The sequence below is a fragment of the Grampus griseus genome (assembly GCF_964374135.1).
Source record: "Grampus griseus genome assembly, chromosome: 1".
NCBI lineage: Eukaryota > Metazoa > Chordata > Mammalia > Artiodactyla > Delphinidae > Grampus > Grampus griseus.
Window position 1 is genome coordinate 66,939,128 of NC_139017.1, and position 65,799 is coordinate 67,004,926.

Genomic DNA, 65,799 nt, shown 5'->3' on the forward strand with positions numbered 1-65,799 from the left:
ACTCATGACTGAGAAAGTGCAAGTGTCAATAACTGTCTCTTCTTTGACAGAGCAATTTTATAAGTATTGATTCTGTGCAGGAATACAGAGATGTCAATTACATCATTGCCCAAGTAACAAATTATGAAATAAGATAACCAAATAGAATTATGCATTTCAGATCTTCTGATAATCTTATCAAAGTCTTCAGTTTAACAATATATCAGATTGGATTCTTTGAGCCAGCTTTATTAGGCAGAAGGATAATGCTCCCTCTGTTGATCCAGGAGAGAGGGGACATCTCTTTCTGAGACTTCTTTGATTAGTTACGAAGATGCATTTTTCAGATTAGAACCTGCAGTTTTAATTGTTTAGCACTATAAGCAAAAAGAAGGCCTATAAAATTCTATTTTGTGGTAGAAGTGATGTAGAAATGGATAGGGTTTTACTTCACAATAATAACATAGGGCACATAGAACATCAAGCTTCCAAATATAATTTATAATGATACATGCCAATTGTCGAAAGTGTAGAAAACACAGAAAAAGGAAATAAAGGGAAAATCACACATAATTCCTCCACCTAGAGACTTTTCCTGTGGAGAGTTTGGTTGGGAGTTTTTCCCCACAACAAGTTCAGGAGGAAAATATAGCCTATGATTAACTTTATATATTGATAGAAAATATAAGTTTAAGTATGCATATAAAAAATATAACGCTTCAGACATCTTCTGGGAATGTGGGTAAAAGGCACTTTTCCCTATTCTTCCTACTAAGCACAAATAAAAATCCTGGACATTACATATAATGTAATAAGATTCTTAAAAATTGGGGAGAAAAAAGTAGAACAGCTAGAGACTTTAGGATCTGAAGAATGACACAGTGCTATGTTACCTGGGTTTTCTCCTTGCTTTATATCTCAAATTTGGAGTTGAAAACCAGAGACCCAGAAATACCAATGGCACAGCCAAAAAAAGAAGCCCCAGCAGAAGTATGTTCTCTCTAGCCAAATGACTAGAAAGGACCAGCTTAGCATTATCAAAAACATTCAGACAATGAATGCTCCACTCCAGCAATATCGCAGGGGAAAATGTGGCCCCACCTTACCCACAAAAACATCAGATAAAGTAAACTTCAGAGCAGAAGATATTACCAGAGACAGAGAGGGACATTATATAATGATAAAAGGATCAATCCACCAAAAAGACCCTACATTAATATGTAACAAATAGTACAGCTGTAAAATATGTGAAGAAAAAGTGATAGAATGGAAGGAGGACTTGACAAATCTACAATTACAGTTGGAGGTTTCAACGTCTCTCTTTCAACAATCGATAAACCAACTAGACAGAAAATTAACAAGGATATGGAAGAACTCAACAACACCATCAACCCACAGGATCTAATATTTGTAGAACACTTCACCCGGTAACAGTGGAACACTCATTTCTTTTCACGTGTCCATGGAATATACACCAAGCTGGATCACATCCTGGGCAAAAACAAACAAAAAAACAACTCAACAAATTTGAAAGAATTGAAATCATAAAGAGCATGGTTTCCAGACACAATGAAGTCAAACAGAAAAAGAACAGAAAAATCTCTAAACACTTGGAAAGTAAACAACATACTTCCAAATAATACATGGGTCAAAGAGGAGTCTCAAAGGAAATTAAAAAATACACTGAACTGAATGAAAATGAAAATACAACATATCAAAATTTGTAAGACACAGTTAAAGTACTGCTGAGAGGGAAATTTAGAGCATGAACCACTACATTAAAAAAATAGAAAAATCTAAAAAAAAAAAAGAAAAATCTCAAATCAATCATCTAAACTCCCACCTCAAAACCTAGAGAAAGAAGAGCAAAATAAGTCCAAAGTAAACAGAAGAAATGAAATAATGAGAAGAGCAGAAAACAATGAACATAGAGAAAAGATAGAGAAAATCAGTGAAACAAATAAATACAGAAAGTTGATGTTTATTGAAAAGATTAAAAAGAAATGGACAAACGTCTAGCAAGACTGATCAAAAAAAAAAAAAAGGAAAGAAGACACAAATTACCAATACCTGGGTGAAACAGGGGCTATCACTACAGAACTTGCATATATCAGAAGGAAAATTTTTAAATACTACAAATAATTTTATAAACATAAATTTGACAACTTAGATAAAATGGAACAATTCCTTGCAATGTACAAGCTACCACAATTCACCCAAAATGAAATAGATAATTGAATAGCTCTATAATTATAAAGGAAATTGAATTTGTAACTTTAAAATTCCCCCAAAAGAAATCTCCAGGCCCAGATGGTTTCACTGGAGAATTCTGCCAAACATTTAAAGAAGAATTAACACCAATTTTTTACAGTCCCTTCCAGAATATAGAAGATGAGGGAACACATCCCAATTCAGTTTAAGAAGTTACCTGATACCAAAGCCAGACAAAGAATACACACTATTTCTAAGTGCCCATGGAACATGTACCAAGATAGACCATATCCTTGGCCCGAAACAAATACAGGTTTGACACACATATAAAAAGAAAATTACAGACTAATAACTCTCATGAATATAAATACAAAAATTCTTAACAAAATATTAGCAAATAGATTTAGCAACATATAAAAAAGAATTACACACCATGACAAAGTGGGATTTATTCCTGGGGTGTAAGGATGCTTAAATATTTAAAAAATTTTTCAGTGTAATTCACTATATTAACAGGCCAAAGAAGAAAAATCAGATGATTATTAATTTTTTAAATTCTATTTATTTATTTTCTTTATTCTTTTGGCTGCATCGGGTCTTAGTTGCTGCACGTGGGGTCTTCGTTGAGGCATGCCGGATCTTTTGTTGTGGCGCAGGCTTCTCTCTAGTTGTGGCATGTAGGCTCCAGGGCACATGGGCTCCATAGTTTGCAGCACACAGGCTCTCTCACTGAAGCGTGCAAGCTCAGTAGTTGTGGTGCACGGGCTTAGTTGACCCTTGGCATGTGGGATCTTAGTTCCCCGACCAGGATTGAACCCATGTCCCCTTCATTGGAAGGTGATTCTTTACCACTGGACCACCAGGAAGTCCCAGATGATCATCAATTAATGCAAAAAAAAGCACTTGACGAAATCAACACCCATTGAGATAAAAGGTCTCAGGAAAAAAAAAAAGAGGAATAGAAAAGAACTTCCTCATCTTGACAAAGAGCATCTATAAAAGGCTTACAGCTAACATCATACTTAACAGTGAAACACTGCTTGATTTCCCGCTAAGATAGGAAACAAGTCAAAGATGTCTGCTCTCACCACTCTTACTCAGCATAATGCTAAAAGTTCTAGCCAGTTTAATAAAGTAAGAAAATAAAATAAAAAGGCTTTCAGATTGGGAAGAGAGAAATAAAAATATCCCTACTTGTACATGATGATTGTCTATGTAGAAAATCTGAAGAATTCATAAAAAACTCCTAGAACTAATAAGTGAATATATATCAAGTTTGCAAAACACAGGTAAAGAGTAAAAATTTAATTGTATTTCTATATATTTAGCAATGAACATGTGGACTCTGGAATTTTACATGCAATACCATTTATAATCACTGAAAAGAAATAACAGGTGTAAATCTAACAAAACATGTACAGGATTTGTATGATGAAAACTACATACTACTGATGAAAAAATTTTAATATAAATAAATGGAGAGACATACCATGTTTTATGGATAAGAAAATTTAACATAGTAAAGAGACCATTCCTCCCCAAACTAATATATTAGTTTAACACAATTCCTGTCAAAATCCTAACAAGATAATTTTGTAGTTATAGACAATATTATTCTAAAATGTACATGGAAAGACAAAGGGACAAGAATAGTTCAAAATAATGTTGAAAAAGAATAAAGTGAGAGAAATAAATCTACAGTAATCAAGAATTGATTGGCAGAGGAACAGACATATAAACTAATGGAACAGAACATAGACCCACACAAATATGCCCAACAGACTTTTGACAAAGGTGCAAAAGTAATTCAATGGGGAAAGGCTTTTTAAATAGACGGTTGCTTGAGTAGTTGGTAATTCATAGCAAAAAAAAAAAGAGCCTCAATTTAAGTCTCACACCTCATAAAAAAATGAACTCAAAATGGATGATGGACTTAAATATAAAATGTAAAACAATAAAATTTTACAAAAATACAGGAGAAATGTCTTTGGGATCTAATACTAAGCAAAGAGTTCTTAGACTTGATACCAAAAGCATGCATAATTAAAAGACAGAGATTTTCATTGGATATGTGGAAATAATAAATTGAAGAGTTTATTTGACTAATAGTTAAGTCTTAAGTAATCTCATTGATATAAATACGTGTATAATTTAAATACTCTGATGAAATTGTGTTTTTCAACAAAAATAAAAAAGAAATTAAGGAATATTTAATTCCAGTGGACACAGGAATACAATAAACAAGAGACTAGTGGAGCAAATATCATAGATGGCTTTATACATATTCTTTGGTATTAAAAAAATGTAAAATTAGAAATAAGAAAGGAGATATTATTCAAGAGTAAAAATCATTACAAATATGGAAGAGATTTCAATGTACAAAATAAAAAGCAAACAAAACACTTGATCAAAGAATCAAAAGTTAATTCTGTGAAAAGACCAATGAAATAGACCTTTGACAAGTCTGATTAAGATAAACAGGGCTATAAAGCTGTCTCTTTAGTATTCAACCATTTAACAATAATATTTTATTTAATATCTATGAAGCAATGTTGGGGCGACCACAAATCTTGGTCATGCTGTTATAGAAAATTGAGTCATAGGGAATTGACTTTATTTCCCTAATGAGGGGAATGGTATTGAAAAGCAAAACAATTTTCTTGGAATTTCCCAGAAAAGTTCAGGAATTGGAGGAATTAGGTACAACACAAGATGTGGATCAGGAATGATTTTGAAAATAGGGGATAGCTGGAAAATCTATAAAAGGAGAAGCTAGACACTTAGGGCCTCTCTCATATCCAGGGGGAGTAGGTGTTTCCAGGTGACTAATTTTCTTTTACCTTAGTTTAATTCTCAGGAGAAATTGAACCAGCCAGCAAGTGCAGGTGAACTCAGGTGAGTTGAGTGAATACGATGTTGGGCATCAACGGCATCTGTTATATCACCCACACACCCTTTCTCAGGACACATGGCAAACTTGCTCCAACCAAGTAAATCAAGAAATGGGAATACATAAAATTCAGGAAAAAGGGGTTTAATACAAAAAACAGAGGAAGGGAAGTCCCAGGACAACAGCTGTGCAGGGGTTCTAGAGATCAAACAATCCAAATTAGTGTCAAAGAAAGAGATTTCCAGGAGAAACTTCTTGCTGATGGAAAAAGAAGAAAAAGAAGAAGAAAGAAAAAGAAGATGAAAAACTATTTGCTGCATTTGCCCACATGAGAAATAGCATTAATCTGCTTCAAAAACTTTTTGAAAAATTTGGAAAAAGCTAATAATAGGCACATAGAAAACTAAGCACGTGACAAAAATGAAGCAGTAATTATCTCTAGATGGAAAAAAAAGATTATTCAGGAGAAGAAACGTAATCAGAAAATGCTATTTGTCTCAGGAATGAACAGTAGCCATAAAATGGTGATAAAACTATATTGGAGCACTGGGTAAGGAAAGTGGGAACTGAGTAACCATGGTATAATAAGAACAGTCTTCATATTCTATAGTAGGAAATCAAATGAATAATATCTAACATTTAAAATCAAGAAATCGTAGCATATTGTATCATTTGGAAATACGGAGATAAATTAACAGACTACATATCTGAACTTGTTGAAAATGATTGCCTCTGCGGAACAGGACTGAGGAGATGTCAGGGAAGGGACAAGAATCAGTTATTTCTTGTTATATGCCTTGTATTCTGTTATATAATTCAAATTATATGTGTATTACTTTAACAGAAAAATTTTAATTTATTTAAAAATGAAAGAAAGCATTGTCTCCACATACACATTTAAAACATTCACATGCAGAAAAATCATACAGACCACATCACTGTGCAATAAAAGTGGAAAATAAAAACAAAAAAGATAGTACTCATTCCCCTTGGAAAGAAAACAAACAAACAGAATGAAACACTCATTTAATAAACCTTGAGTTAAGAAGGAAATAAAACAAAAGTTATAGATTATTTAGAGACAAATAGCAATGACAGAAATACATATCAAAATTTAACAGATGTGGCCCAGCAATCAGAGAACAAAAGAAATAAAAGGAATCCAAATTGGAAAAGAAGAAGTAAAGCTGTCACTTTTTGAGGATAACATGATACTCTACATAGAGAATCCTAAAGATGCTACCAGAAAACTACTAGAGCTAATCAATGAATTTGGTAAAGTAACAGGATACAAAATTAATGCACAGAAATCTCTGGCATTCTTATACACTAATGATGAAAAATCTGAAAGTGAAATTAAGAAAACACTCCCATTTACCATTGCAACAAAAAAGAATAAAATATCTAGGAATAAACCTACCTAAGGAGACAAAAGACCTGTATGCAGAAAATTATAAGACACTGATGAAAGAAATTAAAGATGATACAAATAGATGGAGAGATATACCATGTTCCTGAATTGGGAGAATTAACATTGTGAAAATGGCTCTACTACCCAAAGCAATCTACAGATTCAATGTAATCCCTATCAAACTACCACTGGCATTTTTCACAGAACTAGAACAAAAAATTTCACAATTTGTATGGAAACAGAAAAGACCCCGAATAGCCAAAGCAATCGTGAGAACGAAAAATAGAGCTGGAGGAATCAGGCTCCTTGACTTCAGACTCTACTACAAAGCTACAGTAATCAAGACACTATGGTACTGGCACAAAAACAGAAAGATAGATCAATGGAACAGGATAGAAAGCCCAGAGATAAACCCACGCACATATGGTCACCTTATCTTTGATAAAGGAGGCAAGAATATACAGTGGAGAAAAGACAGCCTCTTAAATAAGTGGTGCTGGGAAAACTGGACAGGTACATGCAAAAGTATGAAATTAGACCACTCCCTAACACCATACACAAAAATAAGCTCAAAATGGATTAAAAACCTAAATGTAAGGCCAGACACTATCAAACTCTTAGAGGAAAACATAGGCAGAACACTCTATGACATAAATCACAGCAAGATTCTTTTTGACCCACCTCCTAGAAAAATGGAAATAAAAACAAAAATAAACCAATGGGACCTAATGAAACTTCAAAGCTTTTGTACAGCAAAGGAAACCATAAACAAGATAAAAAGACAACCCTCAGAATGGGAGAAAATATTTGCAAATGAAGCAACTGACAAAGGATTAATCTCCAAAATTTACAAGCAGCTCATGCAGCTCGATAACAAACAAACAACCCAATCCAAAAATGGGCAGAAACCTAAATAGACATTTCTCCAAAGAAGATATACAGACTGCCAACAAACACATGAAAGAATGCTCAACATCATTAATCATTAGAGAAATGCAAATCAAAACTACAATAAGATATCATCTCACACCGGTCAGAATAGCCATCATCAAAAAATCTAGAAACAATAAATGCTGGAGAAGGTGTGGAGAAAAGGGAATACTCTTGCACTGCTGGTGGGAATGTGAATTGATACAGCCACTATGGAGAACAGTATGGAGGTTCCTTAACAAACTAAAATAGAACTACCATATGACACAGCAATCCCACTACTGGGCATATACCTTGAGAAAACCATAATTCAAAAAGAGTCGTGTACCACAGTGTTCATTGCAGATCTATTTACAATAGCCAGACATGGAAGCAACCTAAGTGTCCATTGACAGATGAATGGATAAAGAAGATGTGGCACATATACACAATGGAATATTACTCAGCCATAAAAAGAAACAAAATTGAGCTATTTGTAGTGAGGTGGATGGACCTAGAGTCTGTCATACAGAGTAAGGTAAGTCAGAAGGAGAAAAACAAATACCGTATGCTAACACATATATGTGGAATCTAAGGGGAAAAAAAAGTCATGAAGAACCTACGGGTAAGATGGGAATAAAGACACAGATCTACTAGAGAATGGACTTGAGGATATGGGGAGGGGGAAGGTTAAGCTGTAACAAAGTGAGAGTGGCATGGGCATATATACACTACCAAACATAAAATAGATAGCTAGTGGGAAGCAGCCACATAGCACAGGGAGATCAGCTCAGTGCTTTGTGACCACCTAGAGGGGTGGGATAGGGAGGGTGGGAGGGAGGGAGATGCAAGAGGGAAGAGATATGGGAAGATATGTATATGTATAACTGATTCACTTTGTTATAAAGCAGAAACTAACACACCATTGTAAAGCAATTATACTGCAATAAAGATGTTAAAAAAAAAAAAAAATCTAACAGATGTGGCCAAAATAGCAATAAGGGGAAAAGTTATAGCCTTTTGTGAATTTGTTTAAAAATAGAAGTTTAGAAATAAATGAATTATACAGTAAATCCAAATAAAGTAGAAGAGGGACTTCCCTGGTGGCCCAGTGGTAAAGAATCCTCCTTCCAATTCAGGGGATGCCGGTTCTATCCCTGGTCGAGGAACTAAGATCCCACATACTGTGGGGCAACTAAGCCCATGTGCCACAACCACTGAGCTCGCACACCTCAGCAAGAGAGCCTGCATGACACAAAGTACAGAGCCCACACGCCGTGGAGCCTGCACACCACAACTAGAGAGAGAAAACCTGCACACCACAACTAGAGAGAAGCCCGCACACTGCAACGAAGAGCCCACGCGCCACAAGGAAAGATCTTGCATACCATGTATATCTAAGACTGGACGCAGCCAAAAGGATTAAAATAAAATAGATAAAGAAAATAAATAAATATTTTAAAAATAAAGAAAGAAAGTAGAAGAAAGAAATACTACATTAGAAAACAAACAAAAAGGGGACTTCCCTGGTGGTCCAGTGGTTAAGACTCCACCTTCCACTGCAGGGGGCGCCTTCCACTGCAGGGGACTCCACCTTCCCCTGGTTGGGAAAGTGAGATCCTGCATGCCACACAGTGTGGCCAAAAAAAAGAAAAGAAATAAAGAAAAAGAAAAGAAAACAAACAAAAGGCAAAGACTTGATCATTAAGTCCAAAGCTGTGACAAGACCAAAAAAGACAGACAAACATTTGGCAAGCCTGATTAAGGTAAACAGATATAATGGTCAAGGTGGTTGACTCTTCAAAAAATTATTCCACCTCAAAATGATTAAGCTAAAGTAGGTTATTCCCCCTCTAGTGATGGATTTAGAAATGGACACGTGACCCATTCCTGACCAATATGATGTGATGGGAAGATTGCTGGAGAAAGGTTTTCTCACTCTTAAGAAAGAGACACATAGAAGAGAGAGTTAGTCCCTTCTTCCTATAGATCTTTGGGAGTGAGGCCTGGAACTGCTATAATCATCGTGCTGCTAGGCCAAGGGAAATGCCCAAAGGACTGTAGAAAAGCGGATCCAGAGTCCTGATGCACTGGAGACACCCTGTCTCTGAACTTTTTGTTGTGTGAGATAATACATTTCCTATTGTTTAAGCCAAGTTGAATCAGATTTCCTGTTATTTCCAGCGGAAGTCATCTGACAAAAAAGCAAGCAAGCCCAAAAGCTAGGTATGAGAGGGGGGATGTAAGTACAGACACAAATTATTACCAAAAAATAGAAGAAAATACAATGTACAGCTGCATACCACTAAAATGGATGATTTTCTAGGAAAGTAACATTTTTCAAAATTGACTCCAAAAGAGATAGAAAAGCCTGATCAGACAAATAATGACAGGAAAAAAAGTTTGTCAAAGGTCTATCCTAAAAAAGGTATCAAGCCCATAGGATATTATAGGAGAATTCTATCAAATTTAAATTAACTGATATAAAAGGAAGTTGAAGGATCTTAGAAACTATAAGAAACAGGGCCAATTCAGGGCTGTAGGAAGTTAGTCCCATCTGGGCAGTGCTATTGGGATGAGTGAACTTCACTTGTTTTCAGTCATAGTGTCACTCTGCTCAAGATTTAAATTCCAGGGAAACAGCTCCTGATTGACCCAGTTTGGGGCGCACGTTCTCCTCTAAAATCAGGCATGAAGTCAGCCCACCTACCCACTTGGACTGAGGGGAGGTAGAGCTATTTAGTCAAAGGGAAATCAGGTTCTGTTACTGGAATCAGGGGAAATTCATGCTGGATAGGAACACTGTCCATTATAATTGGATTGGCGAAAATTAAAAACACTCAACATTGACAAGGGGGTCAGGAAATGGGTACCCTAATATGTCCTCCTTTGGGAGGACATGTAAACTGCTTTCTTAAAGATAATATGAGAGTATCCTTTGAGCCAATGATTCTACTGCTCGGAATTTATCCTGCAGAAATACACGTGTAGTCAAAATAATCACCCAAGAATGTTGGTCATTGAAGTATTGTGTATAACAATGAAAAAGTGCTAATATTTAAAATGTTGGTTAAATTAAATATGGCCTAGAAATTGTTCTATAGAATACTATATAAACCTTAAAAAAATACTTCCATGGAAGAGCTCCATAATAAACTATTAATCAAAATAAACCAAATGCATAAGCATATGTAAAGTGTGATCCCATTTATGGCCTTAAAAAAACTATAAATATGTATTAGATGCATATCAAAAAAAAAAAACAAATATACTCCACATGTTCGACAGTGGTTACCCACCAAAGGGAGAACAGAATGGGGATGGGGGGCAAGGACAAAATGGAACTCTCAATTTTCCTCTTTATATTTCTGTATTATTTGAGTTTTCATGCTCACAATGAGTATGAGTTTTTGCCTATGTGTAAAAATCTAATGTGATCCATATGTTTATACATATTGCTATAGACAGGAATGTGGATTGACATCTTTTAAACCTTAGCATTAGATGCAAGCTTTTATATACAGAATGGATAAAAAACAAGGTCCTACTGTATAGCACAGAGACCGATATTCAATATCCTATGATAAACCATAATGGAAAAAAATATTTAAAAAAGAATGTATATATATGTATAACAGAATCACTTTGCTGTACAGCAGAAATTAACACAATATTGTAAATCAACTATACTTCAATAAAAAAGTATTAAAACCGAAAAAAACACTTAGCATTGATTCTTTCTGATTTGTGAATTTATAGGTAACATTAGTTATCTTTTTTGCTTATCTGTATTTTAATTTTATTTTAAAAATTAGCAGAGTAAAATAATTTACTTATAAATAAGTTGCTACTATGTAATATATAAATAAAGGGACATACATGGTTACTATAAAAATGGGCATGAGCATATGAACAAGAAAATCGCAAAAGAAGAACTATGAATGGCTAATACTCTTAAATGCTCTAATTCTAAAGCATGTAGTTTGGCATAAAGTAAGCTCCTCAATAACCCAGTAATTGCAATTACTATTCCTTATTATTATAATGATATGTGAGTATGAAATACAATATGTGAGTATTATAGAAAGCTATGGAAACCACCCAACAAAGGAAACTGCTAAATCCTGATTGCAAGAATGTTGCACAGTGAAGCTCTTAGAGTCCCAGGAAAAGGAGCCCTCTCCAAGGGCACCAACCAAACTCCCAACGAAGCTGTCAGTCACGTTTCTAACCTACCGGGAACTTCTCTGAGAAGTTCACATCCTTCTGTTAACTATAATAGGAGAACAGCAGGGCAGAGTCAGCAGTCTCCACTGAGGATTCATCTGAAGTTTGGCTTCCTGAGAACTGGTGTTTATTTGCCGTGGGAGGAAGGGGAAGGAGACATGAAAACAAGAACACAAATTCATTGGAAGACGGATATTCAGTTTTTAGAAGAGGGGTACTCGTCCTACACTCCAAATCTTTTCTCTCCCTCACTTCCTACCCATTACTACCTTCCCAAGATTCTTACCATTGAAAAGAAACAGAACCCGAATCAGTCTACACTCCAACCGGTACAGAGTTTAAAAGGTAATGTTGTTAGTGTAGTATTTTATTATCAAAGTAATATATGATCTGTACAGAAAAATTAACAGAGAAAATGAAAAGCACCAATAATTCCACCACCCTGAAACAATCACTTTTAATATATTGGCATATGTTAGTCTATCTCAACATTTTTGAAATCATACATACTTATCTAATTTTTCTCATGTAACCTGTAACATAAGCATTTCCCATGTTTCTACAATCTCTTAATAAAGGTAATTTTCACTGGCTTTGTGGATATATAACAGAAGAGTCCTGATGGCGAGAAGTGCTGAAGCACAGAAGAAATCAGCATTCAGTTATCTGAGACCATATCGTCTGTGGCTTTCAAAACAGGGAGATTTAGGGTTCACATAGATAACTCTGGAAGAGTCATTCTCCTTTAGAACTGCAGCATCCTCTTCTCCTCCTTCAGAGGAATTCAGGACAGAAGACACCAGATCTTGGCCTCTCTGATTCTCTTCCCCAAGTTCCAGGCAAGAAAATGGAAACTAAATGTTGTTCTGGTAAACCGACGACTCTGTTTCTTCCTCTGCAACTTCCGGATACGAGAGAAGTGAATAGGTGACTGTATTCTCAGCCTAGAGAAAGCAGAAAGGAGCAATGGGGATCCACAGAGAGGTCACAAGAATGAAGGCAACAGAAGAAGCGGCAGGGGAGAAGGAGAAGCATGTGGCCGGGATGGCTCACCTCCATTTTGGCAGCCTCTTCAGCATCAGCGAGATTGGCTGTGGGCAAAAAGAACAGAGATCAGCGGGGGCACTGCCTACCCGCGCTGCTGCTTGAGGCCCAGACCAGGCTTGAGGCGAGGACCACTGATCCCCAACTCAGGCCTGCAGGCCAAAAGCTTCATCCCCCACCCACCCTTGGTATCCCAGACATGGCCTCCCGCACGGTCCACACTAGCAGAGGGAGGCGCTCATTTGTGCTGCACTCATTTCAGAGGATCACTGAGTTTTCCTCAAAGCAACCAGGCAGCTTCGGGTATCTGAGATATACTGGGGAGGAGATGGGGGTGTTGGTATTAGAGTGAAGTAATCCAGATGTTTGCCAGCCACAGATGGTGGCCTTTCCACATTGGCCAGATGTAGTATATCTCTGTTGGAACTTTGAAGAATCTGACACTCCCTGATCTCACAAAGAAAGAAAGCATGAGAGTGAGAGTGAGCAAGGGAGGCTGGAGGAAAAGAAAGAAGGAAGCAAGCAACCCAGCCAGTACTCTCCCTGGTAAAGATCTAAGACACATCCAAATGTCCTCATGTTTTTGCCAATAAACTCACTTTGCCAGTGCGAAAAGCAGCCTCAGTAACTGCAAAGCAGCATTCCTCAGGAAGTGGGGAGGGAGTCTGAGACAATGCATCTAGTGTCTTCATTCATCTCCAGGACACAATGAGTCCCTGTGTGCCATGCTCCAGCTTCTGGAACAAACCACGTCCTGAATTCTCCTTCTAATGCATCCCTCAACCATCCCGGCAACTTAGCTGTGCCTTTTGGGAAACCATCAGCCCCAGTGCCTTCCTGCGAAATAAATGCCTTGTGAAATATATTTATGCCGGTGTAGGTAGAAGCAAACATCAAAATGGCTAATCCACTTGTGTTTGCACTTTTTTCTACAGCACTTTGGCCCTGGTGAAGACTCTGGTCCATATCCCCATTTGGCCTGGCCACAGGACATAGGGGCCTTGCTCAAAGCGCAGCCGGACAGCTGTGCCATTTTGCTCAAGCTCTCAAACCTGTTGGCTCTGCTCTGAGTCATACTCCAGCCACCTGAGGTGGAGTCCTCGAAGACTTCTTTTTCCTGTCCGTTTCTGCTGTCTGGGAGTCCCCAGAGAAAGCTCCAGTTTCCTTCGTGCTCTGGCTTTAACTGCAGTCAGGAAGTCGCCTGGAATATTACTGCTCCTTTAACACATTCCCACTTGGGCCAGGGCTTGGATGGTCACTGACTCTCAGAATGTCAGGCCTGGAAGGGCTTAGAGATCACCCAGGCCAACCCACTCATCTCCTCAATGAGGTGACTAAACCCCAAGAGTGGGAATGACACTCAAGATTCCATTTTATGATAGTGACAGAGCTAGGGCCAGGCCTGCGTTTTAATAAGCCTACACGAGTGGGCATTAGAACCAAGATTTGCCCACAGAGTAAAGCCCACTAATGCAAGTGGTACCCCAGAACTTTCTCAGGCCGAAATCTCCTCTTAATGTTCCACTAAGAGCTGAGCCCTGGTACCCTTACCCAATCATTCCACAGAGACAGACTCTGCAGCAAATCTAGGTTTTATTCCTTAGGGCTCTTTCTCCTTTCCTCTAGAATTTTATCCCCTTAATTCTATTTGCCTTAGTCTTACAGCGTCTAACCCCAGTCCTCTGCCAGCTCTTCCAAAGCTTCACAGAAAGACCTAAGTATCTCTGATGTCCTGCTCTGGAAAAATCCCCAGCAGTTCTGACCCCAGAAACTCGGACAAGGCCCTCGCCTCTCTATCTAGGACAGGTGTTCATCTTCTCCTTGTCTCCAGTGAGGTCCTCTTTAGGCCCAGGAGTTAGTCTCAGAACTGACCAAGAGATTTGAGCCCCTGCCCTCTGCCCACTGCCCCCTCCCTCTCCTGTGCTCCCAGCAGAACTCACACAAGCAGCTTCTTGATGCACAAGACAGGGTGTCATTGAGCCCCCAGAGCAGGAGCTGCACTCACCTGGTTCCTCAGGGAGGGTCTCTCCCATTTCCCTGTGTTCAAGGGTTCCTGGGAGGGCTAGGAGGGGCACATAGGAGGTTAGTAGGATTATGGGGTAGGACCTGAGTCTTCAGGACCAAGGACGACCAGAGGTAAGATTGGGTTAGAACCAACACACACCCTTCTTCCACACAGACACCTCCTCTCCTCCCCACTCCCCAGCGACTGTTCTAGCCTGTACAAGGGCTGGTCTAGAGAGATGTAAGTTGGCTAGGTTAACAGTAGGGACTCCTGGGACTGTCAGAAAGGCCATTCTATTGCATCTTTCTTAAGCTTGCTCTGCCTTTTAAAAAACACCTCTTTCTTCCTCTCGGTGTCTCTCCCTGAATCTCTACATTTACTTATCATCAGTAACTGAGGTCTTAGCTATGAACCAACTGCAAAGTGCTTTGTGAGGTATTAGCAGTATTATTTTCTCTTTGTCAACGGCTCTGAGTCTTTTCTCCCTTTTACTTTCTCTGCATCTGGATATCTTTAGCACTTTCTCTCACCAGCAAGCTAGCTTTTCAGTGTTATGAATCGTGACCATTTGCTTATTAGATTTGTAGGACACCTTCCCTTCTCTCTCCGCTCTTTAATGTTAGTACTAAGGGGGAAGGAGGCTGCTTTCCGAGAGTTGAAGTTCTTCAGCTGATTAGTCAGTGAACAAATGTTTATTGACCATCTTGCTGCGTGGCAAGCATGTGCTAGGTGCTGGCGGGGGACGGACGGGGGAGAGCGCAGAACAAGGAGACGTGGTTACTGCCTTCCTGTGCTCTTGCCAATGCCTTTGGAATACAGCTTAGTTCTTCAAAGGTAGCCTGCGTGGATTCCATGACCTGGAATACATCCTTCTGCCCTGCTTCATCTCTCCTTTTTTTCTGCCTCGTAATTTATGGCTTCAATGGCATCAAACTGCCTACAGCAACCTCCTTACTCTTCCATGATCCCCATCCTAGCCACAGTGCTTCTCACTTCCATGTCTTGGCCCCCACGCCTGGAATGCTCTTCTAATCCTCTTTGCCTGGTCAACTGCTACCCTCAAACATCACCTCCTCCATAACGATAACAACTTATACTATGTGATGTTTGCTGTCCGCTAGCTGCCGGCTCATTCACCCTCATAACCCTGTGAGGTAGGTTCTATTCGTGGCCTCATTTTTCAGATGAAGAAACTGAGGCACAGAGAAGTTGAATGTGATGAGAAAAACAACTTTTATTTTCCTGAAAAAACAACTTTGTTTTCCTGAGTTGCTGCCTAGGCATTTTACAGCGTGATAACCTGCTTACACCCAGAATCGGAACATTTGAGATAAGGACTTGAGTTTAGGACTCCCGCCATCAGTTCTCGCTTTGCTTTTCCTGGGGCACCTTTTAAAATAACCCCTTAGCGTTAAGCCCGCAAAATAGTGTCCTCCGCCCCAATCACTTTATAAGTACTAGCGGCTTGCTACACTGCTCTCTCTCTCCTGCTCACCCATGACCGGGGACAGAGGACTGCCACCCCCTTTCCCATTTCTGGGATCTGTAAGTAGCAAGTCTTGTGACTCCACTTCCTTTGCGTGAGCGTACCGAAACTGTACTTTCAATCAAAATGACCCCGGGGTTTTCACTTCCCCAATCTGGGAAGTGAAATCAGATGCTGAGGGAGCTGCCAAGCCTATGTGGGTGGCTTGTGCCTCCTCTTTCAGCAGGTCATGACCTGCACATTCTTAAATGAATACACCAACTCCATCTTCTCCACATATTGCCTAACTCACCCAACGTTATCCAGCTGGTGAGCCGAGGAGCTGGGATTTAAACTCAGGCAGTCTGGCCCCACCCGGGGTGCTTCAGTCGCGACACAACACTGCATTCCTGTGAAGCCTTCTCTAACTGCCCCGGCCCATGCTGGCTTGCGCCAGCTCTTCTGTCCCCCGTCACAGCCTTTGCGTTCTCTAGTACTGGTCTTATCCCCTCTAATTATACTGATCTATTTGCATTTCAGTCTTCCCCACAATATTATGAACTCCCTGAGGGCAGAGACTGAACATCTTTATCCTGGCATCATCCACAGAGTCTATCACAGTGCTTGACACATAAGCAAGTTTGTTCAGGCCTGTTAAATGAATGAATGAATAAAATATGGGACTGTATTTGAATGCTAAGGATGCTCTAGCCCAAAGATAAGGGTTCTAGCAATGTTTGGGGTTAGGGCCTTGACTAAGTAGGAAGTGATAACAAGAGGGACCGAGGGGAGGCACAAACCTGAAATCTTTCGCCTGAGGCAGAACCAGGCTACTATGGTGCCAGCAATAGCCATTGCAGCAATCCAAGCGACTACAGCCACCGCGATCGTCACCGACAAGGAGTTGCTCCAGCTGGACCCTGGGAAACACAGGCGTCCCGTCCCTCCTCCAACACAACACTCACATCCCCCCTCCACCTCACCTGCACAGGATTTCTGGAACTGGGCTTGTGCCTCTCCCATACCCACGTTTCTCTGCTAATCTAATGAAGGCACGCTGTTGAGTGTGTAAGGCAGAGGGAAGGGTTCCTCTTAGCCCCTCGGGGATGGCAGGGAGGGTGAACCTGACGCCTCCACCACTGTACCCAGCAGAGCCTTGAACTGTCAAGGACATGCCATGCCTTTGAGAGTGAATGGACATATCATGAGACATGAGAAGAAATTAGGAAAACCTCAGCTCTTAGGAATGTCCAGGCGCTTAGAGAACTTCTGCACCAATGAGAGAGCTCTGTTCCACTGCTGGGCTTGGTGTGATGGGGCCTATATTTCAAAGAGGAACAACAGCCTTGTCACCTATCACCTGGAACCTGAGGGCTCCGAGCTCTGGCCAGCACTTAGCAAGGTGCCATGCCCCTGCCCTTTGCCCCAGAGCCCAGGTTTGCTCAGATCTCCCTGTAGGTCCATGTGACCTTACCCCTAAATGTCTAACCCCTCTTCTCCCCTCCTTTCATCTGCACAGAGTTCCCACCTTGGACAGTGATGGTCACAGGCTGTGATGAGTACACCGTCTGCCCGATAAATCCCGTGCAGTGGTACTCGCCACTGTGACTGAGGTTTGCTTGCGGGATACAGAAGTTGGAACGCAGATGGGAAAACGTCTTGGATTTTCCATTCTGGAAGAATATGACCTTATTCAGAGAACTGTTTCTCCAGCTGTGGCACCTCAGCACGATGGGCTCCCCTTCCTGGAACACGAGGCTAGGGGTCTGGAGCAGCAGCCAGTCTGAAAGACACAAAGGGACCCCAGGACCCAGGAGGTCTTCACTCAAATCCGAGACCCAGACCATCCTTACTGGTGGGCCACTGTGTGTGGAGGGAAGAGCTTAAGTTTGGAATCAGACACCCCTGCTCTGTAATTCTAGCTCCATCATGTATGAGCTCTGTGATCTTGGGCAAATAGTTTAACTCTTCTGGGCCTCCGTTTCCTCGTACGTGAAAAGAGTCACAATAACACCATTAGCTATCTACAGTAGTTCCTGGCACACAGTAGGTGCTCAGCATATGCTTGTCTTCCTGTTCCTGTCCTGCCCGACAGGCTTCTTTCTGCAGGAGGGATACAGGAGACCCAGGAGTACAGTCCCTTCCCTGAGGGAGGGAGGGAGGGAAGGACCCAGTCTGACATAGGAGGCAACATGTGGGGGGAACACAGCAGAGTCAAGTGTCTTTGGGGAAAGTCACGGACATCTAACAAATGTTAGCTTATTTGGTGCATGTTAGTAAATATGGCATTTCACTTCAGCAGGGACTTTGGCAGCAGTGACACGGGTGGGCCATTAGCCTGCTGTGTACTTTTTTCCCCCGATTTTCATCCTTTTACTGAGGAAAAAGATATTTACTTTCTTTGTCGTATAGGGAATAGAGGCTAAGGTGGGTACTTATAATCTGACCTCAGCCCACACACTCCTTTTTCCAAAAGCTATAGGACAGAGTAGAGTTGGAATTGGAAAGAAAGGGTAGAAAACAACAGATACGTTGGAAGGGAGTCGGGACATGAGAAAGAAATGACAACAGCCATACGTGTGACAGTCAACCACGCTTAGCCCCTTCAGCAGATCGGAATGATGCCAAAACAGTCTCTACACTGGCTGCTGAGCCTGCCGCAAATGCAGGTGAAAATGCTCAATACTGAGGGAGGGAGTGACAACGAAGAGAAAACTCTGGGCCACGGCTACAGTGGGACAATCCACAGGGAAGGTGGGGAGCACCAGATCTTGCTACTTGGGTCACACAAGCTGGAAAACCCCACCTCTCCCACTGGGGAGGCACCCCTGCGTTCCACCCATTTCCTCCCATACCATCCTGTGTATCCCTCCTCTTGAGGAACTCAGGCCCTGGCTAGACATTCCACTCCAGGATTAGGTGAGCAGTCCTGGTTCCCTAGGCTGCCTCTTTTATAAAGGTTGGATTGGGGTAGGTGGGAATGCTGAGAATTGTGAAGATTTTTTTTTTTTTTTTTTTTGGCGGTACGCGGGCCTCTCACTGTTGTGGCCTCTCCCTCTGCGGAGCACAGGCTCCGGACGTGCAGGCTCAGCGGCCATGGGTCACGGGCCCGGCCACTCTGCAGCATGTGGGATCCTCCCGGACCGGGGCACGAACCTGTGTCCCCTGCATCGGCAGGCGGACCCTCAACCGCTGCGCCACCAGGGAAGCACGTGAAGATTTTTTTTAATGGAGTAGAACCCGGAGACAATGTCAAAGCTGCTTCCATGTAGCGCCAGCAACCAATTCTTGCAGTTCTCCTCCCTGTCTGGGTAACCCCCTCTACTGAAGGTGCACATCATTGGAACAGCACTTTCTTCTCAGCAAAGTCTCTACTGGTACCAGGTTGTAACCTGGACAGTGGAAGTGTCAGCCTTAGGCTGGTTTGTGCATGAGGGCCACCTTAGGTCTCCTCGAGGACAATTTCTTGGTGCAGATCTTGAGGGCAGGGCCCAGCTTCATGGTCACGGCACTCACGAGGTGTTCTTTAAGTCAAAAAAGGGCCTTTCAATCCATCTCCTGGGAAACTCCTCTGCAATCTCCTGGAAGCCTTGTAGAGAAGCAATAAACTCATACAACTCCTCTGCACTCCAGTGGCTAAGATTACTGGACAGGAACACAGGGTTGATGCCATGAGTGCTGGTGGAGGCACAGCTGTATGGAGGTTCCTGGGTCACATGCCCCATGTCCAGCTCTCACCGATAAAGGCCCAGGGACATTGGAGAGAGTTCTTTACCGTGACTGGAATTCTCTGAACCCCAGCTAGAGTCCTCTTGACCCCTGTGGCACTTGCCCTGGATCTTAGCATGGGTGATGGCAGAGGAGCTGCAGCAGGGTCCATGTTTGGGATGCAGGCAAGGGCTCCACCACTCCTGTGCCTCTCCTGGGATGGCTCCAAGCACCACCTATTCCTGAGGAGGGCCACTGAGCCAAAGGCCCAGGTGGGTGGCCACTTCTGCCTGCTCTTCCCACTGCCCCCACCAGCTGGACTAAGGCTGAAGAACTGGCCTGAGGCCCTACAGGGAGCCTGAGCCACAGCTAGGGCCTGGCTAGAGGCCTGGGGGAGGCTAAACAGGGGAATAGCTTTCTGGGTGGAGCTTTGGGCTAAGCCTGTTGGTCCTCAGTGCCAAGTTCTCTACCTAAACTGCATCTACATGGCCTCCAGCAGCCTGAGCAGACAGCCCCTCCTGCTGGACTACTGCCACTGCCCTAATAGGCATCAGGATGAGTTGAGAAGCTAGAGGCACATGCTGGGCCAAGGTCTGGTTTACCTGGAATAGGTTTCCCAGCTGTGGTCTTAGATACATCTGGGCCTGGGACAGGTTGAGGGGGAGGAGGTGGTGTTCCCCAGTAGCACAGATTGGGTCACAGTGGTGACACTGGGAGAGTTCACTCCGGGATTGGCTGGTGAGCTGGGAGGCTGATGCTGTGGCCAGATTGACTGAGGCCTGGGTGGTGCTCAGCTGCTCGCTGCGCTGGTGTCTGGGAGAGCTGGCCTGCCGTGTGGCCGCTAGATAGCAGCCAGGCTATGCAGCCGGGCCTGCTGAGCTGCTGCTGGACACGAACTGCTGGAGATACTGAGGCCCACGGAGCTGCCCCTGCAGGGCCTGCTCTGCCTGCTGTTCATACCGTGGCACTGAGCTGTCTGGGAACGAGCGCTACCACCTGAGTCGGGACTCCCACTGGTGCAGTCGGCATTCTGTTGACTCTAGTCTCCATGACAGTGGTTCAGGGTCCCCATGGCTGGTGCTCTGGCTCCAGGCCTTCTAGCTCTTCACCTGGGTCCTTCAGGGTGGTGCCACCTCATGTGCCAGGGCTCCTTGTCAACGCGCCTGCTGGTCGGGTGGGAACTTGCCACCCCCTCCTAGAGAGGAGGAGCACTGAGGTTGAGGCCCTGCCAGGCCTCTGGGACTTCCCTCCAGGACTGTCTTTTCCTGCTGAGCACAGAGGGTAGAGATAGCAGGCCTGGAGCTGCAGGCCCACTGGGCCTAGATACCTTTGAGGAGAATTTGAGAATTGGGTGAGGGAAGGGGACTAAGTGAAGAATAGCACTGACAATATTCATCATAATCACACTGCAGCTTTTCTCTATGGAGAACGTATTTCTTGCAGGAGCTTTGGAGGATCATTGATCTGCTCAGCAAACATTTATTAAGCCCTGTCCCATGCCTGGGGCTGGATATAAAAGGTGGTTAAGACACAACTCTCGGGCTTCCCTGGTGGCACAGTAGTTGAGAGTCCGCCTGCCGAGGCAGGGGACATGGGTTCGTGCCCTGGTCCGGGAAGATCCCACATGCCGCGGAGCGGCTGGGCCCGTGAACCATGGCCGCTGAGCCTGCGCGTCCGGAGCCTGTGCTCCGCAACGGGAGAGGCTGCAACAGTGAGAGGCCCACGTACCGAAAAAAAAAAAAAGAAAAGAAACAAACAAACAAACAACTTTCACCTCAAGTTGAACAGAGGGCAGGGGGGCAGGGAAATGCTGATTCTCCCCAGGACCTGATGGGGGAGGCAGAGTATCTCCACTGAGCAGATAAGGAAACCAAAGCTCAAAGGTAAATGGAATCATCATGTTTACGTGGCTATAATTTCCAGGGCTAGGATTCAGTTGTGGTCTGTCTGTGCATCTGACTCTGCCATAAAAATGGAAGGATTTCTATGAACTAAGGATTTCCTTCTGCTTCTCTCATACCCACCTGCCTGTCAGTGGCCTTGTTACCTTCTTGCCCAGTCAGCACCGAGACAACAGAGCCCAACATATTCTGAGAAATCTCTTAGGAGCTTCCACCTCACCACACATACTAAGCAATGGGGTGCATGAAAAGGGAAATCAGTGGACAAAACCCCTTCAAACAACTCACAGCCATGCTTCCCAGTAAGCAGGCAATTCCCCTTTCCGAAAAACCTCTGCCATGTAAGCAGATGTCTTCTATCCTTGCTCTCCCAGACTCTCCCAGGCCTTCCTCCACTGACCGGAAGTCACGTACAGATGCACAGGGTCGCTGAGGCTGGTCTGCTCTCTCTGACACCTGTAGTCTCCGCTGTCATTGCTGCTGGCCTTAAAGCTATAGCTGGACTCGTTCTGGCTCTGGATGAAGCTCCCATTATGGAACCACAGGGTGAGGTTGCCTTCATACAAGTTGGTCCCCTGACACATCAGCGTCACGTAATCCTCCTTGAGCACATTGATCCACGCAGGCTGAATGCTCACCACAGCCTTCGGGAGACCTGCTGAGGGGCAGAGAGAGAAGGCAGCATGAGGAAAGGGACCCCAAGGGCCTAAGCAGACCCCAAATCTCAGATGATGGAAAACTGTGGCCATGCTAGAGACATCAAGAGAGGAACCCAACCCAGAACTCTTGTGCAACCAAAGGCAGTTCCTCCAACTCGTGCAGCCCAAACAGGGGCCCGCAGGAACCCAGGTTCTCTCAGGGAGCTTGCCTCCTCCCCAGGGGAGAGGACAAAAGGTAGGGGAATGGGAGAGGGGGCAAGCAAACACACACGCACACGTGCGCACACACACACACACACACACACACACACACACACACACACACACACTACACATACATCCTTTGGGGAATCACTTTCCTTCCCTGTAAGCTGAGGCATTCGGACACTAGTGGATAAACTCTCTCCACAGCTGGAAGAAGACAAATGGGGACATCTGGTGGAGGTGCCAGGCTGACAGCCAGACACCACGTTTCTGTTCTGACTGCTTCCATTCTTTCTTTTTTTCTTTGGAATAAAAATTTTTATTCATATAGTTGCTGTGCAATATTATATAAGTTACAGGTATACAATAAAGTGATTCACAATTTTTAAAGGTTATACTCCATTTATAGTTTTTATAAAATATTGGCTATATCCTGTTGTACAATGTACCTTACAGTGTATTATTTTTTTAATTTTAGAATTTTATTTATTTTTTATATAGCAGCTCCTTATTAGTTTCTTTTTTCCTTAAGATGTATTTATTTCTAAATAAAAAGAAATAAATACATCTTTTAAAAAAAGAATGGAAGAAGTCAGAACAAAAAAAAAGGTATATTTATTATTTTTTTGGCTGTGTCGGGTCTTAGTTGCGGCATGAGGGATATTTTTTGCAGCGTGGGATCTTTCGTTGTGGTGCGCCGGCTTCTTTCTAGTTATGGCGTGTGGGTTCTCTCTTCTCTAGTTGTGGCACGCAGGCTCCAGGGCAGGTGGGCTCTGTAGTTTGTGGCCTGTGGGCTCTAGTTGTGTGGGCTTAGTTGCCCTACAGCATGTGGGAATCTTAGTTCCCTGACCAGGGATCAAACCTGCGTCCCCTAGCATTGTAAGGCAGATTCTTTACCACTGGACCACCAGGGAAGTCCCCATTCTTTCTCCTTTAGAATAGACCTGTCCTGACACCCAAGCACAGAGGAGTCTCTGTGGCCTCAGAAGAATAAGAAAGAGGAGAAAGGCTGGCAGGCCAGTCTAGGGAGCCCTGCGTTCAGTGGCCCATGTAGAGCCCCATCCCACTACCAGTCCTGGGAGGTGGAGAGGTTAGTGGTGCAGAGAAAGCAGTGCCCAGCCGTGTTCATCCCACCAAGCTGCAACCAGTGGTATCTCCTATTTGTGTCCAAGGCAACAGGCCCTGAAGCCTTCAGATACATGCAAAGTAGAGGATTTATCAACCCATGGGGTTAACCTAAGCAAATCATGTGATTTGCATGTGGCTGAAACTAAAATGGCCTGGGTTCGTGATTTAGTTTGGAGAGAGGAAGGCAACTGAGACAGAATACAGTTATTTTCTGTGACAGAATCTGTGAGGTCTGACCGGAACAGAAACAGAAAGGCTGTGCCCTGTGGCTGCCCATCCCTGGCTTCCCTGGGAGGAAGGGAAGGAGGAAGGAGAAGGGGGCAGGGCATCTTGTGGGAGCAATTACTCTTTCCTGGTTCTACCTCAGTCCTGGGTTGCTGGTGCACCCAGAGCACCTCCAGAGACGGTGCAGGGAGCAGAGAGAGAGGGTAGCTGGGGGAGGGAGAGGATGTGGTGAGCACTTACCATGTTTCCCAGCAACAGGAGCTGTAAGGGAGAAAGCAAAGATCAGCCTACTTTCTCATTAGATATGATGATTCATCATTATAAATAATCACCTCCTTGCAAATCCCCTTAACTCTCTTGCCAGTCTCTGTCTGCATTACGTTCCACCTGGGTTGTCCATGTCTTTACTTCCGCAGCTGTGTGTTAATGAAATTCCCACATAAGCAGGCAGGTTGGTATCTCTGTAAATCTACTGTCTCCATATTCAAAAGGACACTAAACTGCCATCTGACACTTTTCTCTAGTACGTTTGCTCTGCGGCTCTTGGTAGGGACAATCATTTTTCCTCACTCCTCAAACTTTCCAGTCCTCTGCCTCCAGTCCCGTCTCACTCAAAGATGACGCCTTCCTTTATCCTTCACAGAGAAAACAAACGCAGTTAGACAGGAGGTCTCACGTCTTCCCCCAACTAAATCATCTAACCTATTGCATCTCTATCCATCTTCCTTTCTTGGTTTTCACTGGGGACATCCCTCCTCCCATCTGTGGTCAGTCTCTGTCCTAGGTCACATTCCCTTTCACCCGCTCAAGGATTTTCCTCTCTCTGTTATTCCCTTTCTCCTCTGCCTCACCCATTTCTCGATCTCAGCTGGACCTTTCCTATCAACATAAATATATTCCAGGATCTTTCACTGAAAGGAAAAAATCTCACTTGACACCACACATAATTCCAAAATTATTTTTCTGCTCCCTTTCCCAGCCTGATTTCTCAATTCTTTTTCTACAAAGGCTGTCGTCATTTCTTCTCTTTCCAATCACTGTTTCATTCTCTGCAATTTGAACTCTGCCCTCACCAGTCCACTAAAACTTTTCTTGTTAAAATCACCAATGATCTCAATGTCAAATCAAGTGGACACAGTTCTATTTCTCTCCCAGGTTCCCCCATATAAGTGTATACCTTCACCATCTGCCCAGGTACTCGTGCCTGGAAACTGCAAGTCCTCTTTTATTCCCCTCTCTCTCCCAAACCCCATCAGCCTTTGCACCAGTAAAGTCGTGATCATCCTGTTTCCAGTTAATTCTTGAATGTGTCAGCTTCAGTCCATGTCCACACTATTTTAGGTCACCAGCAGCTTTCTCCCATCTCCCAACTTATCTCTTCCCTTATTTTGCTCCCCCGACAATTCATTCCCCACAGAGAAGCTAGAGTTATTTTTAAAATAACAAATCAGATAATATCACTCTCCTGCTTACATGCCTTCAGTGCTCTTCCTTTGCTCTGAAAATAAAATGTAAATATTTACAAAGCCACACCTGACACAAGCCCTGCTCACCTGTCCAGCCTCATCTCGAGCCATACTTCCCCTACTCATTGAGCTCCAATAACACCAGACCTCTTCAAACTTGGGGCTTTTCTGTATGCCCATCCCTCTACTTTAAACCTGCTTCCTTTGTATCTTCAAATGGCTTAATTCTTATCATGCTTCAGGTCCTAGCTTAAAAGACACTTCCTCAGAAAATTCTTGCCATATCATCCCGTTAATGTAGGCTGTTCTCTCATGTCCCCCGCAACAAGTGTTCTTATCAGAGTATCCTGTTTACAGTTTCATTGCCATTTCCCAATTCATATTTATGCATTTGTGTTCCTTTATTTACTGTTTCTATCCCTCAGTAGAATGTAAGCTCAAAGAGGGCAGTGGCCATATTAATTTTATTTGCCAATGCTCTGGAAATCATTCATTGAGTCCATCTAGGTGGGAGATAAGAGAGCCCAAAATTGCGTTGACAATAGAACGTAAAGATGAGGACACGGGCATGAGAGAAATTTAAGAGGGAGAGAGAACTTGGCACTTGAAGAGATATGAGGGTCTTGTAAATGGGTGACTGGGAAAAACATTAGCTGTGCTCACACAAATATAAATGTTAGGAGGAGAAGGACATTTGTGAGGGGAAGATGAGAGCTGGATTTTGAATGTGTTTTGTTTCTGAGCTGACAAATCAATTTGGAGGTCTCCAACCAGCAGGTGGAAATATGAAATTGTACTTGACACAAACAAGAAAGATAGGTTTGGAAATTATTGACACAGAAGTGATCGCTGAAAAGCAGAGTGTGCAGGGGTGACAATGTGGCAGTGCAGGGAATGGGCAAAGAAGCAGGGCTAAGAGGAGGAGGAAGAGAAGAAACAAGTAAGAGATGAGAGAAGTAGAGAGAAGGCACCTTCCATGTATTCATCCAACAAATACTAGTGAATATTAAATATGTTCATACTCAGTATAGTACTGTCACTGTGAGGGAGGCAAAGACCTTGTGCTTTAGGTCAGGAAGGCTGTCTCTCTTGTTCAGTGATAAATCTCCAAGTCCTAGAACAGAGCCTGCACGGAGCATTTATTTAATGGGAGAGGCCACAACAGTGAGAGGCCCGCATACCCCAAACAGAAAAAAAGAAAAAGAAAAAATTGAGTTACTGAGCAATGAAGACCTAAATATGGCAGCCCAGATGAGAATGGAAAAGATGGAGTCAATCTTTGTGACTTAGCAAAAGGGCAAATGGATAAAAATTCCAAAAGTCTCTCCCAGGAGTCTTGTCTAGGCGTCACATTGGTATCACTATAGCAGAGGTAGGGAAGCATGCCACTACTCCAGGCCTCAGCTTCTCCATACGAAAAGTGAGGTAGTTCAGTGCTCCTTTTTCACGCTATTCTGCTTCAATCCATTTCATCCTGCTCGTGGGAGGATACTCTCTCTTCCTCACCTCCACCTCCTGTCCCAGTATCATCCGGCATTGAGGGCCAAGGTTCCCAGAGCTGAACAGATTTTACTATCGACCATAGTACATAACTTGGAAAGTGGCTGCATGTCCTCTGGGACCATACTGAAGCACGTTTGAGGGTAGATACTCTAGAAATTGAGCTTGGGGAGACATTCCTGGCAATAAGGCTTCCCTACTTGGTCTTCCCTAGACTCTTCCACCCACCAGCACTATCAGTCCCTGGTCCCTAGCTCACAGCTGAGAACATGGTCAGAAAGGAGCGCTCAGTTGCAGCCTAAGATCCTGTCTTTCTATTCGATCGGTGACAGGACGTATCCCCATGTTTGTGCAGTGCAAGGAGGCATGCACGATTCCTCTGGTCCCACAACTGATTCTAGAATTGCCTGGCTTATGTATTCTCTGATCCCCATCCCCCGGATAACCCAGACCCTCCTGTGCTTTTGCCCAGGGGAATCTCCTTTCACGTAAAGAGAATAGGCTTCTGCTGCCTGAAGTGGTTTCAGGGGCAAAGAGAACAGCCACTGCCCCCAACCATGTGTTTTATTGCTTCCCCCCACCTCCTATTGGCCTAAGACAGCATTAGCCCTCCCGTCTAAGATATGGTCCCAGTGAAACACAATTTCTAAGGAAGGTAAACACCTTGGCCACTCATTAGTCCTTCAAGTCTAGGTCACTAGACTTTGCTCGCAGCTGGCTCTGCTCTGGGGGGTAGCAGAGCACCAGGGACCTCGGTGCACAGTGAAATTGGGCAAAAGACTTAAAAAAAAATGAACTCTGCTGGGCTTCCCTGGTGGTGCAGTGGTTAAGGATCCACCTGCCAATGCAGGGGACACGGGTTCGAGCCCTTGTCCAGAAAGATCCCACATGCCGTGGAGCAACTAAGCCCATGCGCCACAACAACTGAGCCTGTGCTCTGGAGCCCGCGAGCTACAACTACTGAGCCCATGCACCACAACTGAGCCCGCACGCCTAGAGCCTATGCTCTGCAACAAGAAAAGCCACCGCAATGAGAAGCCCACGCACCACAACAAAGAGTAGCCCCTGCTCTCCACAACTAGAGAAAGCCCGTGTGCAGCAAGAAAGATCCAACTCAGCCAAAACTAAATAAATAAGTTAATTAAAAAAAATGAACTCTGCCAATTTCATAATTTGGCAAGGCCAGCAAGGTTGTCAGAATCTGATTTTCATCAGCCTGCCTTCACCCTCCTGACTTTCCTGACGTGCTTCCCACACCAGCCCTCATCCTTGCCCAAGCTCAGCCCCAACCGAGGTGACAGCAGCTGAGTTAGAAAAGCATGCCTGCCTCTGTCCCTGCTCCACTGCCCCTCCTGGGGACCCTGCCTCACCGAGGAATAGCAGAGCCGTCCACAGTAGCATGTGGCCCAAAGGATGGCAGGATGTGCAGGCAGCTCGGTCACTCCTGGCAGCAGGGAGGGCTAGGAATGAGGGGATCCCCATCACCTCCTGGAGCGAGCAGGTTGCCTCTGACAGCCCAGCACAGCAGGCACAGACTTCTCTGGAGGCTTGACACATTCCACCCCAGAGAACAGACAAATTCTGGAGTCCAAAAGAGGAAGTGAAAAGAAGTGTTGTTTTTGTCATTGACTCCTCCCCTTCCACCCTCTTTCGTCTCAACTTTTCCATCCCAGAACTTTCAGGGTTTCCTAGAATCAATCTGGCTCAGTCCCACTCCAAATTCACAGAAAATATGGAAACTGGGAAACAGATTCTCCTCTTCCTCTGGGGCCACAGCTGGGCTCAGCCTCTGGGAGGAAGAGGGGAATAAATGATCACCCAAACTCAGCTCAGAACCTCCTGTCTGTCTCTCTGCTTAGAAAAGGTGATGGAGGAGAGTGTGTCAGCAGAATCCCCGTACTTCTACATCTATTTAGAGGTGCAGACACTGGCATCAGACTCCTCCTGAGATCGAGCATAGCGACCTGAGGCCAGCCCCCACCATTTGATTTTCTTTATTATCGTAACCCTGACTCTGTTTGTGGAACAGAAGATTGTGGAACAAAGACAAAGATGTGTGTCAGAGTTGCAATAGGATGATCACTCTTGTACTCATTCCTCCAACAAATATCTTTGAGCAGCAATTAGTGCCCTGGTTCTTTATCTTTCTTACCCATCACTGTTCCTATCACTATGGCATGGTCAAAGAGCAGGGCTTTAGAGCTGTGTAAATCTCATTTTGAATGACAGGTAGCTTCTCAGAACTACAGATTCCTCATCTGTATAAATGAAGATTAGCATGCCTGTCCTTCAAGCAGGGTTTCTCAGACTTAGTACTATTGACATTTGGGGCCAAATAATTCCCATTGTGAGGACCTGTCCTATACACTGTAGGATGTTTAGAAGCATCCCTGACCTCTACCCACAAGATGCCAGGGGCACCCCCTAGTTGTGAAAATAAAAATGTCTCTAGACATTGGCAAATGTTCTCTTGGGGTCAACATTGCCCCCGGTTGAGAACCACTGCACTCAAGGTTTTTGAAAATTAAAAGAGAATTTGTGTGCTAGCGAAGTCCCTAGTGCATTGTGGGTATCAAGTCAATGCTAGTTTCCCTTTTTTGCTTTCTGTTGTCATCCTCATCGACATTTGTTCACCCTCAACATCCCCAGAACATGAGTTGCTCTGGGATCTCTCTTGGGGCCCTTTGCTGGGGCCTCTCTCCCAAAAGCTCTCTGAGGAAGCAAGCTGTAATATTCAAGGAAATGACATTGTGGAACCTGTTCTTACACTCTGTGGTCTTCAGAAACTGCAACAGCCCCACTCCTCTGGCCAAGGCTTTTCTACTGGCCCCGTTCTACCCCACCTCCCACCCCCAATCTACCTCCAGCCCTTATCTGATTTTTAGGTGAAAAAATTTCTTTAACCACTGAAAAGACTCCAGTGAGCTGACATAACACTTTAAAGGTTAATTTATATAATGGGACCCACACATTGGAGCCACCCCAGTGGACCAGACCACATCATAAATCTAAACCTAAGTCAGCCTGCACTTAACAGGAAAAACCTGTCCAAGGACGTAACCTACACCAATCACAATCCTCCAACTCAGCTTACCTTACTCTAGAAATCAGGACCTGTTAGCCTTATAAGGAAATTCCCAACCTCCTAGCCAGTCATGCCCTGTCTCCACGTTGCCTCTTCTAAAGCTCTATAAAACCTGGTCTTGCCCAAATCCCTTGGGAAGAGTTCTCCACTGCTGATGAGGAACTGTACTACCTCAATCCATGGCATGTTTTCCCTTGAATAATCTTGTAACTAAATTGTTTCAGTTTTGTCATTGGACAGGTCAGGCACATCTCATTTTATTGTGCTAACTTAACTGCACTTTGCAGTATCGCATTTTTACAAATTGAAGGTTTGTGGCAACCCTCGTTGAGTAAGTCTATCAGTGCCATCTTTCCCAACTGCTTTAGGCTCACTTCGTGTCTCTGTGTCACAAAGTGACACACTGGTAATTCTCATAATATTTTGAACTTTTTCATCTGTTATGGTGATCTGTGATCAGTGATCTTTGATGTTACTATTGAAATTGTTTTGGTATTTTCAGCAATAAGGTCATCGTAAATTAAGGTGTGTATATTGTTTTATAGACATGATGCTGTTGTACACTTCATAGACTATGGTATCGTGTAAACAGCTTTTTCATATGTGCTGGGAAACCAAAACATTTGTGTGTCTCATTTTATTGCAATATTGGCTTTATTACTGTGGTCTGGAAGCGAACCCGCAATCTTTGCAAGGTATATAGCCTGTATGGTCAATGAGGTGTGATGGGAAAACAGCCACTGAAGGTTCCCGGGTTGGCTCCTAGATGAAGGTGAAGGTTCCTACAGAGCCACTTTAGTTTGCTACCTCTCCAGCTGCTCTCCAGTGTCTCTGGTAATTTCTCTTGGATCGAGCTCCACCTAGTTCCCATTTGGAGCTCAAGTTTGTTTGTTCTAATCCTTTTAGGTGGAAATTTGGGGTGTGAGAGACTTCAGATATTTCATGGTGAGACCTAGTAGCCCACAACATTTGAGTTTATGCCCAATCTCAGCTACAGTGTAAGCACCTTCAGGAGGTACTGACAGATCTCAGGAACAGTGCTCAAGCAGTCAGAAACAGTAAGTCTGGTTGAACCAGGGAGAATTATTTAAATGAGGGAAAATAGGAGCCCTTGAAGCAAAAGAAAGCATGATGGCAGCCATTAGGAAACTCACAAAGCTTGAGGTAAGTCCACAGCATGAACTGCTGAGGGACTTGGGGAATTAAATTAAGACAATACATTTGGACTAATTTGACCAAAAGCACATCAAAATCTAAGTAGGCAAGTCAAACTGTTGGAAGACATTACAGCATCTGCTACTATAAACAGATATTCTCGTTAAAGGAATAAAGATCTACTACTATGGGAAACTTGAAAACCAAAGCAGCAAAACTGGTAGCCACAGATCAAACACTTAAATGCTGTCAGAGCGCTCACCACCTCACTCTCAGACTGCTGGGCTAGGATAAGTTGGTCAAGGAATGGTTTAGATCAACAGTAGGTTACATGCCAACCTCATGAAAATTTCCATGTAACAAGGTACACTTTTTGTTTTTAATTAATTAATTTGTTGGCTGCGTCGTGTCTTAGTTGTGACCCACAGGATCTTTTGTTGCAGTGACCGGGCTCTTCACTGCGGCGTGCATACTTCTTTGTAGCTATGGTGAGTGCAGGGGCTCAGTAGTTGGAGCACGTGGGCTTAGTTGCCCCAGGGCACGTGGGATCTTAGTTCCCCGACCAGGGATCGAACCCAAGTCCCCGGCATTGGAAGGCGGATTCTTAATCACTGGACCAACAGGAAAGTCCCCAAGGTACACTGTTAAACACCACATTCCCCGGGACTTCCCTGGTGGTGCAGTGGTTAAGAATCTGCCTGCCAATGCAGGGGACACGGGTTCGAGCCCTGGTCGGGAAAGATCCCACATACTGTGGAGCAACTAAGCCCTCAAGCCGCAACTACTGAAGGCCATGCGCCTAGAGCCTGTGCTCTGCAACAAGAGAAGCCACCACAATGAGAGGCCCATGCACCACAACAAAGAGCAACCCCCCCGCTCGCTGCATCTAGAGAAAGCCCGCGTGCAGCAACAAAGACCCAACACAGCCAAAAAAATAAACCAAAAAAACCCAAAAGAAAACACCACATAATCCCCAACCTGGTGGCACATCCCTATTAAGCATTAATTTGGCTCTAAGAGATCCAAGGCTTAGCTACAGAAGTGGGACCCTCAAATATCAAAGAATTAAGCTTGCCACCTTCTGGCACACCTGCCTATCTTATGTCTGATAAATGCGGTCCAAGAAGCTATAGATATCTACAAAAATGGCAACATCTTACTAAGACAACCTAGAATGACAACGGCCATTATAGGGAATCTTCCAGTTAGACAAGATGGCTCATTTAACAGTACACTTGAAAGTAAGAGTCCTCAAATCAAACAAACAGAAAGGGATACCTATTTTAATTGGTATGCCTCCAAAAGGCTTCAAGAGTCCCAGAGAGCTTCATTGAAAGATTCATCGCAAAAGGGTAATGAGAAAGTAAAGACACGAGAGGTACCTAAAACAAAAGACTACAAGACTGATGTGACCCCTACTACTCCCCTCTGTCCTCCTTTACCTGAGCACCCACATTCTGCTAATCCTCTGTCTGAATTGCCTTTCCACTCTGAAGAGGCTATAGAACTGTAAACAAAAGTCTGCCAAGTTAGTGGCCTCACAGATACTCCGTATCTATTCTCAAAGGAAGGTCACCAAATGGCCCCTCTCAGGTTTGGTGAGACTCTGAGGGAGTCTCTGGTAAACTGATACCAATTATTCCCTTAAGCAGCCAAGGGGACACTAAAACTACGATTAACGGAAACCCCTGTTAAATTCTGATAGATACCAGAGCTACACTCTAAATACCTCATGCTCCAGAGCCTCCAGAAGGGATCCTGGAAAAACTGGCAGAAGCTGGTGAAGGATGAGAATTCTTACCACAGTCAGGTCTCCCAGATCTCTGTAGTGCCTGGTCAAGAGAGGAAAATAAAATTTCATGTTGTCCTTTCTTTTCCAAATTCAGGCTTTTTTGATTTTGGTTTTGGGGTACCTATTTTTTTTTTTTTTTTCGGTACGCAGGCCTACTCACTGTTGTGGCCTCTCCCGTTGTGGAGCACAGGCTCCGGATACACAGGCTCAGCGGCCGTGGCTCACGGGCCCAGCCGCTTCGCGGCACATGGGATCCTCCCGGACCGGGGCACGAACCCGTGTCCCCTGCATCGGCAGGCGGACTCTCAACCACTGCGCCACCAGGGAAGCCGTGGGGTACCTATTGGTTGTCAATTCTTCTCTCCCAGGGACAGCTATTTTCTTCTGTTTGTCTCATTTTGTGTTGAGAACTTGACTTGGCAACCATCAGGTTGGGGCCCCCAAAATATGGCCAGGCAGAAACATGGGCTTGTAGTGTAAGCCCTGACAGTTTTCTTCTTTTTTGCAATACAAGTGGCTGACTTAAGCTTTGATTGCCAAGGCATCCGTTTCAAGGGGCAGCCCTTTCAAAGAAGGTTGTCTCAGCTGAACACAGTACCAACCACACAAGTAGATAAAGAGCCAGGCCACCTCCACTCACTGAGGCTCCTTTGTTTTAGAGATTTTGGTAGATTTAAATAACTGACCAATTGGTCTACATGGTTTTTGTTTTTTTCCATCCTGTCCTTTAAATTTCTGCTCTTATGTTTTAAATTCACCAATAAAGAGTGAGCCCCCAAAACCCTAGGACCCACCCTCAGCCCCAATAAAAGCAGAACCCCAGGCCCACGTGCAGTCTCTGTCTCCCCATGACCTTGCTGTGTGGCCCCAGGTGTGCTGTGTAATTTCCAGGTGTTATAAGTGATGAGCCTCTGTTTTTTTCAGAGTTTCCCGATGGTTATTGCTGAAGGGCATCTGGCAATCATTATAAGAACCACAAGAGCTGGTCCAACCACAACACTGGTTGTTGGTAGGCTGAGATCAGCACAAAACAGGGTTGCACCCCATTGGCTTCTGGGGTTCTGCTGACTTTTGCCAGCTCTCAGGGGAATTGTCTAAGTCTTCTTTCTCGTGGCTATCTCTGCGAGTCACTCTGGACCTTGGGAGGGCTCGTATCTTTTGTACCGTCTTTCAGGACACCCTTGGGTTCATGGGGTTGTTCAATACTGCCAGAAATATTTACTATTTTTCCCAGCTGAAACCTGACAAGATATTTGAAAGGATTTTTTTAAAGTAGCCCTATGGTCAGAAGTCGGTCAGATTGGAAACTGATATTCAGAGCCCGACAGGACCTTTTTTTTAAGGCCTTCTCCCCTAAGCTGAATGAAAGAAAATACTCCAAAAAAAAAAAAAATCTACAAACGTAGAACATAGAGTTCTTTTGATTTGTATCTTAGTTAAAGATTTCCCTGATATAAAGAAGCAAAAGGAAGATAATGTATAGTTGGATGGGTGGGTCAACGCTTTGAGATCATTCAGGCTGCAACCCAATTCTTTGAGGAATTAAAAACAACTGTCCTGGGACTTCCCTGGTGGTGCAATGGTTAAGAATCTGCCTGCCAATGCAGGGGACACAAGTTCGAGCCCTCGTCTGGGAAGCTCCCAAATGCTGCAGAGCAACTAAGCCCATGAGCCACCACTACTGAGCCCTCATGCCACAACTACTGAAGCCTGCGTATCTAGAGCCCGTGCTCCACAACAAGAAAAGCCACCACAATGAGAAGCCCGCGCACCGCAACGAAGAGTAGACCCCGCTCACCGCAACTAGAGAGAGTCCGCGCACAGCAAGGAAGACACAACACAGCCCAAAATTAATTAATTAATTAATTAGGAAAAAACTGTCCTTGTCCTGTAAGATCAGAAGTGCAGCTCTAGAAAAAATGTAAAGCCAACCTATCCTTTTTACCAATTCCCAAACCTCCCCATTCATCTCAAAAAGCTTGTAGGTATCATAAAATTCTAGATATAGAAAATAAAAGTCCTTCTTGGAGGAACTTGCACTCTTTCCGTGTGCCATTTCTTTGAAATTCAAACTTCAGAGAAGTAATCCTTACTAGGAAAAAAAAAAAGGAAAGGCTATTTGGAAACTACATACATGAAAATTTTCAGTCTTCACAAATATTAGTAAAAAATTTAAGCCATCTGAGCAGGTAGTTTTAACTTATTCCACCTGTCAGAAACACAATTTTGACCCAACTGTTCTTTTATAAACCACTGAGTTTTGTATTATCATAGCTGTTTCATGGCTAAAATTTTAAAATGAAAGTTGTAAGACTTCTGTTTGCATCTGTCTGTATGTTTATGTATGTCTATGTATATATGTTATAATACATACATACATAGGTTTTTTTCTACCTTCAGGTGGTACTGCCAAAATTAATTTGTAACGAGCTCTACTTAATTGGCCTAAAGAAATTTAAGCATTTATATAAATCAACTATACGCTCAGTAATACAGAAATTAACCCAAATGTTTGCCAAGGTAACATGATGTAAGATAAGCTTCTGTAAAATAAAGCTAGTTTAAATTTGTTGGTTTAATTCAAACAGGCATGTCTTCAGAGTTACCAGCATTAAATACAATACTTTTATTTTACCTAGGTTTACTAAAAGTCAAATAAGCTCACTTTATCTCTGTTAGAGAATTTGTCAGCAAGAAAGCTAACTTATGATGATGGTTAGCTGTTTAATGTCTCTTAATTTGTCATGAGGAATCTAAACATAAATGTTCAGAACAAGTAAATTAAATATATGTAAATACGATACAAGTTTGTAAGTGAACTTTTCAACAATTTTTATGTGTTATGGTACATCTACTTAAAAATAGTTTCCAAAATTATTTTGGTTATTTGAATCCTAAAGTTACACTAAGGTAACTTAAATGATGGATATTTGTTGAATATCTAGATCATTTCCAAGTAAGATAAAATTCTGAAACATTAAGTACTGAACATAAGTTTATCCACTTTTGACTTCCTTTTACAGAGGAACTAAAGATATTTTGATCTCTTAGTAAACATGGTTTGTGTCACATTGAAAAAATGTACTATGAGGAAGAATATGTTTCTTAAAATTAGGAAATGTGTTTGCAAATTTGCCAATCCACAGAATTGGCAAGTGACAGTGCACAATTGCTTACTTTTTAGTTTTCACTAGGAATCAAGGGATTCTTAAGGATAACAATTATAATTAATATAAAACTACTAGAAATAATAAGGGAAACATTTCTATGCAAGACATGGAGATGTGTTTTTGTTAGGGAAAAAAGAGTAATTTTGTCCTAAAGTAAAATGTTTATTTCAGAATGAGAAAGAGGAAAGAAAAAGAAAAAAGAAAAAACAGGACAAAACTAGAATGTATATAAAAAGTTGGAGAATATTTGTGGAAAAGGATTCTTGGAAAAGAAATTTTGGGTGTAGTCAAGCAGGAAGGTGTGGCTAAGATCGGAATGGATCTATTTAACTTTTTTTTAAATGAATTTTAATATCAAAAAGTATCCTGGGGCAAAATTAGACTTGGTCTTCTGTCTTAAAAACAACAAAGTTTTATTGTACTATTGGTCTGCTCTTAATATAAAAGGCTGTGAAAGTTTATTATTATTTTTTTTTAATCTTTCTGATAATCTACCTGGAAAGCAAATATCTTGCGTCTTACCAAAATAATTTCCTGTGCTTCATGTTGCCTTTATCAGGTCATTGACTACTTAAGAAAACACAGTCTTCTCAATATTAAAAGAGCTAAGTTTTGTTCATAACTATGCAACCTTCTGCATTTGCCTTTAAAATCTTTTATTGTCACTTTAGTTAAATAGATAATTATTATTTCATAATGATCTGTGATCCTATTTAGTCAAATGTTCAAACCTTTTGTCATTTTCACACGTTCCCAAAATCAAATTCTAAATGCAGCGTTTTTTACCTCAGAGTTAACACCGAGATTTCCCAGAGACCCCCTTGGAATTCTCAAGGGATTTGTCTCTCAGCTTGTAAAGGAGAGATGTTGAACTAATTAGATTTATTTGGTATGCTAAATTACATGGGAAGCATTGTCAAATAAGCGATGATAAACCTTCTTAGGTTATATGTGTATGGATATATGTTACTGATACAGGTAATCCAGAAATTGTTTAAAGATTCTAGAATTGTGTCAATACACTCAGTGTCCAATTATCATCCTAACTTATTGTATAACACAGAATTAACTACATTTCCTTATCAAATGAATTATCAGATTTTTATCCATGGGCATTTTAAGTCTTTTGTCATTAACAGACAGTTATTATTTTACTCTAATGCTTTTGCAAAAGTGAGACTCATGGAAAGGACTCTACCAAGAATCCTTGACCACTGACACTGCTACCAAATTACAAGGTATCTAATCTTGCATGCATATTTCACAACTGAAAAAGGGTCCACCTGACACGTGGTCCTGTACAAATGCTCAAAATCAAGTTTACTTGAATGAGAAGCTGCTGATTTCATGAAGTAGAATGCTTCCACCAGAGACTTTGGAACAAGAATCCTGGTCCTTTCACTCTCATCATGAAATACCTTCTCCCCTTTGTACCTACTTCTCCACTCTTCTTTTTCTTTCTGTCACTTGTAAAGATAATGCTAGCATCTGTATTTCTGGGGCTTTTGCAAAGGGGAAGACCTATTTGATTATTGGGTTTGCCTCCAAAGACCCCAGTTGGTCTATGATGCTGGTGATTTTGTAGTCTGCCTGTTCCAAACGTCTCCCTGATTTCCAATGCCTCAGTTTCTCTGGACCAAATGAAATACCCTCTATATCCTGTTAGACTGCTAACCTTGACCCTGTAAGTCAATTTCTCTGCATCCAGTTAACAACTAATACAAAGAGAAATCAGAACAACTAACAGAAAGAGAAATCAGAACAATACTCTCCGTGCAGTCTGCAGACCCTTAACTCTTAAATCATAACTCATCTGACCTCCAGGGCTTGGCTGATCACTCTGCACTCCTATTCCAATATTCTCCACCATGGAATACCTCTTTTGGTAGTGCCATCTGTGCTCCTCCCAGGTTTATAGTGCCCCTTCATTCATGGGAAGCTCAATGTTTAAGTAATTGGGAAATGGTGGGACACTATGGTCTGAGCTAACTCTTTATGTCTCTGACTGTCCACAATCAAACCAAGGCTTCACGTTGGGCTGCTCCTCTCAACTAAAATTACAGATCAATTGAGAATTACCGGGAGGCATTCCTGTTTCAAAATTTGCTTCCTGTGGCAGATACCTACTTCCCTGATTAGCAGGAAGTGTAAATGAGGCTGTGATCAGGAACCTCTCCTTAACTCTTAAAGTTATCACAGAAGCTACTGGCAAAGCAATAGCTGCCTGACAATAATCTGTAGACCCTCTGGCCAAAGTTGTTCTTGTAATAGAATAGGCCTTGATTATCTTTTAGACCGAAAGAAGGTGTCTGTGCTCTAGCCAACACCACTTGCTGTACTTGGAGTCACACTTCTGGGGAAGTTGAAACTCAGCTACCTAAGATTACTGAAAAAGCCACTTGGCTTAAGAAAGTGTCTCCTACGACAAAAACTTGCCAGAAAGTGGGCAAAGATGGAAACTACCTCAACATAATAAAGGCCATATATGACAAACCCACAGCAAATATCATTCTCAATGGTGAAAAAATGAAAGCATTTCCTGTAAGATCACAAGACAAGGATGTCCACTCTTGCCACTTTTATTCAACATAGTTTTGGAAATCCTAGCTGCAGCTAGGACTTTTTCAGAGAAGAAAAAGAAATAAAAGGAATCAAAATTGGAAGAGAAGAAGTAAAACTGTCACTGTTTGCAGATGACATGATACTATACTATACTGAAGTATACTATACCTGAAGATGCTACCAGAAAGCTACTAGAGCTCATCAGTTAATTTGGTAAAGATGCAGGATACAAAATTAATACACAGAAATCTCTTGCATTCCTAAACACTAACAATGAAAGGTCACAAAGAGAAACTAAGTAAACAACCTCACTTACCATCATATCAAAAAGAATAAAATACCTAGGAATAAACTTACCTAAGGTGGCAAAATATCTGTATTCAGAAAATTATAAGATACTGATGAAAGATCAAAGATGACACAAACAGAGAGATATGCCATGTTCTTGGATTGGAAGAATCAATATTGTCAAAATGACTATACTACCCAAAGCAATCTACAGATTCAATGCAATCCCTGTCAAATTACCAATGGCATTTTTCACAGAATTAGAGCAAAAATTTTACAATTTGTATGGAAACACAAAAGACCCTGAATAGCCAAAGCAATCCTGAGAAAGAAAACCAGAGCTGGAGGAATCAGGTTCCCTGACTTTGGACTATACTACAAAGCTATAGTCATCAAAACAGTATGGTAGGGCTTCCCTGGTGGCGCAGTGGTTGAGAGTCTGCCTGCCGATGCAGGGGACACGGGTTCGTGCCCAAGTCTGGGAAGATCCCACATACCGCGGAGCGGCTGCGCCCGTGAGCCATGGCCGCTGAGCCTGCACGTCCGGAGCCTGTTGCTCCACAACGGGAGAGGCCACAACAGTGAGAGGTCCGTGTACCGCAAAAAAAAAAAAAAAAAAAGTATTGTACTGGCACAAAACCAGAAATATAGATCAATAAAACATGCTGGGAAAACTGGACAGCTACATGTAAAAGAATGAAATTAGAACACTTCCTAATACCATACACAAAAATAAACTCAAAATGGATTAAAGACCTAAATGTAAGGCTGGATACTATAAAATTTTAGAGGAAAACCTAGGCAGAACATTCTCTGACATACATCGCAGCCAGACCTATTTTGATCCACCTCCTATAGTAAGGAAAATAAAAACAAAAATAAACAAATGGGACCTAATGAAACTGAAAACCTGTTGCACAGCAAAGGAAACTATAAACAAAATGAAAATACAACCCACAGAATGGGAGAAAATATTTGTAAACAAAGCAACCTACAAGGGATTAATCTCCAAAATATACAAACAGCTCATGCTCCTCAATATCAAAAAAATAAACAACCCAATCAAAAAATGCATGGAAGATCTAAATAGACACTTCTCCAAAGAAGACATAAAGATGGCCAACGAGCACATGAAAAGATGCCCAACATCACTAATTATGAGAGAAATGCAAATCAAAACTACAATGAAGTATCACCTCACACAAGTCAGAATGGCCATGATCAAAAATCTACAAACAATAAGTGCTGGAGAGAGTGTGGAGAAAGGGCACCCGTCCTACACTGTTGGTGGGAATGTAAATTGGTACAGCCATTGTGGAGTACGAAGGTATGAAGTTTCCTTAGAAAATTAAAAATACAGCTACCATATCCCGCAATCCCACTCCTGGGCATATATCCTGAGAAAACCATAATTTGAAATGATACGTGCACCCCCAAATATTCATTGCAGCACTATTTACAATAGCCAGGACATGGAAGCAACCTAAATGTCCATCAACAGAGGAATGGATAAAGAAAATGTGGTACATATATACAATGGAATATTACTCAGCCATAAAAAAGGAACAAAATAATGCCATTTGCAGCAACATGGATGGACCTAGAGATTGTCATATTTCGTGAAGTAAGTCAAACAGACAAAGACAAATATATGATATCACTTATATGTGGAATCTAAAAAAACGGTACAAAAGAACTTTTTTTCAAGACAGAAATATAGTCACAGATGTAGAAAACAAACTTATGGTTACCAGGGGGAAAGTGGTGGGGGGTGCTGAGGGATAAACTGGGACATTGGGATTGACATCTACACACTACTATATATAAAATAGATAACTAATAAGGACCTGCCGTACAGCACAGGGAACTCTTCTCGATATACTGTAATAACCTATATGGGAAAAGAAGCTAAAAAAGAGTGGATATATGTATATGTATAACTGATTCACTTTGCTGTAGAGCAGAAACTAACACAACATTGTAAATCAACTGTACTCCAATAAAATTTTTTTTAAAAATTGTCTTCTTCAATGCAGTCTTTCTTTGATCTATTTGATCTGAGTTGTTTTGGGCCATGGGGACTGTGGCTTTGGAGTGGGAATTATTCTGCTTATAGTCATTTTAATAGTCTCCCTGGTGTGCTGTGTTGTCTCAAAAGCTTTAAGTGCAAATATGTAGCCACTGGCAATGAGACAAATGATCTCCCTTTGCCTAGAATGTCAAATATGAGATGAAGAAAACAGCCAACTAAGGGACTGAGACCTCCATATACTAAACCTATGGAGAGAGTCAACCTGACTCCAACATCGACAAGAAGTGATAGCTCAGAGTGGGGCTAATACCTTACATTTTGATATTGATCTCTCAATTGCAACTGAAAGTTTGATCAAAATGGGGGGAATTGATACAGTTAATTAGTATACTGGGATCCACAAAAATGTCAGCTGCCCCAGTGGCCTGCCACATCACAGATTTAAACCTAAGTTAGCCTGCACTTACAGAAAACACCTATCAAGGAAAACTAAAATACATCAACTAGAATTTTCAAACTCAAATCTAACTAGCTTACCTTTTCCTAGAAAATAGGACTTTCCAGACTTATAGGAAAATACCTGCCCTCCTAGCCAATCATGCCTTGTTTTCACATTGCCTCTTATAATTCCCTATAAAACTCACTCTTGGGGGCTGCCCTGGTGGCGCAGTCATTAAGAATCCACCTGCCAATGCAGGGGACACGGGTTCGAGCCCTGGTCCGCAAAGATCCCACATGCCACAGAGCAACTAAGCCCATGCACCACAACTACTGAGCCTGTGCTTTAGAGTCTGTGAGCCACAACTACTGAGCCCACGTGCCACAACTACTGAAGCCCGTGAGCCTAGACACTGTGCTCCTCAACAAGAGAAGACACTGCAATGAGAAACCCGCGCACCACAACAAAGAGTAGCCCCTGCTCACCGCAGCTAGAGAAAGCCCGCACGCAGCAACGAAAGCTAACGCAGCCAAAATAAATAATAAATTTATTAAAAAAGAAAACAACTCACTCTTGTCCAAAATCCCTCAGGAAATGTGCTCCACTTCTTGTGAGGCACTATACACCCCCAATCGAAAGACTGCTTTTCCTTGAATAAAAATCATCAAACTTGTTCTTTGTTTTAGTTTTGTCATTTGAAAAGACAAAAGCAAAGAGCAATATATAGTTTACACACTAAGAGACCAAAATTAATAGTATGTAAGCATATGAATGCTGCCTATGGAGGAGGCACTTTACATATATTACCTCTAATACTTACAATTTTGGAAGGTAAATTACATCATCCTCATTTGCACACAAACTATTGAGAGACAAACTGATGTGTATTAAAATTTTTTTAAGAGTTTATCTGAGCAAAACTCAATTCCAATTGGGCAGTGATGAACTGAAAGTGGTTAGGAGTGCTCCACAAATAGGAACTTGGAGAAAGACTTTTTAGAGAAAAGGTGACAGCAACGCAAGGAAATTATTTGATTAGCTATAGCTTAAGCATTTGCATTATTTGGAAAAGAGTAGTTGGCTGTTTGTAATTCATTGTGAAGGGGAGCAGAATATGCCACTCCAAAATATGCTTCTTTGGCATAAGAATTATCTTGATCTGGTTATTTTTAAGAAATAGCAGACACTGGAAAAGTTCTGAAAACTGAGAAGTTACCTGTTGTAAGGAAAAATTACATTTATAAGGGAAATCTCCACTATAAGGGTGTCTATGTACACCAGGAAGAGAAGGATGACTCTAAATCACAAGAAACTCTTATTAGTGGAGAAGTCACAGACTTAAATCTGCATAACAACATTATTCTTTACTGCGCTTTTCTTGATAACCTTCCAAAACTGGCTCCCCCAACTCCAAAATCTTTCTTTTGCCTTTAGCAGAAGATAGTATTTAAGGTGATGGCGTTGGCCATTTCAGGTAGTCGCTCAGTTTTCCTGGGTATCTCCCATGTATACAGGAGTTATGCCTATTATTAAAATTCTGTCTGTTTTTCTCCTGTTAATCTATTTTTTTTTATTAGGGTGGGGGGAGATCTCAGCCAAGACCTTAGAAGGGTAGAGGGAAAACTATTTTTCCTCCCTGGCAGAACCAAAACAGAAAGAGGAGTCTTTCTTTCCCATCAGAGCTGGGGGAAAAAACAAACAAACAACAACAACAAAACTAAAGAAAGAACAAAGTACAAGACGTTTCTAAAAGAAAGTGATTATAAATATAGGGGCACACAATTTATTCAAAACTGAAATATGCCAATGAGAAAGGAGAATTCTTTAAAAGGAACGGCTTGATTTAAAATGTATATGTCTGGGGCTTCCCTGGGGGCGCAGTGGTTGGGAGTCCGCCTGCCTGTGCAGGGGACACCAGTTCGTGCCCCAGTCCAGGGGGGTCCCACGTGCCGCGGGGCAGCTGGGCCCATGGGCCGTGGCCGCTGGGCCTGCACGTCCGGAGCCTGTGCTCCGTGACGCAAGAGGCCCGTGTACCACACACACACACACACACACACACACACACACACACACACACACAAAGTATATGTCTGTATGTATATGTATAACTGATTAACTTTGTTATAAAGCAGAAACTAACACACCATTGTAAAACAATTATACGCCAATAAAGATGTAAAAAAATAATAAAATAAAATGTGTACGTCTGAAGTAAAAGCCTATCTAGGCACAAAATAAAAAATAAAAAACTGCTTTAAACTCAAATACAAACAGAAAAATTGTAAAGCAGCCAGAGAAGAAAACACATTCCTTCAAAGAAGCAAGAAGATTTACCCCAGACTTCTCAACAGGCAGTATGGAAGTCAAAAGACAATATAATGATATTTTTTCAGTGTTGAAAGAAAACAAAAGTGTCAACCTAGAAATTCTGTATCCAGTGAAAATATCCTTAAAAAGTGAAAGAAAAATAGAAACACTTTCATCCCCCAAAAATAAAATAAAATAAAATGTATATGTCTGGAGATAGGAAATGTATGAATAACTCAAAAGTCAGAAAAGTTCAGTGATTAAGAGTATGGATTTTGTAGACAGGCAGACACAGATCAAAAGCCTCATTCTTTACCAGCTGTGTAATCTTAGGCATATTAATCTTCCCTTCTAAGCTCCATTGCCTCATCTGTAAAATGGAGATTACTACTTACCATATAATGCTGTGAAGATTAAATGAGAAAATCCATAAATTGTGCTGTTAATAAATAAAATTCAACACAGTAAATTTTAAATATCTTATTGGCTTTATTCAATAATTCATGAATCAGGCAGCTTGCAATCTAGCAGATAGAAAGGAGTTCTGAGGAGCTGTACAAAATGAAAGACTTTTATAGGCAGATAGGAGCAGGAACAAGGAAGTTGTACTAGGCTAAAAAAAACAGATTGGTTATGGCAGGGTTACTTTCCTTTAAGGGATGGCAAGGGTCTATCAGGCAGATTACCTAACTGGTGCGCTTATTAGGCAATTCCTGATTGACGGGTTTAAGATTCCATTTCTGGGAGAGCCAAAACTGCAGTAAGTCTCAGTTTCATGATGTGTTATTTAGCATAAGTGATTCCATTTTGGGCCCGTTGTTTTTAACAATGTTTCATACAGAATCTGGCAAACAAATTTAGTCTTTATCATTACTGTTAAAAGACTAGGAGATGATGAAAGAAATTGCAGATGACACAGACCAATGGAAAGATATACCATGCTCAGGGATTGGAAGAATCAATATTGTTAAATAGCTCATACTACCCAAGGCAATCTATGGATTCAATGCAATCCCTACTAATATATCAATGGCATTTTTCACAGAACTAGAGCAAATAATTCTAAAATTTGAATGGACACACAAAAGACCCTGTACAGCCAAAACAATCTTAAGAAAGAAGAACAAAGCAGGAAGCATCACACACCCTGATTTCAAACTATACTACAAAGCTATAGTCATCAAAACAATATGGTACTGGCACAAAAACAAACATATAAATCATTGAAACAGAATAGAGAGCCCAGAAATGAACCTACACTTACATGGTCAATTAATCTATGACACAGGAGGCAAGAATATACTATAAGGAAAAGACAGCCTCTTCAGTAAATAGTGTTGGGAAAACTGGATATCTATATGCAAAATAATCAAACTGGACTTTTTCACACCATATATAAAAAAAAATACAAGATGGGTTAAAGAATTAACTGTAAGACACAAACCATAAAAATTCTAGAATAAAACATAGGTGGTACACTCTTTGACATCGGTCTTAGCAATATCTTTTTTGATATGTCTCCTCATGCAAGGGAAACAAAGCAAAAATTAACAAATGGGACTACATCAAACTAAAATCTTTTGCACAGCAAAGGAAACTATCACCAAAATAAAGAGGCTACCTACCAAATAGGAGAAGATATTTGCAAACAAGGTATCTGACAAGGGTTAACATCCAAAGTATACAAATAACTCATACAACCACACAACAAAAACAAAAAAAACAAACCAATTAAAAAATGGCAGAGATGGGACTTCTCTGGTGCTGCAGTGGTTAAGACTCTGCACTCTCAATGCAGGGGGCCCAGGTTTGATCACTGTTCAGGGAACTGGATCCCACATGCATGCTGCAACTAAGAGTTCACATGCCACAACTAAGGAGTCAGTACAACCAAATAAAAATAACTAAATAAATAAATAAATAAAAATTTAAAACAGCAGAGGACTTGAATAGACATTTTTCCCAAGAAGACTTACAGATGGCCAACAGGCACATAAAAAGATGCTCAACATCACTAATCATCAGGGAAATGCAAATCAAAACCACAATGAAATATCACCACACACCTATCAGAATGACTACTATCAAAAGACAACAAATAACAAGTGTTGCTAAGGATGTGGAGAAAAGAAAACCCTCATACACTGTTGGTGGTAATGCAAATTGTGCAGCCACTATGGAAAACAGTATTTGAGGAGATTCTTCAAAAAATTAAAAACAGAACTACCATATGATCCAGCAATTCCACTCCTGGGTATTTGAAGAAAATGAAAACACTAATTGAAAAGTTATATGCACCCCTACATTCATTGCAGCATTATTTACAAAGCCAAGATACGGAAGCAACATTAGTGTCCATCTATAAATGAATAAATTAAAGAAGGTATGATGTATATACACAATAGAAGATTACTCAGTCATTAAAAGAAAAAGAAACCTTACATTTGTGACACCATGGATGGACCTAGAGAGTATTATTCTGAGTGAAATTAGTCAGAGGAAGACAAATACTATATAACTTCACTTATATGTGGAATCTACAAAGCAGGACAAAAGAACAAACTTAATAGAGTCAGAGACACAGAGAACAGACAAGTGGTTGCCAGAGGGGAGTGGGGGTGCCAAAGAGAGAAATAGATGAGGGAGACTAAGAGGTACAAATTTCACTTGCAAAATAAATGAGTCATGGATATGAAAGGTACAGTGTGGGCCATATAGTCAGTTAAAAAAAAAAAAGACTAGGAGAATCTAGTACACTGCTTCCAGTGGGGGATGGTGTTCACGGATCCACTTTGGGAAGGACAGATAAATGCTAGAAACTCAATTGACCCCACTCTAGATACTCTCGGATTCCAGCCACTTGAATTAGAAGCTGCTTTTTTCTTTGTTTCTCTGCTTGGTTGGGTTCTGTTTCTCTTCTTCTTAATATACTGATCACTCTTTCAGCAGATCTCTGTAATTGGTTTATCAGTCCTTTCTAGGGTTTCCTTGTTACAGCCACTTCCTCAAGAGCTGAGACACCCAGGCAACAGAAGCCTAGACACCGAGGCAACACTACAATCAACTGCTGACCCCCAAAGGAGGAGGATGTCTGGAAGGAAAGGCAACCACAGAAGGGAAGAGGGGGAAAAAATGATGGAGTTATAGAGCTCTGGTTTGAAGGGGCTCAGCCAGGTCCACACACTAGCATCAACACAGTCCAGCCTGAAAACTTCCTTTAGGAATTCAGGTCTTTGCGTTAAAGCATTGTCGCTTTTAACAGCCTTTTAGAAATGCAAATACCCTAAGCTATGTTGATCATTAACTTCAGAGTGAGGATCTGCTCACCAGTCACTCTTTTTCAGAACAGCAGAGTGCTGAAGAATTTTGATGAAAGGAGAGAGAAATAATATGAGAGAGGAAGGGCTATTTCTCAGGAAGCAAAGACCCATGACAAAGTGAGGGGCTTAGACAACAGAGGGCTATTTATCTCTGAGGACCTAGGTTAGGAAGGGAGAGATGAGAGCAGATTTCAGAGCCATCTTTGCCACAGTGTGATATTGGGCAAGGCACTTTGCTTCTCTGGACCTCAGTGAAATGAGGGGAATGGACAGGATGCTCTTTATCAGAAATGACTTTTGCAAATATTTTCTCCCAGTGTGTGGTTCGTCTTATTCTCTTGACAGTCTTTTGTAGAGCATACGTTTTAAATTTTAATAGTCAAGTATCAATTATTTGTTTCATGAATCATACTTTTGATGTTGTACCTAAAAAGTCATTGTCATACCCAAGGTCATCTAGATTTTTCTCCTTTGTTACCTTTTTTTAATATAAATTTATTTATTTATGGCTGCGTTGGGTCTTTGTTGCTGCGTGCGGGCTTTCCCTAATTGCATTGAGTGTGGCCTACTCTTCGCTGTGGAGCATGGGCTCTAGGCGTGCAGGCTTTAGTAGTTGTGGCTCGCGGGCTCTAGAGCACAGGCTCAGTAGTTGTGGAGCACAGGCTTAGTTGCTCCGCAGCATGTGAGATCTTCCCAGACCAGGGCTCGAACCTGTGTCCCCTGTCCTTTGTTATCTTCTAGGAGTTTTATAGCTTTGCATTTTACATTTAAGTCTATGATCTATTTCGAGTTAATTTTTGTGAAGTGTGTAAGGTTGGTGTCTAGATTTTTCTTTTTTTTTTTTGCTTGTGGATGTCCAGCTGTTCCAGCACCATTTGTTAAAAAGACTTGGGCTTCCTTGGTGGCTCAGTGGTTGAGAGTCCGCCTGCCAATGCAGGGGACACGGGTTCATGCCCCGGTCCGGGAAGATCCCACATGCCGCAGAGCGTCTAGGCCCGTGAGCCATGGCCGCTGAGCCTGCGCGTCCGGAGCCTGTGCTCCACAGCAGGACAGGTCAGAGCAGTGAGAGGCCCGCGTACCACAAAAAAAAAAAAAAAAAAGAAAATTCAAGCAAGAGAAACTGTATTAGAGATGATCTAGATGTTAGCACTAATTATAAGTATATGTTAAAGGCTTTGGTAGAAAACATGGACAACATGCATGAACAGATGGGGAATTTCAATAGAGAGAAACTATAAGAAGAGTCACATGAAAATATTAGAAAATGTTAAAACATGGTAAGAGAGACGCAGAATATGTTCAATAGGCTCATCAGTAGACTCCATACAGCTGAGAAATAATCAGGGCATTGAAGATGGATTTACAGAAATTACCCAAACTGAAATTCAAAGGAAAAAATGTGAAAAAAGAAAGAAAATAGAGCATCTAAGAAGTGTGAAATAATTATAAATTGGTATAATGTATGTGTAATAGAAATCCCAAAGAAGAGAGAAAAAACAGGGCAGAATAAACATTTTAAGAGATAATGGCCAAGAGTTTTTCAAACATAATAGAAGTTATCAAACCATAGATCCAAGAAGCTGAAAGAACTATAAGCAGACTAACTACATGCACACGCACACCACCTAAACACATAATATCCAAACTCCTGAAACCAGAGATAAAGAGAAAAATAATCAAAACACCAATAGATCTTAATTTTTAAAAATCTTAGAGAGCTATGTTATCAGTGCCACCACCATAGCCAGCCACCAAAGGCATAACTGCTGCAGAGGCTGTATTAGCATAAATGTGAAGACATTTAAATCTTTCTCTTGACCAACTCACAATCGTCTAGAAGGTTTAAAAAGAACATTTTTTTAAGAAATGGAAATGAGAAAAAGAAGAACGTCAGAACCCAGTTTCTAAAGCATGCCATACAACAATGTCCTTCCAAAATAGGTGGGAACCTCAGTGGTGTCTAGACCTCGTTTTCTAGTCTTCCCTTCAAGATGAAAATTTTAGGTCATCTCCTCAGGCTCCAGGGGGCTGCTCTGCAATCTTCCTTATCTCTTGCCTTGAAGACGAAGTATGTTTTCTTTCTGAATCTCCAAGCTTCCTCCCATGAGTTGTCCTAGATGTTGCCTTGGGTCCTGCCACATAAAACTCTCCCTTCATTCCAAGCCCAGGGAGTACTCAAAATCCTCTCGCTTCTCTAAGAAACAACTTATGAACCCCAGTGGCAGAATGTATCATTGCAGTTTGCAGAGCCAAAATACTTTGATGTTGTACAGCATCTCTTTCATCAAGACAGGGTTCTTCTGCTGCCCCTCTGATGCCTCATTACTTTCTCTGAATGCTCCTCTATCTTCACCCACCCATTAAATATTGGTGCTTGTTCATCTCTCTGTCTTCAGTGTACTTTTCTCTCCTCCAGTGATTTTCTAAATGGGGAGAGACTGCCCCAGGGGGTATATCAGAATAGGAAGGGGAAAGAGAGGTAGAGGTGTAGTTTGAAAAGATTATTCAGCATTGAGACACAATTTTATACTTGCAATTTGACAAATCAATTTTGAAACTTAAGAAAAAATTAAAGGAAGATGAAAAATTTTATGTTTAAAAGGGTTGAGAATAAACTTTTTAAAATTGGGAAACATGATCTTGTATATTTCTCAACTCTTCTAAATGATTTTACCCACACACATAGCTTCTACTAGACCAGTGGTTCGCAACTAAGAGAGGGATGTTGTATGACCCAACGCAGCCAAAAATAAATAAATAAATTTATTAAAAACAAAAGAAAACCTTGTTTATTCTTCACCATTTACTACCCACAGCCCAACACCCCCCCCTTGTCAATTCTTCACAAAATTGTTGTTTCATTGTCTGAAAGGTATAAAAGCTTCCTGCTCTGATTACTTCTTTGAGTCTCATATCTTAGTGGAGCTCCCATACACACTTATGAATGTACCAAATTAAATTTATTTTTCCCCTGTTAATGTGTCATGTCAATTTAATAATTTTTTTTTTTTTTTTTTTTTTTTTTGTGGTACGCGGGCCTCTCACTGCTGTGGCCTCTCCCGTTGCGGAGCACAGGCTCCGGACGCGCAGCCTCAGCGGCCATGGCTCATGGGCCCAGCCGCTCCGTCGGCATGTGGGATCTTCCCGGACCGGGGCACGAACCCGCGTCCCATGCATCGGCAGGCGGACTCTCAACCACTGCACCACCAGGGAAGCCCTCAATTTAATAATTTAATAATTAGGTTAGCCAAAGACCCTAGAGGGGAAGAAGGGGAAGATCCCTCATCCAGCACTAAAAGATACCGCCTGCTGAAACTAAGACCTGGCACAGCCAAATAAATAAATAAATGAATATTAAAAAAACAAAAAACAAAAACTGAAAACCAAAATTGCCTAACAAATCAGGTCACTGCTCTGCTCAAAATCCTTCAGTGACTTCCCATCGCCTTCAGAATGATGTTCAGCCCTTCAAGATGACATCTAAACCCTTCAGGATGGCACATAACATCTGAGAGTGCACCTATCACTGCCATCCCCACCCCAATCCTATGTTCCACCAAATTTCTTGCTGTTCCCCCAATTTGCCATGTGTTGCCATATGTTCTCCCATGCTGTTTTCTGTGAACAGGGCTATTTTGCCAATTGGTGCTCCTTCCTCAAGACCAGACTCCTTCTCCATAAAACCATAAGTTGCACATAGCTAAACTCTTGTTTGCAAGAGGAGTCACCTAAGTTCTGCTGGCTCTCCAGCAGTGGCCCTGCCTCCACAAAGATCTCTCCCATTCATGAACACATGAAGCATGATGTGCCGTATTTTGGGTACCTTGACGTTGGGATAATGTCGTAGACTGACTTGTTTCATTTTTTTCTCGGCTTACAAAAGCAAGCTCTTTGCTGCCCTCTACTGCCCTCTTTTGAGACAAAGTGGATAATGTGAGTCTCTGCAGGACGAAATACCCAGTTTTCAAAAAAAGCTAAAGAAAGATTTGAGTGGTTTAACATAAGAAGCAGACAGCTAATGGGCTGGGGTAGTGGGAGTCAGGTTCAGGAGCAAGGAGAACCTGGGGATGCTCTTTTTTAAGCCACCTGCTCTGCTCTTGTTGCTTGAGTGACCCTTGACCTCAGACAATGGCATCAACGTTTTGCTTTCATTCACTTGCACTCTGGCTTTAGGCCCTTAGTGGTAAGGGCACAATTTGAAGCGGGAGTAGAAAACTAGGAATTAGATCTCAACATCTAGGGTCTGCTACTCAAATGGCTTAGAAGCTCCCCATCAGGGCTGCCTTGCCGTCTAACTGTATCAAATGCATGGTCTCCAGTAAGGCTAAAGATTCAGGAGGGTAGAAACACTCTCTTAAGCCAAACATGCTGAGAGTTGCTGGAAACTGTTCCTTGGGAGGGCTGAAACTGCCCTGCTCAGCAGCAAGTAAATATTTGATACGAACATTTGAAGAACTATAAATGAGGTTCGAAGTGATTCAAAATTATCATCTTGTCACTGGAAACAGACCTACCTCAAGGCCTTAGCAAATAAAGGAATCACTTCTATGGCTTCCAGTTAATTTCCTAAAGCACAGTTCAGCTCGAGGCCATGTCTCTAGTTCTAGCCCACACTTCTCCTTAGAGTTATCCAACGGATCCTGACCACTCCACTGGCATGTCCCATAGGCACCTCAAACTCGGAATAGCCAAACCTGAACTTATATCTCCCCACTCCATCCCACCTAAACTTCTCATCATATTTCCCACTTCAAGGAATGGCACCTCCTAAGCCAGAAATCTAGGTATCATTGTGGTTTCCTTACTCTCTTTCGTAACCCACATCCAACTTTGCCAGTTCTCCTTGCTAAATATACAAACCCGACTACCATTACCTTGGTCCCAAGCCATCTTCATCTGCCACCAGGACTACTGCAAGAGCCTAACTCATCTTTCTACTCCCAGTCTTACTCCCTCCAACCTCTTTATAAGCTGAAACCAGAGTAATGTTCAGACACACTAGAAATCAAAGAAATGCAAGTTAAAATGACGAGACCCCATTTTTCGTCTATTAATTGCTTAAGATTAAGAAAAAGAATGTGATTAAGTGGATTCTCATTGATTTCTTTTTTATTTTTTGGCTGCGTTGGGTTTTCTTTGCTGCATGCGGGTTTTCTCTAGTTGCGGTGAACGGGGGCTACTCTTCATAGTGGTGCGTGGGCTTCTCTTTGCGGTGGCTTTTCTTGTTGCGGAACACGGGCTCTAGGTACGCGGGCTTCAGTAGTTGTGGCTCGCGGGCTCTAGAGCGCAGGCTCAGTAGCTGTGGTGCACAGGCTTAGTTGTTCCGCGGTATGTGAGATCTTCCTGAACCAGGGCTTGAACCCGTGTCCCCTGCGTTGGCAGGCAGATTCTTACCCACTGCACCACCAGGCAAGTCCCTCTCACAGATTTCTGAATGCAGTGTAAACTAAAACAATTGTTTTGGAAAGAAATGTGGAAATACTATCAAAAGCTAAGAAATATGCATGCCTATGACATCGTAATTTCACTTCTGGGAAAATGGCCTTTGGAAAAATGCAAAAATATTTTTTAAAAAAAGAAAAAGAAAAACTGTTGTTCTTTGCAGCACTATTGAAAATAATGAAAATTAGAAAAAAACTAAAAATATCCAAAATCTGACTTTAGGTAAATCGCTCTGCAACTACATCACCTGGAGTCTCCCTGGGCACTGAGAGAGGTGTATGTATCAGTTAGGTGACTTTCTGCAGCAAGTACCGGGAAACTCCTCTCAGATGGCTTAAACAAGAAATATTTTTCGATATCACATATCAAGTTGTCTGAAGATAGGGCAGTTCGAGTGTTGGTTAATCTATAACTCAATAATGTCACCAGTCACCCAGATTTTTCTCTTTGTTTTGCTATCATTAGCATGTTAACCACTTCCCTCATATAAGCAAGATGGCTGCAGCAGCTCCCAGCATCACATCCTTAAACATCACCATCTTTAAAGACTGACAGAGAATTTATTACTTTGCCCCAGAATCCCCCCCCCCCACAAGCAGATTGCCTCTGAGGGTTCATTGTCTAGAGCTGTATTACATGTTCAGTCCTAAGCCAATCACTGGCAAGGGAATTGGTTCTCAATGTATGACCAGCACTATTAATATCATAATGTTAGAAATGCTAAGTCTGGGGTCCCACCAGAATCAGAAAATCTGACAGTGGGGCCCACTAATTTGTGTTTTAACGAGTCCTCCAGATGACTCTGATGCAGCTCAAATATGAGAACCACTGACTTAGACTAACCAAAATCCACCTCCTGGGGCTAGGAAAAGGTCTAGCCTTCTCTAAAGCTCATGGCCACCATATATCTGAACAAAATCAGGTTCTGTCAGCCCGGAAGAAAGGGAGAAGTAGGCAAGGTCTGTACAGGAGAAAGCCCTGTTCTAGTGTTGATAATGAGTCTCTTAAGGATACAAGAAAGTCAATGGAGTAACACTGTCTCTTCCTTTCCACACACTCCTCAAAAATACATATTTTTTTAGTATGTTTTCTTCAATTAAAAAATGTGAGGGAGGGACTTCCCCGGTGGTCCAGGGGTAAAGAATCCTCCTTCCAATGCAGGGGACGTGGGTTCGATCCCTGGTCAGGGAACTAAGATCCCACATGCTGTGGGGCGACTAAGCCCGCACACCACAACTACTGAGCTTGCGTGCCTCAATGAGAGAGCCCATGTGCCGCAAACTACAGAGCCCAGGTGCCCTGGAGCCCACGTGCCACAACTAGAGAGAGAAAACCCGCATGCCACAACTAGAGAGAAGCCCACGCGCTGCAACTAAGACCGGACGCAGCCAAAAAAAAAAAAAAAAAGTGAGGGAATTTCCTGGCAGTCCATTTCTTACCAACCAGGGTTCTTGGCCTTCCCCAACCAATAGAAATTAACGGCCAGACAAGAAATTCAGGCAAGACTTAATTGGGGCCCCTGTTGCAGCAGGAGGGAGCAAGGACAAAGCCCGAGTGGGGGCGAGCTTGTTCCTTATATGGGGGGAGGGTAGGGGTGCGTCCAGGGGTCAGGCCAAAGGGGTGGCTTAGGTGTTTCGCCCACCTCCTAGGTGGTGTTGTATGCAAGGAGCGTGCTCAGTACCCTGTTTTTGCTCTAGGCTCTTCAAAAGTGGCAGTTGGACTTTTTGGTCTCTTTGTACATTTTGGGTCCAGAATTTGCCCCAACTGTGCATGCACATAGTTATTTTTAATCCCATACAGTTTCTTTGTATTTTGTTGCTTGACGAGAGGTGTGTCCAGGTGCAAGCATTGCAGCACTGCAGCAAAGGTCCCAGGTCCCAGCAAAGGGTCCCAGGTCCCAGCCTGTCTCATTCCCCCCTGAGAGGTTCTACACCCTTATTCTTAAGGGGTAAGGGGCCAGAGTTGTCTTCTTCTGAAACTCCTTCCTGCTGGACAGGGGCCACAGCCCTTAGCCTACCCTAGAGGTGTAGAAGTCCCTCACTGACTGTTCCAAGGACGTGTAGGGACCCGGGCCCCTTTCCGCTGGAATGGGCTGAATTCCCTGAGCCATCATGAGCCTTACTTCAAACTGTTGGAGGCTAAATGACACAAACTTAACCAAAAGGTTAAACAAACAAGGGCTAAAAAGGAGAAGAACATTGACAGCCATTACAGGGCCTAGTAAGGGAGGGAACCAGGGTTAACTTTGGGCTTCTTAACTGCTGGCCAGACAAGGGAGGCAAGATCAGGAAGCCACTCTGCCTTGTTCGGCCAGAAGGTAATCAAGGTCCAGACGGTCGTCAAGAAACACACCAGCCAAGGAAACAAGAGAGGTCCCAAGTCTCATTAAGGCTTCACATAGGAGCCAACCCACTACATCATTTTACTTATCTGTTGATGGTGCCTGTCTTTTGAATAGGTATCTCAGATCTTCCACTGACTCACAGGTGTATTGTTCTGTTGTGACCTGAGGGGTTTCTGCAGGTAAAAGCTTTAGTCTGGACAAATGTACCCAACTAGATATCCCTTGCAGTCTGACAGCAGTGGGGGTGGTTAAAGTTACTTTATAGGGGCCCTTCCATTTTGGCAATAGTTGGTCTTCAAGGGGACCCCTCTTTCCAGGTGTTAAGAAGAACTTGGTCCCCAGGGTTTATTTGTGAAGGAACTGTTCCTTCCTCTGTAGTTTTAGTGGGAGCTGGCAGTGCCTTGTGGGCATAATCCTGGATTGCCTTCTGAACTTGTCCTAGATTAAGAATATATCTCAGGGCCTGGTTCACTTCCTCATCTAGTAGAATGTCAGTAGTAAGAAAAGGCCTCCCATAGGTCATTTTAAATACGCTAAGCCTCAGGCCACTTCTCGGGGTTGGTCCAGGGTTCACGAGTTTTTTGGCAGAGCTTTGCTAAGGTTTTCTTTAAAGTATGGTTCATTTTCTCTACCTTCCCTGAAGACTGGGGGTGCCAAGAGGTGTGTAGCTCATAGATCCTATCCCTAGGGCCTTTGTGAGTCCCTGGGTGATTTGGGCTATAAAAGAGGGCCCGTTATCGCTCTGGAAGGACTTTGGAAGTCCAAACCGAGGAATTATTTCCTTTAAAAGGGACTTACAAACTTCCATAGCCTTTTCAGATCGGGTGGGGAAGGCTTCAACCCATCCTGTGAAAGTATCAACAAACACAAGAAGATATTTATATCCTGATCGTGGGGGCGTTTGGGTGAAATCTAACTGCCAGTCTTCCCCTGGATATGTCCCTCGGTGTGGATTGGCTTGAGTAACGAAAGGGGAATTGGATGGGTCTGTGGGTTATTACGGGCACATACATCACAGGCAAGCGTTACTTGTTTTTCTGTTCTTTTAAGCCCCGTCCCTGAAAAAGCCTTTTGCATCAAGTCCCATAGCGCATCCTCCCATAGTGGATGGCATCATGTAAGCTCTTAGTGAGTTTCCATTGTTGGGCCTCAGGGATTAGAACCTTAGCCTCCTTTTTATACAAGCCTGTGCTTCCCTTCTCATAGCCCCATTTCTCAGCATTTTCTTGTTCCTGCGGGGAATACTGGGGAAGGCTAGGGAGCTCAGGGGGGCCAGTCAGTAGAGCCATAACTTGTTCAGGTTCCTGCAGTCGAGCTGCCTGTTTTGCTATTTGATCGGCTTTGCTGTTCCCTTGGTTCACAAAAGATCCGTCCCTCTGATGGCCCCTACAGCGGACTACTGCGACCTAGGTCAGAAGCTGCACTGCTTCTAAAAGAGCCAGAATCAAATCTTTAAGTTTTATGGGGGAATTTTTAGCAGTTAACATTCCTCTTTCTTTCCAAATGGCAGCATGAGTATGTAGCATGTGTAACCCATATTTAGAGTCAATAAAAATATTTCATTTCTTATCCTTCCCTAATTGCAAAGCTCTCATGAATGCAATTAGTTCAGCCTTCTGGGCTGATGGCTGGGTTGACAGGGCCTCGGCTTCTATGACTTCATCTAGACGAGCTATGGCATACCTTGCCTATCGGGTTCCCATTTCTACAAAACTGCTCCCATCAGTAAACCATCTGACCTCAGGGCTGTCAAGAGGCTCATCTAGAAGATCAGGCCTGCTGGAGTAAGTCTGTTCTATGGTCTCCATACACTGGTGCAGCAAGTCTCCACTCTCGACTGCTGGAAGCAGAGTTGCTGGGTTCAGGGTTTGGCACCCCTTTAAGGTGATGTCGGGGGCATCCGTTACAAGGGCCTGATACCTTGTTAACCTTCCTCCAGTCAACCAATGATGTCCTTTGACTTCCAGCACAGATTGTACCTGATGAGGGCTTAACACATCTAAGTGTTGTCCCAGAGTGAGCTTGGAAGCGTCATTAACCAACAGGGCTGTGGCTGCTACTGCCCTAAGGCAGCTTGGCCATCCCAGCCCCACTGAGTCCAGTCGTTTTGAAAAGTAAGCCACTGGTCTCTGATCCGGTCCCAGCTTTTCGGTCAGGACTCCTAGTGCTATCCTTGACTTCTCACGAACCTATAGGGTGAAGGGCTTGTCCAAATTTGGAAGCCCCAGTGCAGGTGCTCTACTCACCTCAGTCTTTAGAATCTCAAAGGCCTGCTGGTGGTCCCTATTCCATGGAAGGGGTTCCCTTTCTCCTCCCTTTAGAGCCTCATATAGGGGTTTTGCTCTAAGGCCATAATTTGGAACCCAGATACGACAGAAACCAGCCATCCCAAGAAGCCTCGGAGTTGCCTCTTTGTGGTTGGAGATGGTAATGCACTAACTGCTGTTTTTTGATCTACGGCCAGGGCTCGTGCCCCTAGGGTCAAAACAAATCCTAAATATTGAACCTGTTGCTGTGACATCTGAGCCTTGGTTGGAGACCCTTTATATCCCCTTTTTGCCATAAAATTTAGGACCCTAACAGTATTTTGATCTGAATCTTGTTTGGTCTCACTACTTATGAATAAATCGTCAACATATTGTAGCAGAGTCCCGTTCTCAAGGCTCAGTTCCCTCAGTTCCCTTGCTAACGCATTTCCAAAAAGATGGGGGCTGTCCCGAAAACCCTGCGGAAGCACTGTCCGGGTATACTGGGTAGCCTCCGGGGTGTCAGGGTCCCTCCATTCAAAGGCAAGAAGGTATTGAGAGTCTGGATGTAGGAGAATACAGAAAAATGCATCTTTGAGGTCCCAAACAGAGAAATACTGAGCGCTCCCTGGCACTTGGGTGAGGGGGGTATATGGGTTTGGCACCAGTGGGTGAATAGAGGTGACTGCCTCATTCACTGCTCATAATTCTTGCACAAACCAATACTCCCCGCTAGGCTTCTGAACAGGGAGGATCAGGGTGCTGCAAGGGAATTGGCAGGGCCTAACGGGTCCGTGTTTTAGGAACCTGCTGAGCAGTGGTTGGATTCCCCTCAGGGCCTCAGGCTTTAAAGGACAAGGATATTGTCTCTTCCAGGGGTATTTTCCCCAGGTTTAATCTTATTTTTATAGGGGGAACATATTTTCCCCTTCCTGGCACCGAGGTATACCAAACTGTAGGATCTATCCATTCTCTAATTCCTTGGGGGATGTCTTGGGGAATATTTTGATGACCAACAGGTGGGTCATCTGGGGCTACTAATAGACACATTCTCTGTTTGAATTATTTACGTCCTTGGGCTTCACCCTGTCCTAAGAATATAGTAGCTCCTAACTTATATAACAAATCTCTCCCCAGGAGAGGGACAGGGCATTCTGGCATATACAAAAAGGAGTGAGTAATAATAATGGACCTGATTCTGCAGGCAAGGAGAGACGTAAATCACCTTACCTTTGGCTGTCCATCAACTCCTGTCACAGTACAGTCACGGTTGGAGAGGGGGCAGGCTGGCCAAGTCAGAACAGAGCAGGTGCCTCCAGTGCCTACAAGAAATTCATTTCTCCTACCTGCCACGTGGAGGGTGACCCGAGGCTCCGCTGGAGTAATGAGGATGGATCGAGTGGGATCTGGAGGCTGGCAGGCGCTCAGGCCTTATCAGTCAGCGTGCGGGCATCTCTCATCCGAGAGATTCGCAAGGAACTGGGACTTGCTGGGGTTGTCCCTCGGGCATCCCACAGGAGGGTGCTCAGGACGTTCCCCCTTTCCAGTGCCCCCCTTCTGATAAAAGTCACACTGGTTCGGGCCAGGCAGCTTCTTGGTGGTCTGTCCAGCCGTCTCAGCCCTCCAGGGTCCCCTCGAGGTCGTGGGTGAATCAGAGCAGCCAAAGCTGCGTTTTATTAGCCTCTTATCCTTATTGGCCACCTCCATTAAGCCTCAGTTGTTATAGACCATGAAGGCCTGCTCTACCAAGGTTGACAACGGGGTTTGGGGCCCAGCCTCAAGCTTTTGCATTTTCTCCGGATATCAGGAGTAGCCCGGGCGATAAAATGCCTGGCCAATAATGTCCTCCCTTCTGCGGTCTTAGGGTCTGTATTGGTGTACTTCCTGAATGCCTCTGTCACCCAGCTCAGGAAGACTGCCGGGTCTTCAGTTTTTCCTCTCGGACCTTATCATAATTTACAGGCTGCACCATACACCTTTCCATTCCTTCTGACAGACAAGTAATATAATGTCTCATCCTAGCCTGGCCTACACATTCTTCATAGTCCCAGCGTGGGTCATGTTCTGGGATTGCATCCACACCCGATAAATTTGGTGGCGTGGATTGGTGGCCAGCAGGCCATCTGCGTGTTCCCTGGCCTTTCTCAGTATACGCTCCTTTTCATCCAGGGTGCAACAGTGGGCCAGAGCATCTGTGATGTCCTGCCAGGTGAGAGAGAATGTCAACCCCAGCGTGATAAATTCATCCCTAAACTTGTCAGGGTTCTCTGAGAACCTGCCAAACCTCTCCTTACAGATTAACCCAATTCGTTTAGGATCTCTCTTTGGGATGTTCCAGGGGTCCCCTGAAGCGCCCCAAAGTTAACTGGAAGTCAAGAGAATTTCAATTAGAATTTGATACTTGGGAAGTCTGTCAAAAACTTGAAAAACTTTTAAAACACCTGGTCAGAAAGAATCACAGGTCGCTGTGAAACCATTATTCCTTGAGCTGATGTGGGGAAAACAATATCAAAAGTAAACACAGATCACTTAAAGGCAGAGAAACTCACACAATCTGATATCAAAAGTATTCCAGGAAAACTTTGTTCTCTTATGAGAGAGAAAAACCAAATCCGGTCCTGTATCAGCCTACTCTCAATAAAATCCATTTACCTAATTAAATTTAATGCAACCTTAGAAGACTCTGACTACATACAAAATTCTTTTCTCAATGTTCCCCTTCCGCAAACCTTCTATAACTTTCTGTACCCATATTTTGTCCCTTATTCTTTCCATTCAGAAATAACCAGCTCAGACTTCCCTGCTGGTGCAGCAGTTAAGAATCCACCTGCCAGGGCTTCCCTGGTGGCGCAGCAGATGAGGGTCCACCTGCCGATACAGGGGACATGGGTTCGTGCCCCGGTTCGGGAAGATCCCACATGCCACGGAGCAAATAAGCCCATGCACCACAACTACTGAGCCTGCACTCTGGAGCCCGCGAGCCACAACTACTGAGCCTGCGTGCCACAACTACTGAAGCCTGTGCGCCTAGAGCCTGCCCTCCGCAACAAGAGAAGCCACCGCAGTGAGAAGCCCACGCACCACAACGAAGAGTAGCCCCTGCTCGCCGCAACTAGAGGAAGCCCGCGTGCAGCAGCGAAGACCCAACGCAGCCAGTAAATAAATGAATAAATAAATAAATATATTTTTTTAAAGAAAAAACTTAAGACACAAACAAGAAGTTTTCAAGATAAAGAGGATGGGGGTGCAGGTGTGAGGACCAAGGGAGAGGTAAAGGGAGGAGGGACAGAAAAGACTGAAAAAGAGAAAGAGACAGAAACCTGCCCCCTGCTGGTGTCTCTTCAGGCACCAACCCCTGCGCTTCCAGAAAGGGCCAGTGAAGGAGGCAGCACCCTGTACACTGCCCACCGCCCACTGGGGTGATCAAGCCCAGAAACCAGCCAGTTGTACGTCGTCTGCAGGACTGCAACCCACAGGTGGGACTCTCACCCATGCATACAATTTGTACGTTGTCTTGTACGAGATGGATGGGCACCTGGGCCAGACAGCTGGTGTTTGTCACATGGAGTAAAACTGAAGCTTTGTTCTCACCCAGACACTCCAAGGACAAAGCCAGTGGCAGAGCTGAGCTCTGCTGAAGTAAAGAGATAAGGGTCCCACTCCTGATGTCAAGGAAAATCCTCCCTGTCTGCACATGCGCAGGAAGGCTCCTTGGGGGTCAAAAATGGAGGGGACACCACCCCATAATAAGTGTGGACATGCACCCACATGCCTCTGGGGTGGGATCCATCTTAGCAAAAAGTTGGGCACGCATGTTGGGGAGGGTCCTGGGACCAGTCAGGTGTGAAAAAAGAAATGAGATAATTGGCCAAAGGTAAACGGAGACCCAGAAGAACTGTCCTATACAAGGGATTTAAATCACCTCTTTACTGCTCTCCTCCTTAGAGAGGACACCCATACCCTTTCTCTGTGGGCGTGTATTTCTGCCTTGCTTCTGTCATAGATAAACAAACTGCTTCTCTGTGTGCTCTCCCATTCCTTGTGCTGTGTCTTTAATAATAAACTTTGTACCTGTTTTAACAGTTTTTGCCTCCTTGAAACATTCTTGCTTTCAAATTGGGGAAAGAGCCAGGGCCTCTTCACTTCTAACCTCTAGCCCCCGGTGGCCTAGCAGTTAGGATTCCTGGTTTCCATCCAGGCTACTCAGATTCAATTCCTGGGCAGGGAACTAAGATGTCTCTTCAGGACCGCTCACCGATGTCCCTCCGAGATCAGTCTGTGGGTCCCCAACCCACAGGTGAGACTCTCACCCACACGTACCCCAGTATATAGAAATCTACCACTTCAGCCCGTTCCCAGTGGGACTTCTCTTGGCGGCAGGAAAATAAAGGGGAGAATATTGGGACAATCGGACTTCCAACCACTACATGAGATGAGGTTTCAACCTCTATTACGCTCATAAATCTCCGGTCAGGGAGAGGCCGCTGGACCAAGGTCTGCATGGTATGAGGCGAGCCTCTCCCATCTCTGCTTGTCCCCCGTTGCTGGTCACAGGGAGCACGGTCTCACAAGCTGAGAGGAGTGACACTGGAGCTGTCCTATGTCCACTCTTTCAGAAGGATAGGACAGAAGTAAGAGAGGACAGAGAGAGGAGAGGACAGAGAGAGAAGTAGAGAGATATCAGGAGAGGGAAAAGGGAAAATGGTGAGGGGGAAAAAGGACAAAGGGGAAGGGGAAAGCGTTGCCTGAATGAGGGTACTGAGGTCCGCAGGGGCCAGGAAGGCAGACTTACCAAATGCAGTGACGCTGAAACAAGATGTTCAGGTGGCCACTTGTCACCCACGGGGAAGCTGTGTTCGTGGTCCTGGAGGGGCCCAGATCCTCTCCCCCCGCTCACTGCGTGCCACAAAATATGTTACCAACCAGGGTTCTTGACCTTTCCCAATCAATAGAAACTGACTAGAGACCAGACAAGAAATTCAGGCAAGGCTTTATTGGGGTCCCTGCTGCAGCAGCGGGTAGCGGGAACAAACAACAAGTTCCCTTGTTTGGTTACTCCCTGAGGGAGGAGGCAAGCTTGTTCCTTATGTGGGGTAAGGGTAGGGGTGTGTCCAGGGGGTCGGAACAGAGGGGTGGCTTAGGTGTTTTGCCCACCTTTTAGGTGGGGTTGTGTGCAGGGAGCATGCTCAGTACCTGCTTTTGCTCAGGACACCGTTTTTGCTCCAAGCTCTTCAAAAGTTGCAGTTGGATTTTTTGGTCTCTTTGTATCTTTTGGGTCCAGAATTTGTGCCAACTGTGCCTGCACAGTTATTTTTAGTCCCATACAGTTTCTTTGTATTTTGTTGCTTGAGGAGAGGTGTGTCCAGGTGCAAGCCTTGCAGCACTGCAGCAAAATGTCCCAGGTCCCAGCCTGTCTCACAGTGGTTAGGACTCCAAGCTTTCACTGCCGGGGCCCGGGTTCAATCCCTGGTCTAGGAACTAAGATCCCACAAGCTGCACGGCCAAAAAAAAAAAGGGAAAATATTGAGTGGTGTGTGCATTTGTGTGCCTATGTGTATGTGGAATTGTAAGAAAGCAAGTTGCAGAATAATTATGTCATGTGATATGTAAACAATAACAACGAAAATGAACACAATATAAATATGTAGGGTAGATGTGTGTTTACATGAATATGAATGTACAGGGAAAGTTCTGGAAGGACAACAAATTTCTCAGTGGTTATCCTTGAAGAGTGGAGTGAAATTGGGGGAGAGAGGTATCACTGTCATTTTTACTTTATTTACTTCTGAATTAGAAGAATATAGAAACAGAAAGAATATATTATAGATAATGTGTGTAGTTTCCAAAAAAATTGTTTAAAGCACCAACACAAAATATAGGTGAGAGGAACAAGGGCTGAATCTCTAGGAATGGTTCTGAGCTCTGCTCACATCCCCACTGATGAAGGGATAGCACTAATGAAAAACCAAAACAAAACAGTATTTCCATTTCCCTTTCAAAATTAAGGTTTCTTTTCAGTGTCACTTTTATTTTTCTAGTAGGTTTATCTGGTTTGCATGGAAGAGAAAGCATGAGTTCAATTTTTATAATTAACTTTTAAATCTTAGAGCTATTAATTTGCTAGCTCTGTTAGAAAATTCCCTGGGCTCTCAAAAATAGCCCAGTGGCCTTCATTAGGATTTTCAAAAGACAAAGTTTACTACTTTTGATACCGAAAAAGCTTTATCAAAAAGTCCAGGCTCTTGTTCAGCTCATCCAAAAGAATGTGGGCAAGGAACACGTAACACGAAGAAAAACACACAGAGACTGAGGAGCAAGGAGAACAAAGAAGCAGTTTATTTAGGGCAGAAGCGAAAGTTACACACTCGGAAAAGAAGAGTGTGTCCCAGGTGGGCCAGCCCCGCAGAATTTTTGATCTCCTTTTTAATCTTATTTTTAGGTTTTTGAATGGGTGGGGGTCTTTTTGATTAACGGTGGAATATTCATTGAGGGGAGGGTTGAAGTGTGGCCTGGATGCACCAGGTTGCATCAGCTCCTGGTCCTGTGCACTTGTCACCTGAAGCCACCGTACATGCACTCTAAGAGTTGTTTTTCCTTAAATTTTTCCATACTAGTTGATGGAGCCCCACAGGTGGAAGCTCCTACAGGGTCATCAGGCAACCTGTGCATTTTTTTTGCGCATGCTCCTCGGTTTTCATGGTGAGAGTTTCTCATTCAGATGCTACAATGCTCCTGTTTTAGAAGTCATTCCTCCATGCATAATGGCCACATTAAGTGCAAAACAAGGAAGTGTCTTTGCCTTCTCCCTAATGCGTATACATGAGGAGGCTGTCCTTGGGCTCGGCCCTAACTTTCCTGCCTCACTTTCTGCAATGCCTAGAAATTACAAGTGGAAGCCAGCATTCAAAATGATAGAATATTAAAATGGAAAGAACTAGACATACTCTAGCTCAATTACCTCACTTACAGATGAGGAAATAGAACTTTAGGAAAGAGAAGTGGCTTGACAGCTAGACTCAGACTGAAACCAAAACCTGGATTTCCTTCCTCCTCAACCAGTATCTTTACCATAACACATCACCAACTTAAAATTCTGCAAGTTTGGGAGGAGTCTAAGTGTGTTCTGATGTGAGATAACAAGGTAGGGCATTTGCATATAACATCAAATTTCTGTAAAGCTCTTCCACGTCAATAGGCTATATTATTTCAGTGACCACTGCTAAAGTACAAGCAGTGGTTTAAGGTTACACCACAAAATCTATTTCATTTCCTTGTAGTTTTCTTCCCTTGTGTCTGTCTCTTCCTATTTTTGGAGTTGTTCTCTCAGTTCGACTGCTTTTATGTGTTTCTATATTCACATCTGTTTCCAGACCTCTGTGTGTGTGTCTTATTCTGTGTGCATTTTCCATCTGTGTTTGAGATTCAGTGTCTGTGAACCTGGGTATCTTTCTTAGTATTTTTTACTTTCCGAGCGCCTTTGTCTTTCTCAGTTTTTCCCCATATTTTTATGAAAAAGCCTACGGATGATGCTAGCCCCTAGCTGTTTGATTCTTCCCAGGGGAGGCCCCAGATATAGTGGAGCAGATATAAGCCATCCCTCTCATGCCCTGTCTGAATTCCTGACCCATTTAATCCATGAGAACAATAAAATAGTTATTTTACACCATCATGATTATTATTTTAAATTTTGGGATGGCTTGTTACACAGCAGTTGATAGCTGGAATTCTCGTCCTGGGCTACGCCAAAGATGACCAGGCCAGCCTGCCTCGCACACTCCCTCTCCTGACTCTGTGTCTTGGATGACTTCACTGAACTTCTACCTGCCTTCATTCTAGTATTTCTGCAATCCAACTGCACCATGGCATAACCTACCTGCATTCCTGCTCAGGACTGCTCTCAGCAAGCTAGTCAGACAGCCGTTGGCCTGAATACTACTGAAGAAAAGTTACCAACACTGAGGACTGGCCTAGCTACAAATCCATAAACTTCAACCTCTGCTGGGCCCTTGGCATTGCTTGGCAATCCTTTTACATGTAAACTGTCAGCTCCTTCTCCTATTCACTGTAATGGTCATTCTGAACCTTCCCTGGTATCCTTAAGCCCCCTACTATCATCACCTTCACCCCCTCTTTCTCAACAGATGACCGACTCCACACCCAAGAAAATCAAGGCTAGCAGATACAAACTACTTTAACGTTGTTACTCAATATCTGAAAATAGATTTGCATGTGCATCTTTCTCACCTCCTGCTTTTAGCTCAGAGTGAGAGGTGTTCCATACCCAGTTCAGAACCAGCTCTCCACCCATGTTCTATTCTCATGTCTTTAGGATCTGCACTTGCTTCATCAGGTATTCCCTCCTTATCACTCATCCAACTTCTCCCACTCTGCTGACTCCTTCCCAAAGACCCGTAAACAAGTTCAAATCTTTACTTAAAACAAAACAAAATCTCCCTTTTTTTCCTTGACCCCCTCTAGTTACCATCTTCTTTTTTTTTTTTTAATTTATTTATTTTTGGCTGTGTTGGGTTTTCGTTGCTGCACGCAGGCTTTCTCTAGTTGTGGCCAGCAGGGCTACTCTTCATTGCGGTGTGCAGGCTTCTCATTGCGGTGGCTTCTCTTGTAGCTGAGCACAGGCTGTAGGCATGCAGGCTTCAGTAATTGTGGCGCAAGGGCTTAATTGCT

At 43.0% G+C, this 65,799-nt stretch overlaps 1 protein-coding gene across 4 annotated transcripts; it reads right to left on the reverse strand.

Annotated features, from left to right (window-relative positions):
- Window positions 1–11,987: 11,987 nt before the first annotated feature.
- LOC309818459 (low affinity immunoglobulin gamma Fc region receptor II-like) lies at window positions 11,988–28,500 on the reverse strand. Of its 4 annotated transcripts, XR_014296353.1 has the most exons (8): window positions 28,303–28,500; window positions 24,207–24,227; window positions 22,151–22,408; window positions 17,670–17,924; window positions 16,942–17,061; window positions 13,271–13,405; window positions 12,681–12,718; window positions 12,471–12,571 (listed from the first exon to the last, which is right to left on the reverse strand). XR_014296353.1 is itself a non-coding variant. In XM_082648215.1 (7 exons), exons 1-7 carry the CDS (start codon window positions 28,487–28,489, stop codon window positions 12,482–12,484), a joined length of 966 nt encoding a protein of 321 aa, XP_082504341.1. In that variant the 5' UTR covers window positions 28,490–28,500; the 3' UTR covers window positions 11,988–12,481. The 4 variants fall into 4 exon arrangements, 3 of the variants coding, with proteins under 3 accessions (XP_082504341.1, XP_082504340.1, XP_082504342.1); XM_082648215.1 differs by lacking the exon at window positions 13,271–13,405 and having other exon boundaries at window positions 11,988–12,571; window positions 22,151–22,405; XM_082648214.1 differs by lacking the exon at window positions 13,271–13,405 and having other exon boundaries at window positions 11,988–12,571.
- Window positions 28,501–65,799: the final 37,299 nt, after the last annotated feature.

Coding starts and splice junctions, on each gene's coding strand:
- LOC309818459 (XM_082648214.1), bottom strand. CDS start 28,489: ATGTGTCAAGCCTCCAGAGAAGTCTGTGCCTGCTGTGCTGGGCTGTCA. Junction 17,925..22,150: donor GCATCTGTACGTGACTTCCG/GTCAGTGGAGGA, acceptor TGTGTCTTTCAG/ACTGGCTGCTGCTCCAGACC. Junction 12,572..12,680: donor AAGAGGCTGCCAAAATGGAG/GTGAGCCATCCC, acceptor TGCTTTCTCTAG/GCTGAGAATACAGTCACCTA.